The following is a 72089-nucleotide window of genomic DNA, read 5'->3' as shown; positions in this document are numbered from 1 at the left end:
TATATTATTTTTTTAAAAAACTATACTTAAGTGTAATTTTTTTTATTACTCTGATATATTTTTTATAAAGTAATTTTTTGACAAAAATAGTTATCACTTTACATAAATTTATAATATAAAATAAATATATTTTATAAAAATTAAAATTTTAAAATATCATCATTTTCTATTAATATGATAAACATTAAAAATACATACTATTTTTCAAAAAATAGATTTCATAATTTTAATACTATAACTTTAATTATTTTTAATCATCTTTATTTGTAATGAAATTTTTAATGTAATTATATTTGTAATTTATTTTTGAAACTACGTTTATATAAAAACATAGTTGAGAGATAATTCATGCATAAAAATATAGATATTTAACTAAAATTTAAAAATATTTTTATTATATGGATAATTAAAATATTAGCTATCATTGCATTCAATATATATTATAATGAAATAAAATATTCAAAAATTTAAGAAATATTAAATAAGAAATTTAAAAAAAATTAATAATTAAATAAACATTAATTAAATAAATTTAAATAAATAAATTTGAGAATGATAACTAATAACTTTTAAAAATAGTGAAAATCAAAATAATATATGAGCATTTAGGTGAAATAAAAATATTTGGTGAGAGGAAAGTGCTTAATGTGTATCAAATGTCTCATATGACATACTATATATAGAAAAATAAATAAAAACTATTTAAATAAAAAATTAATTTATAATTAAATATTATTTAATTAAAAAAAGTTAACAAAAGTATTTAAATTCAATTTTTATAATAGTACCATTTCAATTAAATCGTCATAAGTTGATCATAATGATAGTAATAATAATACTAAGCATTAATTAATCTTAGGAAGGTAAAATAAAAATAATATTAAATTATTAACATAAAAAATAATACATACTAATATAAATAAATCAAATCTCTATATTTTATTTTAATAATTTTTTTATATAAACTATACTTTTTGTCTCCCAAATTTTTTAACAATGATTTTATAATAAAAATAATATAAAATATAATAATGTAATGAAAATATTTATTAAAAATATGAAATAATTTAATATTAATTAAATTATATGATAGTTGATTATAATGTCACAAATTAATGATTAATTTTCATTAAAGTAATGGCCATAAATGACATTTTATTATTATTATTATTATTATTATTATTATTATTATTATTATTATTATTATTATTATTATTAAGAAGGGTAACATGTGGCAAATAATGTTTTTGCATAAATAGAGTTATAAAGAAAATAATATAAATAATTTTTAAATCTTACGTTTAATTATAAAAGTCTTATTTTTTATAAATCAAATTTTGAAGAAAATAATAATTTAAATAATAAATATTAAAGTAGTATTGTAAATAATAATGATAAGTAAAAGAAAAATAAAAAAATTAATAATAATTAGTACTTATAAAATAATATAAATAATTTTTAAATATTACATTTAATTAAAAAAATCTTAATTTTTAAAATTAAAATTTAAAGAAAATAATAATTTAAATAATAAATGTTAAGATAGTAGTGTAAATAATAATAATGATTAAAAAAAATAAAAAAATTAATTAATAATTAGTATAAAAGAAAGTATTTATGGAATGTGACACATGATAAATTTTTTAATAAAAATACCACATCATTTTTTTGAAAATACTATATATATATATATATATATATATATATATATATATATATATATATATATATATATATATATATATATATATTTCGTCTCTACTGTAATAATTTCATAATAAAATGATAATCTTTTATAGTAAATATTAAAATTGATCATATTTTAATTAAAAAAAAAGTTCTTAAGTAGTTCAGCCAATAATCTACAACTGTTGACAATGTGTCAACTTCTAAATATAGCACTTTATTTTTCATTTACATCATTTATAATTGGGTTTATTATTTATTTTTATTTTCACAGTCTCACATTTTGTGAGGCCCAATAACCTCACTTATGTTGCATTTGGATAGTCAATTTCTATTTCAAATATTAAATTTAAAATTTAAAATTAAATATTCATCAATTTAAAAATCTTTAATTTTGCTAATAAAAAGATTTTTTAAATCTCAAATTTAAATTTTATTGTTTAGGTGGTTAATTAATTATCTATGTGAATTTATAATAAATTTTATTTAATTATTAAAATTAGAAGACTCAAATTGTTATTTTTTTAAATTAACATGGGACTTTAATTAATTAAAACCTTTTTTAAAAAATATTCTTGTTTTATAGTATATACCATAGCAACTTGGCATTACAAACACTACAATAAATGCTAGAATTAGAAGCAATGATTTTTATTGTCAAATATATAAAATTAGCTCTATAAATTTATGATAATGATATATGAATTATTACATAGTGCTCCTATAAATTTATGAAAGTAGATATTTAAAAAAAATTATAATTATTGAAAATAACAATTATTGTTATATCTTTCTTTCGTAATATTAATAAAAATCATTCAAATTATTACTGTATATTAATTTTATAAGTAATAAAATTAATTTTGCTGTAAAATTTTTGCTACTAGTTTTAATATTTGCTATAATAATAATAATAATAATAATAATAATAATAATAATATCATTAGACTTGAACAGCCTCATCTGGAGGGCAATGGAGACATAATAATAATTTAAAGCGTCATTGGACTTGGACAACCTCATCCGGAGGGTAATGGAGACATTGGACTTGGACAACCTCATCCGGAGGGTAATGGAGACGAGATGTTCCACAAGAGAGAAATATATCAGAAATCTGAAATTTAAAATTGGAAACATTATTATTTAGTCTTTATATTTTAATAAAATTAATTTTTTTTTATTCTTAAAAAAATATATACTATTTAATCTCAGTATTTTATTTCTGTTAAACTGTTTAATTTCTTTATCAATTTTTTTATTTCAATGTTATTTAAATTACAATTTAGTTCATTTATTTTAATGAAAATTATTTTTTTTATAAGTAAAAATTTTATTGAATTAAAAGAAGGCCACAAAAAGGGCCAATAATAACACAAGGCAGATAAAAAGACAGATAACAAGCAAGGCTTATACATGCAGCAATCATTGTAAGAGAAAAAGAAACAACCAAACCCAAAAATTCAAATCCTTGTAAGCTCCGAAGGAAACTATAGGTTGAGAGTCAAAGTGAGATTCCCGTTGTCTTATTTCATACTCACATGATGCATATATTTATAAATTTCATTCGTACGAATCACAATTTACTAACCACATAATATATTTAACAACTATAATTGCTTATCTAATTTATCATACCATTTCACATGTCATTTAGGTTCAAGCATTTTCATTTTACTCATAATTGGAACATAAGTCCCAAATAACAATTTCACATTATTTACACATTTAATAATTCACCTATGGTGGTTACAATTCATAATTTAAATTACGTTGGCAATGTATCATAAGTTCTATTTATGATGGGGATGCAAGTCCTAACTATCTATTTATATAATTTAAGTGTTCATTAAGTCATCTAAGTGGTTACCATTCATATTTCAAGTCATCCCTAATATTTTCTTGGATTTCAAATTTATGCCTTAGATTCCTCTAGCAATTTGGCTAGGATGCATAATCCATTTGGCCATACTTCCTTCATGGAAGTTGTTTATAAATGTCTCTACTTTAATTCTCTTTTTGAATCACTCCATTTGGAGTTTTGTAGTTCAAGTTATGGTCAAATTACCATAACTAGTTCATTGACCCTTTCAGGTTCAAGAACTAGGCAGATTCTGGAGTCTAATTTAGTTTAATTATTTGGGCATGTTACAGTCATTTTTAGACCTAATATCCTTCATATGAGTTGTTACTCTATGTCTTAGGGTCACTCAGATTCAAGATTCATAATTTTTCTAGTTATGGAGAGTGAATTATAGTCAATTAAGTGACCTGGACTCAAGAACCCTATACCTTCAGGATTTCAGGTTTAGTTCAGCATTTTTGGTTCCCATTTTAGGGTCCTTGCAATGCAGATTTAAGAAAGGCTCCTGAATCAAAGCTGGAGTCCTATTTCTTAGGCTTCCAGATCAATTTGGCTCATCCCAATTGGAGTTTTCTAGTGAGAGATATGATCTAAATACTATTATGGGGTCAAATGTCTATTTGGTTAGATTTCAGGATTTGGAATGCTAACTTTTCTTAGCAATTTCTCCTAATTCCATTAGGTTCTGGGTTTTGGTCAAAACACCAAATTTCTAGTTCTAGGTCTTATAGAAATTTTGGCTTTAGTTTCACTTCATTTTCAGTATTGTAGACCAAGTTATGACATTTTTGCCAAAACTGGTCAGGCTGGTCAATGTCCAGAATTTTCTGGTCAGTTTGGTTCTGGCAGTTTTGTTGGACTAAATTTGGTTAACAATTTGATTAGGTAAGGGTCAAAACTGGGCTCTAAGTTATTCATAGGAAATGTTCTCCTATGTCTAAGTTTTCCAATAATTCAAAAATTAGGTCATTCTGACCTTCCTAGAGTGAGTTATGGCCATTTGAATATTTGCTGTTCATATAGTCATTTTTCCAGGTCTAAATTTTGGTTACCCGGATTCAAGCCAATTTTTGGACATTTTAGGTTCCGTTTCTGGGCAGAGTCTCTACATGAAAAATGTGATGAATTGTCTTAAGTTTCATCTCCAATTGGACTCACACCAATTAGAGTAACACAACTCTACTTATAGCCTAAAAACCCCACTGGACTCAAGGTTTAGAAAATTCTGCATAAACACAACACTCTCAATACTACTATTCCATACTACTACCAACCTCAATTCACATTCCATGCACTTCAAATAGTCCATAATTGATCTCAACAACATCAATTTATCAACATATCATCAAATTCCCAATTTTCATGCTAAACCCTAACTTATAAGTTTTGTTTATCTCATGTAACACATATACATCATCAACTAACTCAATATATACATCAATTAATATTAATATACAAGTTTAATTATAACTAAAGCATAAAAACCCTAACTCTCTCATGGCTGCTGAAAATTGATCCTTCAATTATTCATCACCTTCTTTCGATTTCATAAGAATTTAACTTAATTCACTTCACTAACAAGGATTAAAGAAAGAAAAGAACTTGAATATGGCACTAACCTCTTATAGTTCAAGTTCAAGCCAACCAAAACTTCAATTTCTTCCCAAATTTTTGCTGCCCTAAGCTTCCTCAAGGTGTAGGGATAATTTTTGGTGAAGGGATCCTAGGGTTATGGGGTAAGATTGGCTGGGGATTTAAGTGAGAAGAAGAGAAAAAAAAATGGTGAGCACTTTTTCCATGGAGTCGGCCAAGCTTGGAGGTGGAAGATAACTTTTGGTTTTTGTCCCTTTTTAATCCCCTTTATATCTTTAATTTAGGTTGGTCAAATTTTAATTGGTTGGGAGACTTTAATTACATCATCCTTACATGTGCATGATGTTATAAATCTAATTTAATTTCATTTTTCTTTTATGTTTCTTTCTTCTCTCTTTTACTTATTTTTAATTAAATTTTTAACAATGGTTATTCATATTTTATGTCATAATTCTCACTTAATAAAATGGAGAAGTTGGTCAAAAATTATCTCTGAAGGTGAAATGACCAAAATGCCCTTCGTTTAGCTTAACGAGCTAAAATTGTCTGTACCAATTGATAAAATTTTTCTAGTACTTTCTTAGCATTCTATTATCATCTAAGCCTCAATAATTCTTCATTGGAGTCCAAAAAATTATTTCATAGGGTTTTCCCACTAGTTTAGGGTTGACAACTGTCTTTACAATTGCTTCTCGTTAGGTCACCCATCGCCGTAGGTTCGGCTCATTTAACTTTCTGGTATTTCATTTCTTAAATTTTTCTTCAATTTTTTTCTTGTCATTATTTAAATATATTTATGACTCCTCACTCTAGTTTATATATAGTTCCAAACATTCTGGCTATTCGGACAGACATTGATCATCGGAATAGTAGAATGTACAGACTATCTAAAGTGAAGATGTCACAATTCTTCTCCTCTAACAAATATTTTGTCCTTGAAATTTTCCTGATGTGCGTAGTTGAAGATCTACTACCTCCTTGCTTCTTCACTTCCATGTGTTGCCTCAAATCCCTCTAATCTACTATCACTCTGTGTTGTGGAAGGTAGTTTCTCGGTTTGTGTTCATAAAAAATTTCTATTAGGACATTCTTTTAGATAATGGTCCATGGCCCCACATTTATAAAAAGCTCCCGTCAATCCCCTACACTCACATTTATGCCACTTTTTACAATGGCCACATTTTCTTGGGGTAGAACTTCTCACTGTTAACCCCGATGTACTCATTACTGGTGTCTTTGGTTGGTCTCTTCTGGATATGGGTCTGGGCCTATGTCTCTTACTCTGATCTAAAGTCTGACTTAACTGCTCTTTAGGCCTCTTGTTACTAGACTGGCCAAAATCTATTCTCTGTTGACCATCCATTCTATTCTGTTCTTCTTCATAGGAATAACTAATATATTTCTTTCTGAATTTCATCAGAAAGAAATCCTAAGTCGCCTTGGCTGACGGCACTACTTTAATTATAACATCCCACCACCGATATGCAGCTTCTTGTAGCAGTGAAACTGCACACTCCAAACTCTATTCTAGGATACAATGGAGTTGCTGCAGGACTCTTTCAGTCCTTTCCAACCAATACTCCACAACTGTAGAATCATCTTCCTTTCTGCCTTTGAAATCTACAACCCCATACTTTCTAATTTTTCCCAAAGGTGACTTCTACTGTGGTTGGGGTTGCGGAACTACATCAGTAATTTATCTAAAGTACTCGATCATCGGCTCCCATCAAACTTGTTGGGGTTGTGCAAGTCCCTCTAACACTGGCACAACAGGACCTCTCTTGTCTCCAACATCACTCTCAGCAGGGGGATACTTCTTCTTCTATTGCCTTCTGCGACTCTGGGTCCATACTATAACATAAAATAACCAAAGAAAACATATCTATATTAGTGTCACCTCGACTTTTATGAATGCAATGCATGTTATGCATAAAATCTTATTCTATCTCTCGATGCCTAGGAATGCCTAAACCATGCTCTGATACCAAACAATGTGATACCCCCCACCCATCTACAGTGTAGCCAAGCAAGGCGTGCTACATTCGATGTCGGAGCACTCTTTCTTATCTTACTTTATTTCTTTAAAAATTTTGAACTCGTTATATTTTAAATAAATTATAGTCTAAGAAGAAACTGACGAAGTTTTCTCTATTTTATTAACATTTGACGTATTTCACTGTTTACCTGTTTAAAAATTTCAACAAAAATTTTCAGTAATAATCTCATTCACACACGTCATAATTATCTCAGTAATTCAAATATCATTTGTGTATTTCAATTACATACTCATTCCTATACAATTCCAATCATGCTTAATTCATATATAAAAATTCTAGAATTTCATTAATGTCACACCCTACTCCTCATAAGATGTAACATGTTCCCGTAGTACACCTAATGAATTATCGTACTTCACTTACCTGTAACCCATTAAATATACTATAAGGGATTTTAAAACAATTTTCATTCATTTTAGAATTGGTGGGTAAAATTTTTTTCAAATATTAAAAACTTTCATTTAGAGTCCAAACATAAATCAAATTTTTGGATATTTAAAATCTCTGCAATTTTTACAAAAATTTCAGCAGAGTGCCATCTGTATTTTGAGAAAACAGTTCTTCAAAACCTGAAAATAGAAACACTCCCAATATATTTCTTAATCACAACTCCATTTGCAACCACCAAACTTCAAATCAACAGTAATAGTAACACTTCAATTCAAAATCCCAATTTCAAATCAAGAAGTAATATTTCAAAACATTTCATAACTCATGTACATTACATTTTAAATCATTAATTTACAATCATAAGTTAATTTACAGATACAAAATCTTAAAAATAATATTATTAGAATTTTATCTGTATAACTGCTCAAATTACAGAGATACATATACATACTATCATATTTACATCAAACTAAACTACCAGGGTATAGACAAATACCCGTACAAAAATTCTTCAATTGTTCTCCTCTCTAACTGTAGCAGCTCGCTCTGCTGCTATGTCATTTTCTCTATCTGCGACAGCAAGTTAAAGCTATCGCTGAGTATATAAATACTTAGTGGTGCACAATAAAGCATAAAATGCATAATATAAAACATTTATGAACAAATCATCATTCAAAAATCTCATAATTGCATTTCACAATTTTTTTCTCAAATCACATTTATAACAAATCATAATTTTCAAAGCTTAATATAGCACAACTTGATCAAACAATTTAATAAACATAGTGTTGCCAAACAATAATACAACATAGGCCATGACACAAAATTTCCGAACATGCCGTGTGTACATCACGACAAGACAAACACCCCCACTAATCAAAATCAATGAGAGAGGTGGTTAGCTAGCTAGTGAGTACTCATCCAAACTCGCCCCTCAAACTGAAAAGCCAGAGAGGAAGGAAAGTGATCAACTATCAAACTCACCCCACAAGTGGAGGAGGAACATATTAATATTGTCATGCCAAGTGTGAATTAAAAACAATTTAAATCAACTTATTCAAATATTTTATACAAGTCACAAATCATATTTCATTCTAAACTTTTCATTTATAAAGTAGGCAACACACTATTTTTCAAATAAGATTTTCAAAGCCATAACTAAATTCAAAACCATTTGTTCAAATATTTCATACAAATCAATAAATAATTTTCATTCCAAATTTCCATTGAAAAATAGGCAACACAACATTTTCAAAATTCACAATGAACAAAACACATTCACAATGTATAACAAATCAATTTCCATTATGAAAATTATAATTTAAAAATTTTTGTGCACAAACCTGACGCGAGTCGCCTTTAGGCCTTGACTCAGTCCCTTATACCTTTCAGGTCTTTTTCAGCTGAAACACAAAATTTATAGTGTTTCAGTATCTTATTTCACCATAAATCCAATAATTAATTCATAAATACATAATTCTAGCCCAAATATACTTAAACTAACCTTCTTGGAAATTTTCATTTTGGAGTTACTATTCATGGTACTATTCAAGTCAATTTGTTGACTTTCTAAGGCTTAATAGGTATGGGAATTCTAACTTCACCCATATACCAAATTTTGGTCACTAAATTTGTTAGTTTTGGTTGCTTATTCAAATTCTAAGTCTTTTAGGCAATTTGATAAAATTTCAGTTTTGGTGTCTAAGGTTGCACTGCTCCATTGGTCACTTTTCTGTTAGAATTTGACAAAACTTCCTTCATAGAAAATGTTTCCTATTGTCTTAAGTTTATTCTCCTTTTTGAATCACTCCAATTGGAGTTTTGTAGCTCAAGTTATAGCCATTTGAACCATGATTGCCGGATTGGACTTAACCCAGATTTTCTGGGCAATTTTGGTTCTAGCAGTTTTAGGTCACCAACATGGGGTGGCCAAATGACTTGGTTAATGGCATAATTTGGTTTTGTGTTCTTCATGAAAGTTTTAGGTCTATATCTCATATAACCACTGGTAAAATTTTAGGTCATTTTGACATGCCTAGCTCAAGTTATGACCAAATGAACAAACACTATTCATTTGGTCAGTTTGTACAGGGCAGACTGAGATTTTTCAAGTTTGGTCAATTTGTTCACTAGGTTTTGATCACTTTTTGGGCATGGTTTCTAAATGAAAATTGTGTCATTTAGTGTCTATTTTCATTCCCAATTGGTCTCATACCAATTGGACTTGTAAATTTTCATTTTTGGTCCCTCAAAGGGACCTTGGTCATGCTGCCAGTAGCATGACCACACTCAATCCGAATTTAACTTCAACTCCAACAATTCCAAGACACTTCATTTGGTCACAAATGACCATTTTTCACTTTATACTAGGTCAAAGACATCATTTACCAAATTATCACATTTTTGGTCTCTAAACCCTAAGTGTCCAAAACCCTAACCACAATAAATTGTCACATTTAACCAATTCTAAGCATCTCAATCTTACTACCTCATTCAAACAAGCTTGCCTAACATATTAAATTCAATCAAAACTCAACCATATGCATAGTAACCCTAGTTGGCCAAATTTTCAGTTTGGTCCTTCACAAATGTTTTTATTTCATTTTAAGTTAAGATTTAAATTACCTACACCAAGAACACAAATATTAAACATAAATTTTCAATTTAAATTCACTAACCTTAAACTTTGAATTTCAATCTTCAATTTCACCCCTCTTTCCTTCTTTCTTTCTTGCTCAATCCTCTTCTCAAGTTGCCTAGACAAGCTTTAACTATGGTGGCTTACTTTTCTGTGGTGAAATCTTATAATATACAAGCTCAAAATTGAGCTTTAATGGAGTTTGTGGAGAGGGAGAGTTGAGAGAGGGACTGAGGCGGCAAGTTTAGGGAAGAAGAAGACTTGTATTATTCTTTTTTTCTTTTCTTTTCTTTTATCTTTTTATGTATTAGGAAGACCATAATTCAATTTAGATAAATTTTTAATTATAGGATTTATGGCATCATGCTTATGTCACCATGATGATGTCACTACCTTTTTAATTTTTCTTTTTCTTTTTCTTTTTTTTATTTATTTTTCTATTGGTTCTTTAATTTAATTTTCGACTCCAAAATTTTCTTTTCTCTGATTTTATTTGACAATTAGGTCAGGAGTCAGCTCTCGGGGTCAATTGACCAAATTGCCCCTCATCGGTTCAACCCGGTTTGCAAATAATTCAATTTTTCTTCCGGCTCCCTGACCTAATTATTTGACTGGCTTAACAATTCTTTTTCGTGATTTTCTCTTTTTCACTGTGTTCATAATGGTCCTAAGGACAGCAGTATCACATTTTACGGTTCGAAATTTGAGTTTAAATCGACTTCACAATCGTTCCCGAGAAGGTCACCCATCGCTGTGACTCTCAGCTCGTTTAACTTCTTATGTTCTGTTCTTCTTATTTACACTTAACTAATTGGCAATTACTAATTATTTGTGTTTATAGCTTATCTAGTTGTCTTAAGTGTGATTCTAATCCCCTTAATTATCCGGACCGACTCCGGTCACCGGAACAGTGAAATATACCAGGCTATACAAGTAGGAGTGTTACAATTCTTCCCCCTCTAATATAATTTCGTCCTCGAAATTTTACTTGGTATCAGTCTCTGAATAGTTGTGGGTGTTGTCTCTTCATGTCCTATTTATGCTCCTAAGTAGCTTCCTGGCCCGAATGATGATTCCTTAGAACTTTAACCAATACTATTTACTTATCGATTGCTCACCTCGTGTGCCAAGTTTCTTACGAGCTTTTGTCATAAGTTAGATTCAAATTCATTTCAATTTTAGAGGTAAGCAAATCTGTGTGCTAGTGGATCCGCTTTTCTAGGACCTCTTGTGATCCTATGGGTGAGAACTTAGTTTTACTCTTTTCTTATCAAATCTCTTAATCATTTGATGTAACCTTCAGTTTAGTTTAGAATATTTTAGCCTTTTCTTGCTTTTGTTTTAGCAATTATTTTCTTTTGTGGTCGTTTCTTTCTTGGCCATAGGTTCATAACCATTATCTTACCATCTCTATTTATGACTAAGGTTTATGTGCCATTTTGCACTATCTTGTTTGCTTTGGTTTAACTTATTTCTTTCTTGATAAAATAATTCGGAATATCATTATGCATCTTAAGTAAATTGCTTCCCTTGGTGGCAATTCCTCATCTAGTATTTTTCTCATTTCTTACTGTTCTATTTATTTTTATCTATCGATATTCTATAGCTTATTTTGCATTGATGTGTAGTCATTATTTTCTTTTGTACTGAACTATAACCTTTCAATATTCTAACTTTAGAGTTTTAAATCCCATATTAGGATTTTCAAACTCCTTTCCAATAAGAAAACTTTATCTTATCATAACTGTACCAAAACAGATGCCATTTGCAACTATTCTTATTCTTGTGTACTATTGGGTAGTACGTAGCTCTATACAATAAATCCCAAGTCAGTACTGTAATCTGCAGCTTACAGCACAAACATCAAGAATATTGCATAGTTACTACGATACATCCCAAGAGAACAAACTTCCCTATATCTTATTTCTTTTAAATTCACTAATATCTTGAACTTATTTTGATTATGGTATCCACTGACATCTATCAGCAGTAATACCCTTACCCACATCTAAGGTAGCTATATTACTATAACTTACTTTTAGGTTCTCTTTCCTTACATAATTAGGCTTACTAATTAACTTTACAAATTCTTGTGTGCTAGTAAATACTTTTCACTGACAAACTCTTCCAAAATTAATTTTAAAAAGACTAGTCACTAACATATTAAAATTGAATTTTTTTTTTATACATATTCATATCTCAGTTAAGAATTGAGAAAATACCAGTAACCATACCAGAAGTCTCATCCTCGTCCCTCTGTCGCATAGTGTATACTCTCACTGGAGCATCACCTTGTCCTGGTTGATTCACAGTACTCTGACTCCCATGTGTACTACCCCTACCTCTGCCTCTGCCTCTACCAACTGTTAGTAAACTCTTCGGGGTAGAAACTTGGGCTGATCCTTCTGACGTGGTGAATGATCCATAATGACGTGGACTTACACAATCCTTGGCAAAATGATCAGTACTTCCACAATTGAAACATGCTCCTATAGCTCTATAACATAGTCCACTATGTGGTTTACCAAAAGTCTCACAAAGTCGATCTGACAGCATTTTTCTGCGTGGCTGTTGAGTTTGCTGATCGGATTGGGATGGTTTTTGTCTAGAAGATATACCTCTACCCGATTTGTGCGAGCTAGATCCTTCAAAATGTTTTCTTTTCCCAGAGCCACTCTCAGTAGCTTGACTAGTAACCTTTTTAGTTTTCTCTTTCTCTTGTGTACTCTTTTTCACTGCCCATTCTGATTCTATCCTTTCCAGTTCCAGGGCTTGAGAAATCAATTCAGAAAAATTCTGGTGTCGGAACCCTACCACTTGCATTCTCAAGCTAGGCCTCAACCCAGCCTCAAACCTTTTACACCGGTCTCTGGGGTAGAGACTAAGCTTCCAGCATAATGGCTTAGCCTTGAAAAGTCCCGCTTATACTCTGCTACATTTCTATCCCCTTGCTTCAACCTTAAAAACTCTTGCAGTTTCATGTCTACATAAGTATCAGGGACCCACTTTTGCCGAAATTCCCTTAAAAAGTCTGCCCATGTGAGGATTGGTGGCTCTACCAGACTGTAGGGGATAGTCTTCCACCACTCATATGCATCCCCTTGCAGAAGTGATACTGAATATTCAAACTTCAACTCTTCAGCACACTGTAGTTTTTTGAAAACCCGTTCTATTCTCTCTAACCACTGTTCTGCTTCTAGTGGATCCACTGTTCCTTTGAATTCTATAGCCCTAAATTTCATTAGTTTCTCATATTGTCGAGCTGGAGGCTGTAGTTGTGCTACAAGTGCTTGGGTCTGTGCTTGAGGTGGTACATTTCCCAGCATTTGTTGAAAGAACGCAGCCATCTGCTATGCAAACTAAGCAGGGAACTGCGGTGCTTGAGGAGGAGCTGGAGTAGCTGACCCACTCACGTTCTGAAGTGCTGGGACTTCTCCTCGGGCCTCAGCCTCGACAGATTGCTCTACGGAATGATCTCCCTCTTCCATTCCGTTTTCCAGAAATTTTCTAATCTCTGATAACAAACACAAGGAGGTTGCCCTCCGTTAGTGCATATTCATGATGTAAATATGTCATATACATCAAACATTTGAGCAGTTGTATTTACTGACAAAATATTTCAAATTCACAGTTCAAAATTTATTTTAAAACCTTGTTCTAATACCACTAAACATGTTACACCCTACTCCTCGTAAGATGTAACATGTTCCCGTAGTACACTTAATAAATTATCGTACTTCACCTACCGGTAACCCATTAAATATACTACAAGGGATTTTAAAACAATTTTCATTCATTTTGGAATTGGTGGGTAAAATTTTTTTCAAATATTAAAAACTTTCATTTAGAGTCCAAACATAAATCAAATTTTTGGATATTTAAAATCTCCGTAATTTTTATAAAAATTTCGGCAGAGTGCTGTCTGTATTTTAAGAAAACAGTTCTTCAAAACCTGAAAATAGAAACACTCTCAATATATTTCTTAATCACAACTCCATTTCCAACCACCAAACTTCAAATCAACAGCAATAGTAACACTTCAATTCAAAATCCCAATTTCAAATCAAGAAGTAATATTTCAAAACATTTTATAACTCATGTACATTACATTTTAAATCATTAATTTACAATCATAAGTTAATTTACAAATACAAAATCTTAAAAATAATATTATTACAATTTTATCTGTGCAACTGCTCAAATTACAGAGATACATATGCATACTACCATATTTACATCAAACTAAACTACCAGGGTATAGACAAATACCCGTACAAAACTTCTTCAATTGTTCTCCTCTCTAACTATAGCAGCTCGCTCTATTGCTATGTCCTTTTCTCTATCTGCGATAGTAAGTTAAAGCTATCGCTGAGTATATAAATACTCAGTGGTGCACAATAAAGCATAAAATGCATAATATAAAATATTTATGAACAAATCATCATTCAAAAATCTCATAATCGCATTTCACAATTTTTTTCTCAAATCACATTTATAAAAAATCATAATTTTCAAAGCTTAATATAGCACAACTTGATCAAACAATTTAATAAACATAGTGTTGCCAAACAATAAGACAACTTAGGCCATGACACAAAATTTCCGAACATGCCGTGTGTACATCACGACAAGGAAAACACCCCCACTAATCAAAATCAATGAGGGAGGTGGCTAGCTAGCTAGTGAGTACTCATCCAAACTCGCCCCTCAGACTGAAAAGCGAGAGAGGGAGGAAAGTGATCAACTATCAAACTCACCCCACAAGTGGAGGAGGAACATGTTAATATTGTCATGCCAAGTGTGAATTAAAAACAATTTAAATCAACTTATTCAAATATTTTATACAAGTCACAAATCATATTTCATTCTAAACTTTTCATTTATAAAGAAGGCAACACACTATTTTTCAAATAAGAATTTCAAAGCCATAACTAAATTCAAAACCATTTGTTCAAATATTTCATACAAATCAATAAATAATTTTCATTCCAAATTTCCATTGAAAAATAGGCAACACAACATTCTCGAAATTCACAATGAACAAAACACATTCACAATGTATAACAAATCAATTTCCATTATGAAAATTATAATTTAAAAATTTTTATGCACAAACCTGACGTGAGTCGCCTTTAGGCCTTGACTCAGTCCCTTATACCTTTCGAGTCTTTTTCAGCTGAAACACAAAATTCATAGTGTTTCAGTATCTTATTTCACCATAAATCTAATAATTAATTCATAAATACTTAATTCTAGCCCAAATATGTTTAAACTAACCTTCTTGGAAATTTTCTTTTTGGAGTTACTATTCATGGTACTATTCAAGTCAATTTGTTGACTTTCTAAGGCTTAATAGGTATGGGAATTCTAACTTCACCCACATACCACATTTTGGTCACTAAATTTGTTGGTTTTGGTTGTTTATTCAAATTCTAAGTCTTTTAGGCAATTTGATAAAATTTCAGTTTTGGTGTCTAAGGTTGCACTGCTCCATTAGTCACTTTTCTGTTAGAATTTGACAAAACTTCCTTCATAGAAAATGTTCCCTATTGTCTTAAGTTTATTCTCCTTTTTGAATCACTCCAATTGGAGTTTTTTAGCTCAAGTTATAGTCATTTGAACCATGGCTGTCGGATTGGACTTAACCCAGATTTTCTGGGCAATTTTGGTTCTGGCAGTTTTAGGTTACCAACTTGGGGTGGCCAAATGACTTGGTTAATGGCATAATTTGGGTTTGTGTTCTTCATGAAAGTTTTAGGTCTATATCTCATCTAACCACTGGTAAAAGTTCATGTCATTTTGACATGCCTAGCTCAAGTTATGACCAAATGAACAAACACTGTTCATTTGGTCAGTTTGTACAGGGCAGACTGAGATTTTTCAAGTTTGGTCAATTTGTTCACTAGGTTTTGATCACTTTTGGGCATGGTTTCTAAATGAAATTGTGTCATTTAGTGTCTATTTTCATTCTCAATTGGTCTCATACCAATTAGACTTGTAAATTTTCATTTTTGGTCCTTCAAAGGGACCTTGGTCATGCTGCCAGTAGCATAACCATACTCAATCCGAATTTAACTTCAACTCCAACAATTCCAACACACTTCATTTGGTCACAAATGACCATTTTTCACTTTATACTAGGTTAAAGACATCATTTACCAAATTCTCACAATTTTTGGTCTCTAAACCCTAAGTGTCCAAAACCCTAACCACAATAAATTGTCACATTTAACCAATTCTAAGCATCTCAATCTTACTACCTCATTCAAACAAGCTTGCCTAACATATTAAATTCAATCAAAACTCAAACATATGCATAGTAACCCTAGTTGGCCAAATTTTCAGTTTGGTCATTCACAAATGTTTTTATTTCATTTTAAGTTAAGATTTAAATTACCTACACCAAGAACACAAATATTAAACATAAATTTTCAATTTAAATTCACTAACCTTAAACTTTGAATTTCAATCTTCAATTCCACCCCTCTTTCCTTCTTTCTTTCTTGCTCAATCCTCTTCTCAAGTTGCCTAGACAAGCTTTAACTATGGTGGCTTACTTTTCTATGGTGAAATCTTATAATATACAAGCTCAAAATTGAGCTTTAATAGAGTTTGTGGAGAGGGAGAGTTGAGAGAGGGAGTGAGGCGGCAAGTTTAGGGAAGAAGAAGACTTGTGTTATTCTTTTTTTCTTTTCTTTTCTTTTATCTTTTTATGTATTAGGAAGACCATAATTCAATTTAGATAAATTTTTAATTATAGGATTTATGGCATCATGCTTATGTCACCATGATGATGTCACTACCTTTTTAATTTTTCTTTTTCTTTTTCTTTTTTTTTTCTATTTATTTTTCTATTGGTTCTTTAATTTAATTTTTGACTCCGAAATTTTCTTTTCTCCGATTTTATTTGACAATTAGGTCAGGAGTCAGCTATCGGGGTCAATTGACCAAATTGCCCCTCGCCGGTTCAAGCCGGTTTGCAAATAATTCAATATTTCTTTCGGCTCCCTGACCTAATTATTTGACTGGCTTAACAATTCTTTTTCATGATTTTCTCTTTTCCACTGTGTTCGTAATGGTCCTAAGGACTGCGGTGTCATATTTTAAGGTTCGAAATTTGAGTTTAAATCGACTTCACAATCATTCCCGAGAAGGCCACCCATCGCTGTGACTCTTGGCTCGTTTAACTTCTTATGTTCTGTTCTTCTTATTTACACTTAACTAATTGGCAATTACTAATTATTTGTGTTTATAGCTTATCTAGTTGTCTTAAGTGTGGTTCCAATCCCCTTAATTATCCGGATCGACTCCAGTCACCAGAACAGTGAAATATACCAGGCTATACAAGTAGGGGTGTTACAATTAAAAGGTCCCTTAGGCAAATCCCACATTGACAAAGCACGGAGATGGTATTGGGTTTAAAAAGTAATGATATATAAGATGGGGGAACTAGTTACTAGAGGCGCCTTTTGGTGAAATGGCCTGGAGAGTTGGAAGAACTCTAGGGTTAAGCGTGCTCGCTTGAGAGAAATCCTAGGATGGGTGACCTCCTGGGAAGTTCTCCATTCCACCTATGGGACAAAACTGTGAGGCTTATGGCCAAAGCGGACAATTCCTCTAGTGGTTGGTTCCCGATCGTTACAATTGGTATCAGAGCCGCTCGCTTGTCCTCTTGGGCGATGGTGGGGCAAACGTCAGTGAGGACGCTGAGTCCCGAAAGGGGGGGACAAAGGTCCCTTAGGCAAATCCTACATCGACAAAGCACGGAGATGGTCTTGGGTTCAAAAAGTAATTATATATAAGATGGGGGAATTAATTACTAGAGGCGCCTTTTGGTGGAATGGCCTGGAGAGTTGGAAGAACTCCAGGGTTAAGCGTGCTCGCTTGAGAGAAATCCTAGGATGGGTGACCTCCTGGGAAGTTCTCCATTCCACCTATGGGACAAAACCGTGATGCTTATAGCTAAAGCGGATAATTCCTCTAGTGGTTGAAGCCCGATCGTTACAATTAAGATACATGATTTACATACTAATTACATAAATTCATAATTTATATGATATACAAATTAATTACATATGAAATAGCCAATTTATTAATTTACATCACATACATATTAATTACATTTTCATAGTCACATTAAAACATAGGAAGTATTTCTGATATACAAAATACATAATATGACTAATATGGGCCATATCTACATGCATTGCTGAGGAGGTAACAACCTTGGATACTCTGTAGATCTGAACTCCAAAAACCTCAGTTTAATGTCTACTGGACTTTATCTTAAGTACCTACGCGAGGAAACAAATCTATCGCGCTAAGCATTGCTGCTTAGTGGTACAATAATATAACAAAGAAATAATATACAAATAAAGATAGAAATAAAACATAATTCGAATAATTAAGATTTAACTATACTTCATATGAAGTTTCTAAAATTAAATATCTTTTATCTTAATTTAGTTTTCTTTGGAGGTGCTTAGTTCATAAATTTACAGTAATAATATACAATATAAAATAATCTAAAAATGTTAAATTTATTCTTAGATTATTATGCGAGACACATCTTTAATGTTTATTTAAGCTATAATTCTTTTGCTAATCTTTTTATCACTTCCTCATTACTTTCTAGGTTGTCTTAGATAATTTCATAATAATTAAAATTTTTATAACTAATCTAGTTCATTTCAGATCCTTCTAATAAATAAATTCTTAGAGCTAATCTAATTTATTTTTGATCTTCTTACTCATTTATTTAATTTCTAATATTTTTAATTGCTAATATTCTTAACTTATTTCAATAAATTTTACTGCCCAAGTAACCTATGACAGGCTGACTAAATTGGATAAGTGGGTCCTTGGCACTGGACACCGTGGCGTTTAGGGTCATCATACAATGGGATGTGAAATACAGAACATCAACCATGTATGCAATCAATATGGCTAAAAAGCTATGGTAACAAATAATCAGGCATACAAGCCATGAATAGGAGCATAAAGCCATAAATCTAAGCATAAAGCTATAAATACAAGCATAAAGCCTTACGTAGTACTGCTCAAACAATCCCCTATTGGCATGCCAATCTATCCAATCTGACACACGTGTCTAGGCAATTTATGAGCACATTAGTACAATTAAGTGTTAATATATTTTATTATTTTATTATATTTTCTATTTATATCTTATAGCATTTTAATTCTATTCCTAGTGGATACACAACGCCTAATTTCATACTCACATGATGCATATATTTATAAATTTCATTCGTATGAATCACAATTTACTAACCACATAATATATTTAACAACTATAATTGCTTATATAATTTGTCATACCATTTCACATGTCATTTAGGTTCAAGCATTTTCATTTTACTCATAATGGGAACATAAGTCCCAAATAACAATTTCACATTATTTACACATTTAATAATTCACCTATGGTGATTACAATTCATAATTTAAATTATGTTGGCAATGTATCATAAGTTCTATTTGTGATGGGGATGCAAGTCCTAACTATCTATTTATATAATTTAAGTGTTCATTAAGTCATCTAAGTGGTTACCATTCATATTTCAAGTCATCCCTAATATTTTCTTGGATTTCAGATTTATACCTTAGTTTCCTCTAGCAATTTGGCCAGGATGCATAGTCCATTTGGTCATAATTCCTTCATGGAAGTTGTTTCTAAATGTCTCTACTTTAATTCTCTTTTTGAATCACTCCATTTAGAGCTTTGTAGCTTAAGTTATGGTCAAATTACCACAACTGGTTCATTGACCCTTTTAGGTTCCAGAACCAAGCAGATTATGGAGTCCAATTTAGTTTAATTATTTGGGCATGTTACAGTCATTTTTAGACCTAATATCCTTCATATGATTTGTTATACTATGTCTTAGGGTCACTCAGGTTCAAGATTTATAATTTTTTTAGTTATTGAGAGTGAATTATAGTCAATTAACTAACCTGGACTCATAAACCCTATACCTTTAGGATTTCAGGTTCAATTCAGCATCTTTGGTTCCCATTTTAGGGTCCTTGCACTCCAAATAGGAAGGTTCCTAAATCAAAGTTGGAGTCCTATTTCTTAGGCTTCCAGAGCAATTTGGCTAATCCCAATTAGAGTTTCCTAGTGGGAGATATGATCTAAATACTATTTTGGGATCAAATGTCTATTTGGTTAGATTTCAGGATTTGGAATGCTAAATTTTCCTAGCAATTTCTCCTAGTTCCATTAGGTTCTGGGTTTTGGTCAAAATACCAAATTTGTATTTCTAAGTCTTATAGAATTTTGGCTTTAGTTTCACTTCATTTTCAGTGTTGTAGACCAAGTTATAAATTTTTTGCCAAAACTGGTCAGGCCGGTCAATGTTCAAAATTTTCTGGTCAGTTTGGTTTTGGCATTTTGTTAGATTAAATTTGGTTAATAATTTGATTAGGTGAGGGTCAGAACTGGGCTCTAAGTTCTGCATAGGAAATGTTCTCCTATGTTTAAGCTTTACAATTGTTCAGAAATCAGATCATTCTGACCTTTCTAGAGTGAGTTATGGCCATTTGAACATTTACTGTTCATATGGTTATTTTTCTAGGTCCAGATTTTGGTTACCTAGATTCAAACTAATTTTTTATCATTTTAGGTTCAATTTCTGGGCAGGGTCTCTCCATGAAAAATGTGACAAATTGTCTTAGGTTTCATCACCAATTAGCCTCACACCAATTGGAGTAACACAACCCTACTTATAGCCTAAAAACCACACTGGACTCAAGGTCCACAAAATTCTGCATAAACACAACACTCTTAATACCACCATTCCACACTACTACCAACCTCAATTCACATTCCATGCACTTCAAATAGTCCATAATTGATCTCAACAACATCAATTTATCAACATGTCATCAAATTCCCAATTTTCATACTAAACCCTAACTTATAAGTTTTGTTTATCTCATGTAACACATATACATCATCAACTAACTCAATGTATACATCAATTAACATTAATATATAAGTTTAATTACAACTAAACTATCAAAACTCTAACCCTCTCATGGCTACTGAAATTTAATCCTTGAATTATTCATCACCTTCTTTCAATTTCATAAGAATTTAACTTAATTCACTTCACTAACAAGGATTAAAGAAAGAAAAGAACTTGAATATGGCACTAATCTTTTGTGGTTCAAGTTCAAGCCATCTAAAACTTCAATTTCTTCCCAAATTTTTGCTGCCCTAAGCTTCCTCAAGGTGTAGAGATAATTTTTTTTGAAGGGATCCTAGTGTTATAGGGTAAGATTGGCTAGGGATTTAAGTGATAAGAAGAGAAAAAAAAATGGTGAGCACTTCTTCCATGGAGTTGGCCAAGCTTGGAGGTGGAAGATAACTTTTGGTTTTTGTCCCTTTAATCCCCTTTATATCTTTAATTTAGGTTGGTTAAATTTTAATTGGTTGGGAGACTTTAAATACATCATCCTTACATGTGCATGATGTCATAAATCTAATTTAATTTCATTTTTCTTTTATGTTTCTTTCTTCTCTCTTTTACTTATTTTTAATTAAATTTTTAGCAATGTTTATTCATATTTTATGTCATAATTCTCACTTACTTAAATGGACCAGTTGGTCAAAAATCATCTCTGAAGGTAAAATGATCAAAATGCCCTTCATTTAGCTTAACGAGCTAAAATTGTCTATACCGATTGACAAAATTTTATTAGTATTTTCTTGGGCCTCAATAATTTTTCATTGGAGTCCCAAAAATTATTTCACAGGGTTTTTCCAAGGGTCTAGGGTCACCCATCGCCGTAGGTCTGGCTCATTTAACTTTCTGGTGTTTCATTTCTTAAATTTTTCCTTAATTTTTTCTTGTCATTATTTAGTGTATTTATGACTCTTCGCTCTAGTTTACATATAGTTCCAGACATTCTGGCTGTCTAGACAGACATTGATCATCAGAACAGTAGAATGTACGGACTATCTAAAGTGAGGATGTCACAATTTTCATTTTCTTAATAAAAATGATACAAGTTGTATGCACAAAAACATTAATCAGTTTCCCTAAATCTCTAAGTAATTAAGGAAAATTGTTTTCCATTAGTAAAAATATAAAATAATTGTTAGCACTAAGTGAGGATACTCAGTAGGCCACCATCCTACTTAGATATCTTCAGCACATGCGGCTTGTGCTGCTACGCTATTAGGGGTTAAAGTTGCGTCTCTACTAACAGCACAAACTTTTGACATGGTAGTGAGCTCTTGATCCTACAATTGGTATCAAAGCCGAGGTCATAGTTCAAATAGCTGGCAGGTGCTAAGGGGGATTGTTGACATTGAGTGGAGATAGCTCAGTGGGTCAACATTCTGCCCAGATCCTGGTGGCTCATGGCGCTTGGGCTGCTATGCTATAAGGAGTTAGATTTGCGCATTTGGTAGCAGCTCAAACTTTTAACACGGTGGTAAGCGCTCAATCCTATAATGATGTCTAAGAAATTGAATGAACAAACTTGAACAATTTAATATATATATATATATATATATATATTCATATTTAGTCCCCACAAAGTAAAATTTTCATTTTTATCCAAGAATATATTTTATATAATATTGTATTTTTTAAAAATATAGAGACTAAATAATTAGTATACTAAAATAAAGAGACTAAATAGTAATATTTTAAAAATTCATAGATCAATTAATTAGTTTTCTTAAAATAGTGTACTAAATATTAGTTTGATTCGCATTGACTAATGGAAAATTTGATGGAAAGGCTTAATAGTTTAATAGAAATAAAATATAAAAATTAAATAGTATATTTTTAAAAATACAAGAATTAAATAATTAATTTTATTAAAATATATTGATTGAATAGTAATTTTCCCTTCAAAATATAACAAGGCTAATGTAACTCAAATCTTCAGTTTTTGGGCTCAACATTTATTTGGGATTTGACACAAATTTAATTTCATTTCTATTTAGGACTTTCAAAGAAGGGATTTGGCCCAAATCTTAATTTATAGGCCGAATCTATTAATCCAAATCTATTTAATAATAAATAATTAATATATTAATTAAAACTTATGTCATGACACGCATATAACGAAGATGATAAACAAAATAACACATTATTAAATCATAACACATAAAAGCGGCATGATATGTCAAACATAAAATAAAAATGAAAATAAAAAGTTGTTCTAGTATTGTTTAAATTCAAATAATAAGAATACATATGAAGATTTAAATTAAACAAATAGAAGGTTAGGGGAAAGATTATTAATTTGTAAAATAAGAATTCAAATAAAACGTACTAGAGCAAAAAAAAAAAAAACAGTAAAGAATTAAAAATTGAAAAAAAAAAGTTTCATCAATGAAAAAAAGAAGACAGAAGCAATAAAGAAATTAAAAAAAAATAATTTTAGAAAAAATGAATTTGACGTTAGACAATTCATTTAAAGAAAAAAAAAATCCCTACAATTTTTTTATCCCAATAATAATTTTCTTTTTAACTAAGCAGATCTTGTGTATAGACAAATTAGACAAAAAAGACTAAACACTTTCAGTGATTGATAATTATATTTAAACTTATAATTTTGGACTACATATTGCAAATTTTAAGATCAGAAACAATTGTATTCAAATTTTAAAATCAATTAAGAAAAATTTGAATTTTATCAATTTGGAATTTTTTTTAAGCATTATATTGAATTTAAAACTAATAGTAACTAATATGCAGAAAAGAAAGAATCTCTCAAATATATTTTAAGGTTTTGATATAATTACTTTTAATTTTAAAGCTCGTGATATGCAGTTTAAAATTATAAGATTTGGATATAGTCATCAATTAGCAAAAAGGTTCTACCTTTTATGTCTGATTACCCTTATATATATTTTACCAAAATCACTCAAAGAATAGGTTCTGCAACGCAATTTACTTGCATTCTATTTTGTATTATACAACTCGTTCTCAGAGTCTATTTGACCCCTTTGGTCAATTTCACAAGAAGTAAGCAATAGTGTTTTTAATACTTCCCTGATGGCTCTATTGAGTTGGAGAAATAGGAAATTTTTACCCAGACTAGGTTTACTATGGACCTAAGACATAGGATATATGGTAGGATCTAAGAAAAACAAGGCATGTGTGGATGAAATAGAGGTTTATATTTTGCTTCTCTTTTTTACAAGGAATAAATAGCGGCATTCATGAACTATTCATGCTACCAACCATAAAAAAATGCTTCCAGGCTGAATTTAACCATACAAATAGTATTTCTCCAACATGATTTTATCTTGAGACCTATTCAACTTCCTTCCCTTTAATTCTTGGTTGTCCTATTCTTTTCTTTCAGTGACGAGATGAAGGTTATCATTGTAGCTTGGTCAAGAGAATTTCTTTTTGAAATTGGTCCTCAGGAACCTGTTCTTGAAATAAAAAGAAAGATTGAACTCCTCCTTGGTGTTCCTATAGCTTCACAGATTCTAGCAGTGTTTGGTTGGGAATTGGTAGATGGACTAGACATGGAAGATTACCCCATTGTCACTGAAGGTAGAAAAATTGATCTCACAATCAAACCAATGACTCCACCATTCAACAACCACAATAGGAAGATCCAAATCATAGTAAAATTTTCTTTTAGGCAGATTAGCATGGAAGCAGATAGAACAGAAACTGTGCGTAGCTTGAAAGAAAAAATTCATATTGTTGAGGGTACACCAATCAAAAGAATGTCTCTTTTCTTTTCTGGGGTAGAATTGGATGAAGATTTTCGCAATCTCACCGAGTATGGTATTCGTGAATTCTCTGAAATAATTGTGTTCCTTAAGACTCTGACTCGTCTGAGGGATGATCCACCTACAAGAAAGCTAAACATTGTCGTGCAAACTTCTTCTTCTTTGCTTAATGCTGCGAGCATTCCTTTGGAGATGAAGGACTCGAGTACTATTAATGACCTAAGGAGGCTTCTTTTGAGCAGAAAAATTCTTCCCCAAGATGATTATTTGTTCATACACAAGCAGAGGATCATGCGTGATCATTGCAGCCTTCGATGGCATGGCGTTGAGAGTGGAGATTCTCTTTATGTGTTCAAGGGGACGGTAAACCGTAATGGATACTGAGATATGATCCAGAGGATGATCTACACTTACGGTTGCAGAAGAATTGGCTCATATTATTGCACATAATAAAATTTAGTAGCATATATATATATATATTAAATTTGTTAGAAGATGAAAAATTATGAAATTATTTAATTTTCTTTTGGGTGCCTAGAAAGAAAAAGATGCAAGCATGGATAGTTTGTTGATGATTTGATCTTATAACAAGCAAGATTCTGTCTTCTGCATGATATTTTCGTTCTTATGTTGTCCTTAACTCTCATGAGTGACTATTCTGTCAAAACAAATTTCCTTTTAGGCTAGTTACCATTGCAATAACACGAGTGCCAAAACAGCCTAGCTAGTTCTAATTTCATCCATCAGTAATGGATCCAATTTTTTTATTATGCTTCATGAACTGAGCCATCCTTTTGTTGGCACAATTTAGCATTCAAACTCGTTACCTTCTGTAAATTACTGCAGTATCATTAAGTTAAAGTTCATTGATTGTCATTGACTCAATTTAATTCGTTACATAAAATGGGCAATAGGTTTAATGCACAGCTTTTTTTTTTTTTTTTTTTTGTCTAAATGTGATTAATTATAACTATGATTTTTCCTTTTCGATACTCTGGAAATTCTTTAATGCATGTTTAGATACCAATATTTGAAACAAGGGATTTGAATTTAATTTTAATATAAATTATTGATAAAATGTAAATTTCAAATAGCACCGTTTTACTTATTATAAGAACTTTTTAGAGGAATTTTGAAATAACACAGTTTTATAAATCATTTCAAATGCACACATAAATAAAATTATCTTTATTTTTATAAGTCTAATATAATTCATAATTCTAATCAACTGAACAAAACATATACTTTTACCAAATTCAAATCTCATATTTCAAATTCCGATAAAGGGAAGAGAGAACCCTCGTTCATGCAGTACTATCGCATATGATAATTATATGTTTCCATTAGAAACTAAGAGGTTCTCCTGTCCTAGTGAACTGCACATCAGAACCTTCATTGATATGGTACCTATATAAAGGAAGATGATCTTGCATCTTCCTAGAAAGCCTCCAAAGAGTAATATCCTTAGTCTCAATACCCCAAACCTCTCCAATCTTTTGCTTCAACTGTATCACCGTATCCTTATTAGGGTTAACCTTGACATTGATTCTAAAAGCCAAGCAAGTGACTGTGATATTGACATTGATTTCCTTTCTAACAAGAGCAACATCAAGAATAACACCAACCATTGGATAACCAAATTTATATCGCGTGATCGTGCAAAAATCAAACAATCTTAAATTGTTGTAGAGAAGTGTTTGTCGAGAGATTGGAACACCTGTATATTCTTTTATCTTCTCTTTGAGTTGCTCTATAGTTGCACTTGTTGGGATTGAAATTAAGGGCCTCACTTCTGCTTCTCCATCAATTAGGAATGTTATTACTTGTTCTTCTTCTACAGCTCCTATCAATTAATCCATTAATATTATTAATTAAGTGTTAGTGCATAACACAATGTATATATGCAATACAAGAACAAATTAATTTGCATGTCCAGTCATGAAGCTGATTAATGAATTGCTTGTTAATAATCACTAACTAAGGAAATTTATGGAATGCATTTTTACAATAAAGGTTCTATTTCCTTTTTTGTGAAATAAAAAGTCGTTCTAACAGTTATATGTATGTTATATTAATTGAAAATGAAATATTCAAATTTTTTTATATTATTAATGAATTGAGAAATTAAAATTTAAAAGTTTTAGAATATAATGAGAAGATAAATAAATGCAATGTAAGTATAAGTAAATTAATTTTTTATTTTATATAAAAAATAGTGTTTTAGTTTTTTCAAGCAAAGTTACTGTGGATTTATAAATTATTCTGTCCTTTTTTATTTTTTTTTTCTATATTTTATAATGATTAGCAATAAAATTACCATTATTCTTAAAATGAAAAAATAAATAATATATAGTGTTCACAGGAATAATAAAAATAAATTTAAAACTTGTACTATTTACAAATAGATAGAATCAGTAGCGTGGAGATCTCATATTTGCTATTAGAATGGGATGCATTTCTTCCATTTTTCAATTACAATTTACTAGAAAGTCCCCAAATCCCTGTTATCACGAACAATTGGAGATCTCTCTTTTAGTGTATACAATACATGAAGTTTTGCGTTTTATTATCTTCCTAAAGATTTCCTTTGTTATTATTATTATTTTTGAAACAAAAGAAGAAATTATCCCTACCCATATAAACACCACGTGGTGAAAGAAAAAAAAAATCAACTTAACATATGCTTAATTTTTCTTTTCTATTTTAGGTGACAAATGTTGTGCTTTAAGGGCCACTGCTTTCTTTATACCTACTAGAAAATAAAATTGAAAATTGAAAATAAAATCACACACCTGACAATTTAATAGCTGTAAAATCACTTGGCACTTAAAATTAATTAAAAGAAAAAAAAATGAAATTTGATTAGGTTATAATTAATATAATCTAAAAGAAAAGTAATTAAAAAAAAAAAAGAAAAGAGAAGAAAACGTAGACTAGAAAGTATAGCAGACACAAAGCCTTGAACAGAGCGAAGCTTATTTTTGTGCTAGGATGGTGAAGGAATTTGGATATGAAGGCTGTTTGAAAATGATATGTTCTGGGAAATGTACAAATATAATTCAAATCCAAACTCCCTTGTTATTTACTGCCACCTTTCTTTATGGGTTGTCACACTAAAAGCAACCTATCATTAAAAAAATAATAATAATAAAATTGGCGACCAATCAAATCAGTTGCTAATCTATTAAAATCGATTAGTAATCGATTTAACCGATTGTAATAAGGCAGATTACAAATAGTAATTGACAGTCAAATTAGTTGTAAATAGTAAATGATGTTTAAATCAATTGCTAAGTTAATTAAAGTTTAAAAAAATAAAACTTTGGTAAAAAATTGTCTATTGATAGCAGCAACTGATTTAACAACTAAAATATAATCAATTACAAATAATTTAGTGCCTTTAATTTTATAATTTTACAACTATTTTATAAATCAATCGCTATTTGCAACTAATTTAACAATTAAAAAGTTATTTATTAATTAAAAAAAATTAAATTTCCAAATAATAAATAAAATTTCAAATAAATAAATTTCTCAAAAAAATACTAAAATAATAAATTATTAATGAAAAAATAGTACTAAAAATTAATACAAAATATTAAAAAATTTACTAAAGATAACTATTATAAAAAATATTAACAAAAAAATAAATATAAAAAGATATTTATAAGAAAATTACTAAAAAATTTAATATATATATTATAACAAAAAATTACTAAAAATTAATACTACAAATAATTTACTAATAAAAGATAAATTTCTACAAAAATTTTTATTTTATCCCAAAGAAAAATAAATTAAATAAAAAAGATGAGAAAGAAAAATATTATGAAGAAAAAAAAAGATGATAAAGAAAAAGATAATAAAGAAAATAGGTGAGAAAGAAAAAAGAAAATAAAAAAATAGGTGAGAAAGAAAAAGATGATAAAAAATTAGATAAGAAAGAAAAAGATTATAAAAAAGAAAATATACGACAAAAAAAAAGATGAAAAAAATATGTCAAAAAGGAAAAGATGATGAATAAAATATATGAGAATGCAAAAAGATGATGAAGAAAATGAAAAGAATGAGAGAAAAGAAGAGTAATGGGGAAAAATGATTAGTAATTTATATAAGAGAATTAGTAACCGATTGTTTGTTACTAATTTCTTTTAAAAAAAAAAGATGAGAAAGAAAAAAATGATGGGAAAAATAGATAAAAAAAAAAGATTACAAAGAAGAAAATATAAGAGGAAAAAAAAAAGACGATGAAAAAAATATGTTAGAAAGGAAAAGATGATGAATAAAATATATGAAAATTAAAAGATGACAAAGAAAATGAGAAGAAAGAGAAAAAAGAGTAGTGGGAAAAGAAAATGATTAATGATTTATATAAGCGAATTAACAAATGATTGTTAGTTGCTAGTTTCTTTTAAAAATTGGGTAGAAATTTATATAAACTATTACCAATTAATTGGTAAATTAGTTACAAATCAAAATAAAAAAGCAAAAAAATTGGTGAGAATTTTTTGCAAGAAAAAATCGATTTCAAAAACCAGTTACTAACAGTAACCGTTTAGCAAATCAGTTGTAAATTAAAATAAAAAACAAAAAGTTGGCGAGAAATTTTTAGGGGAGAAAATTGGTTGTAAAATCGGTTACTAATAGCAACCGATTTTACTTAGTTTTAAAAATCGGTTGCTATTAACAATCGATTTACAAATCGGTTGTAAATCAAAAAAGAAAATAAAAAATTGGGCAGAAATTTTAAGAGAAAAAAATTGAGTTGTAAAATTGATTATTAATAGTAACTAATTTTAGTAAGTTACAAAAATTAAATGCTACAAGCAATCAATTCGCAAATCGGTTATAAATAAAAAAAATAAAAAATTAAATGAAAATTTTTAAGAATAAAATTTAGTAACCAATTTGTAATAGTTGCAAAAATTGATTGCTAGCAAGGAATCGATTGCAAATAATTACAAATAATAACTAATTTTAGCAATCGATTTTTTTAACCGATTGCAAAATCGGTTGCTAACTTTTGAGTTAATTAAAATAATTTTTTAATTTTTTAACCGATTCACTAAATTAATTGTTGTTAATACCGAATTTAAAATTGATTGCTATTAATAATAGATTTTAGCAACTGATTTCTTAATCATATATCTAAAATTTTTCTATTATCGATTAATGACTAATTTAGCAACCAATTATAAATTGATTGTTAATAACAATTGATTTAATAACCGATTCTTGAATCGTTTTCTTAATTTTAAAAAATTAACTATTTTATTCAAAAATAAAATTGGTTGCAAATTTTTTTTTTTTAGTGCTATTCATTATTCTCTTGACAAATGTAATGGGCCTACTACCTAATGGTGTCCTAGTTTAGACCAGTTTTAGTACATATTATGTTCTGCTTAAAGTGTGAAATAATTTATTTATTCTTTACTCATTAATTAAATAAAAATTAATTTATTATATTAATTAAATTTAACCCTTAAATTTTTTGAAATATTTCTAATTGAGGTAAAAAAAAAAAACTAGTTACATATATACAATGATAACGTTTTTTAATGTATTTAATTATATATAGATATGATAAATTTTAATTTAATATATTAATTTAACTTAAACTCAATCAATTTAAAATATTTTTAATTTGCATCGAGTTGCATTAAATTTGAAATTACTCATTTTCAAATGACATAAAATCTAAAGTTAATATAATAATTTATATGTTTCCATGGAAACTAATTCGTTAAAATTGAGTTAATTAATCTAAATTTTATTTCAAAATTAAATAAATAAAAATTATATTTTTTTGAAAATTAGCATTTTAACATAAAATGACTCATAATTTATAAACCAGTTTGAATTTAATTTAAATTTTATTTTATACAATGATTAAATATATAATTTTAAAAAATTTATAATTTGAAATAATTTGATATAAACTTATTTTTTAAAAAATAAAATTCAAAATAACTCGGAATTTAAAATAATGTGTAACGATCGGGCTCCAACCACGAGAGGAATTGTTCATTTTGGCCATAAGCCTCATGGTTTTGTCTCATAGGTAGAATGAAAAACTTCCCAAGAGGTCACCCATCCTAAGATTTCTCTCAAGTGAGCACGCTTAACCCTGGAGTTCTTCCAATTCTCCAGGCCATTCCACCAAAAGGCACCTCTAGTGATTAGTTCCCCCATTTTATATATTATTACTTTTTGAACCCAAGACCATCTCCGTATTTTGTCAATGTGGGATTTGTCTAAGAGACCTTTGATAAGGGACCAAGAATTGAAGAAATATAATGACTTCTTTTGGAATAAATCATATAGAAGAAAAGAATTGAATTAAATTTCCACACGATTATAAAGTTTTTGACCTAATTTCTATTTCTCTAAAATGATTTCTTTTTTATTTTTTAAGTTAAAAAAAAATTGAATTGAATTCATATAAAATTCTAGTTTCCAACTTGGGAAATTACATTTCCAAATATGAGAATTAAACAAAAATCAATTCAAAATTTTCAAATCACTAGTTTTCAAATAGGCTAAATAAGCAAGAAAAGAAAATTTCTTTTAACATAAAAAGGAGTTCATTTTAAAGAAATATAAATCAAGAAAAAAAATTGAATAATTGTGTGAGAATTCAATTCTATTCTTTTCTTGCATAAGATTTATTCCAAAAAAAGCCATTATTATTTAATATTACACTAATAAGTCACATTATAATATAAAAATAGAAGATCTTCTTTATCTTTAGTTATTAATCGTATGCATGGTAAATTAAAAGAATTAAATTAAATTCTCACACAATTATACAGTTTTTAGTCCAATTTCTATTTCTTTAAAATGATTTCTTTTTTATTTTTTAAGTTAAAAGAATGAAATTCTTTTATTTATTCTTGATAAAAAAATCATTTTCAAAAAAGAATTAAATTTAATTTATCACACAATCATTTTAATTTTTTTAATGATTTCTCTTAAAACAAATTTTAATTAAAAATAATTGAATTATTTACCTATTAGGTTTCTAAACATGAGAATTAACCAAAAAAAAAAATAAATTTTGAATTGAATTCTTGTAAAATTCTAGTTTCCAACTTGTGGAATTATGTTTCCAAATATGAGAATTGAAAAGAAAAATAACTCAAAATTTTTAAATTAGTAGTTTCCAAATAGGCTAAATGGGCAGGAAAAAAAATTCTTTTAATTTAAAAAAGAGTTCATTTTAAAGAAATATAAATCAAGATAAAAATTAAATAATTGCGCGAGAATTTAATTTAATTCTTTTCTTGCATAAGATTTATTTCAAAGAAAACTATTATTATTTACTATTACACGAATAGGTTACATTATAATATAAAATAGAAGATCTTCTTTATCTTTAGTTATTAATCATCTGTATGATAAATTCAAAAAATAGAAATTTTAATTAATTTCTTTTTTTTTTATAAATTCTCATGTTTGGAAATATAATGACTTTCTTTGGAATAAATCATATGCAAGAAAAGAATTAAATTAAATTTCCATACAATTACACAGCTTTTGGCCAAATTTCTACTTCTTTAAAATGATTTCTTTTTTATTTTTTAAGTTAAAAGAATGAAATTCTTTTAGTTATCGACTTGGTTTGATGAAAAAATCATTTTCAAAAACAGAATTAAATTTAATTTTTAATGTAATCATTTTATTTTTTTAATGATTTCTTTTCATACAAATTTTAATTAAAAATAATTGAATTAGTCACTTATTACATTTCTAAACGTGACAAAAAAAATAATAATAAATTTTGAATTATATTTCTGTAAAATTTTAGTTTACTTGAGGAATTGTGTTTCCAATTATGAGAATTGAAATAAAAAATTAATTCAAAATTTTCAAATTACTAGTTTCCAAATAGGCTAAATGAGAGGGAAAAAAATTCCTTTAACAAAAAAAGAGTTTATTTTAAAGAAATATAAATGAAGTCGAAAAATTTGAGTAATTGTGTGAGAGTTCAATTTAATTCTTTCCTTGCGTAAGATCTATTCTAAAGAAAGCCATTAATATTTACTATTACACAAATAAGTCACATTATAATATAAAAATAGAAGATCTTCTTTATATTTAATTATTAATCACCTATATGGTAGATTAAAAAAAAAATAGAAATTTTAATTAATTTCTTTTTTATAAATTTTCATGTTTGGAAATATAATAACTTTCTTTGGAATAAATCATATCCTAGAGAAGAATTGAATTAAATTTCCATACAATTATACAGTTTTTTTGCCTAATTTCTATTTCTTTAAAATGATTTTTTTATTTTTTAAATTAAAAGAATGAAATTCTTTTATTTGTCGACTTGCTTTGATAAAAAAAAAAATCATTTTCAAAAAAATAATTAAATTTAATTTTTCACTTTTTAAATAAATTTTAATTAAAAATAATTGAATTATTCACTTATTAGATTTCTAAATATAAGAATTGATAAAAAAACAAAATCATTTTTGAACTGAATTCTTGTAAAATTCTAGCTTCCAACTTGGGGAATTATGTTTCCAAATATGAGTATTGAAAAAAAAAATCAATTCAAAATTTTCTAGTTTCCAAGTAGGCTAAATAAGTTGGAAAATTTTTCTTTGAAAATAAAAAAGAGTTCATTTTAAAGAAATATAAAACAAGATAAAAATTGAATAATTGTATGAGAATTCAATTCAATTCTTTCCTTGCATATGATTTATTCCAAAGAAAGCCATTAATATTTACTATTACACGAATAAGTCACATTATAATATAAAAATAAAATATCTTTTTTATCTTTAGGTATTAATCGTCTATATAGTAAATTAAAAAAATAGAAATTTTAATTAATTTCTTTTTTATAAATTCTCATGTTTGGAAATATAATAACTTTCTTTGAAATAAATCATATACTAGAGAAGAATTGAATTAAATTCCCATACAATTATACAATTTTTAGCCTAATTTCTATTTCTTTAAAATAATTTTTTTATTTTTTAAATTAAAAGAATGAAATTCTTTTATTTGTCGACTTGCTTTGATAAAAAAAAATCTTTTTCAAAAAAATAATTAAATTTAATTTTTCACACAATCATCTTAGTTTTCTAAAGATTTCTCTTTAAATAAATTTTAATTAAAAATAATTGAATTATTCACTTATTGAGTTTCTAAACATGAGAATTGACCAAAAAAAAAAAAAAAAAATCTTTTTTCAATTGAATTCTTGTAAACTTCTAGTTTACAACTTGGGAAATTATGTTTCCAAAAATGAAAATTAAAAGAAAAAATCAATTGAAAGTTTTCAAATTACTAATTTCCAAATAGGCTAAATAAGCTGGAAAAAAAGTCTTTTAACATAAAAAAGAGTTCATTTTAAAGAAATATAAATCAAGGCAAAAATTGAATAATTGTATAGGAATTCAATTTAATTCTTTCCTTACATAAGATTTATTCTTAAGAAAGCCATTACTATTTACTCTTGCACGAATAAGGTACATTACAATATAAAAGTAGAAGATTTTTTTTTTTATTTTTAACTATTAATCATTTGCATGGTAGATTAAAAAATAAAAATTTTAAAATATATTGAACACTGTGCTGTCTCCTCACACTACAAAAATCATTCAATTTTGCAATCAATTTTTACAATAAGCTGAAATTGGTTGCTATTAGTTATTAGCAATTAATTTTACAATCAGTTTGTTATTTCAATTTATTTTTTGTAAAAATAGTTAATTTTTAAAAATTTAACAATTGATTCAAGAATCGCTTGCTATAATTAATTGTTAAATCGATATTAAAAAAATCTTGAATATATGATTAGCAACAGATTTTAAAATTGATTGCAATTAACAATCTATTTAAAAGTTTTTAGGGAATCAGCTACTAAATTAAAAAGTTATTTTAGCTGGCTCCAAAATTTAGCAATCAATTTACAATCGATTGCAAAAATCAGTTGTTAAATAGCAACTAATTTTTGCAACATACTAAAATCAATTGCTAATTGCAACCGATATAATTAATTATCGGTTGCTAAATATTTCCCCCAAAAATTCTTACTCAATTTTTTGTTTTTCTTTCATTTGTAACCAATTTTGTGAATCGGTTGCTAATACTATCTGATTTTTGCAACAAAATGAAATCGGTTGCCATAAGCAACTAATATCCGTTGCAAAATTTCTCCTTAAAAATTCTTGCCTAATTTTTGTTTTATTTTTTTTCATTTACAACCGATTTGCGAATCAATTGCTAACAACAATTGATTTTTGTAATCGATTATGAACTGATTGCAAAATTTTTCTCCAAAAATCCTCACCTAATTTTCCTAAAAAATTAGCAATTGACAATCAATTGCTAATTTGCTTATATAAATTACTATTTATTTCTTTTCCCACTACTCATTTTCTATTTTCTCTTTCTTTCTTTCTTCTTTTTTCTACCATTTTCTTTGTCATTTTTTTTTCTTTCTCATCTATTTTATTCACCATCCTTTCATTTCTAATATATTTTCTTCAATATCTTTTTTTTTTCTTATCTATTTTCTTTTTCATCTTTTTCTTTCAATATCTTTTTTTTTCTTATCTATTTTCTTTTTCATCTTTTTCTTTCTCATTTTTCTTCATCATCAACTTTTTCTTTCTTTTCTAATTTCTTACAAAGTGACTGGTTGTAAATAATTACCGACTTACAAAGTGATTGCAAATTTGCCAAACTTAAAAATGTAAAATCTGTACTATTCACAGAGAATAGTAAAATTGGATTCATTTTAGTATATATAATATGAATATTATTTTGATATATTATGTAAAAATAAATAATGGATTTATTGAAAATTAATGGACATAGTAGGCCATATCTGTTATTAAAATGGGATGCATTTCTTCTATTTTTAAATTGTAATTTACTAAAAAGTCCCAAATTCCTGTTATCATGAACAATTAGAAATTCTCTTCTAGTGTGTTTTATTACCTTCCTAAAGATTTCCTTTATTATTATTTTTGAAACAAAAGAATTAAATCAACACTCGAATATTAGTCCCATCTACAGAAATATCTAATAAAATTAAAAATAAAATCACATACCTCACAATTTAATAGCTACAAAAAAAAAAAGAAAATAAAATTTGATTAGGTTATAATCAATATAATCTAATAGAAAAGCAATTAAAATAAGAATTAAAAGAGAAGAAGAAGGAGAAAAGAAAAGAAAGCATACACTAGAAAGTATAGCAGGCACAAGCCTAGAACAGAGCAAAGCTTATGTTTGTGATATGATAGTGAAGGAATTTGGATCTGAAGGCTATTTGAAAAGGGTATGCTTCTGGGGAATGTATAAATATAACTTAAATCCAACCTCCCTCAGTATTTACTGCCACCTTTCCTTATTGGTTGTCACACTAAAAGCAGCCTATTTATTATTCTCTAGACAAATGTAATGCCCTGCTACCAAATGGTGTCCTAGTTTGTACTTGAGGAAAAAAAAAAGTTATATAAAAAATGATAAAGTTTTTAAATTTATTTAATTATATATAAATAATTTAACGTATTAATTTGACTCAAACTCACTCGATCCGAAATATCTCTAATTTGTATTGCGTTGCATTAAATTTAAAATTGCTCATTTTCAAATGACGTAAAATTTAAAATTAATATGATAATTTATATTATTTGAGTGAAGCCAATCCATTACAATTGAGTTAATTAATCTGAATTTTATTTAAAAAATAAATTAATAAAAATTATATTTTCTAAAAGACTTAACATTTTAACATGAAATGACTTACAATTAATAAATTAGTTTGAAATTAATTTAAATTTTATTTTATGCAATGATTTAATATATAATTTTAAAAAATTTAAAATGAGTTGATATAAAGTTTTTTTTTTAAGAATAAAATTCAAAATAACTCGGAATCTAAATAATGCCACCCCATCCACCCAGCTCATTTGACACCTCAAATTACGTGAGAAGAAAACTACTTGCCAATTTTGCCAATCCTCCATATTTGTGTTGCTTTATAGTCAAATCATTTTTAATTTTACTTTCTAAAATTTTAACGGTTTTCCTTATTTGGTTTTTACGAGTTTATTTCAAGTGATTAAAAATTTATAAAAATTTAATTTTATTAATTTCTTTTCTTATGAATACTCATGTTTAGAAATATAACGCCTTTTTTGAGAATAAATTATATCTAAGAAAAGAATTGAATTAAATTCTTACATAATTATATAATTTTTAACCCAATTTCTATTTCTTTAAAATGATTTTTTTTTAAATTAAAAGAATGGAATTCTTTTACTTAATGACTTCGTTCGGAAAAAAAAAATATATTTACAAAAAAAAATTTAATTTGATTTTCATAAAATCATCTTATTTTTTGAATGATTTCTTTTAAAATAAATTTTTGATTAAAAGTAATTGAATTATTTGCTTATTAAGCTTTCAAATATGAGAATTGACAAAAGAAAAAAAAAATCACTTTTGAATTGAGTTCTTGTAAAATTCTAGTTTCCAAATTAAGAGATTATGTTTTCAAATATCAGAATTGGAAAAAAAATAAATTCAAAATTTTCTAATTACTAGTTTCCAAGTGGGCTAAATAAACCAAAAAAAAAAAAAATTTAACATAAAAACTAACTCATTTTAAAAGAAATATAAATGAAGACAAAAATTGAATAATTGTGTGAGAGTTCAATTCAATTCTTTTCTTGTATATGATTTATTAAAAAAAAAAAGCCATTAATATTTAGGCTATTAGACGAATAAGCCACCTTATAATATAAATGTAACACCCACTACTTTTCGACGTCAGAATTCCTCTCGTGGATGGGAAATTCTCGTGAAATTTAAGGTTTCACGAACAAGAGAAATAATGGTAAGTTTTATACGTATGATACGATGTCTTAAAGATGTGTTTAAGAGTGAAAAGGTTTTAAGTATTATTTTTAAGCAGAAGGAACTTCGGCAGTTAAAGTCCTTTTTACTGTTCAAATGTTCTTTTGGACATAATGGACTCTGACAGCCAAAAGCTTGGCTTTTAACAACTAAAAGCCTAGTGCACCTAGCCATGAGGACAAGCAAGATACTACTAAAGCACAAATGGGACAAGCCTGAAGCAACAATGTGGTGCATGCGGGGAGATATGAGAGGAGGTCTAAGTGACAAGGGCGTCGTCGAATTGAGTGGGGGAAATGTAACACATCAACCCCAAGCTCCTGTAGAATCCAAAATTTTCTTCGTGAAACTACTAGCTAGTAAGGTTGGACATAAGTCTTGCGGGCATGGAGGAAAGACAGGTGGTGCATGGAGCAAGCAACACAAGTGGCTAGCATGGTTGGTGGCATAAGAGCACCTATGGGCCAACTAGTTGAGCAGTTGAAATAGAATCAGCTGGAACTCTCCAAAATGGCCTAGAATATGCTAGCACCTAGGAGACTTGTGTGAAAAGTCCCAGAGTTGTCTAGCCTTCTCTCCACACCTTCAAGGGAAGCTTACAGGAAGGTGACTTCGAGTAGCCATTAAGGAATTAAAGCTTCTAAAAAGGTGCCTTTGAGTAGCCCCTAAGGTATTGAAGCTTCCAGAAAGGTGACTTTGAGTGGCCTCTAAGGAACTCTAGATCCTCCATGCAAGTTGTCATGAAAATATCTAGCTAAGGAGGTGCACACCTTTCAAGGAGACTCATCCTAGCCATCCAAACTATGGAGGTGGAAGAGATCGGATCCTTGCCATCCATTTTGGAGGTGTATTCTCCATCACACGTTGAGGAGGTGGAGAAGCCTATAAATAGGGACTTAGGCAAGTCATTTACATCCATCTTCCATATTTTCAAATGTATTACAACTTGTACACAAAAGCCTCATATAGTATTACTTCAAGAGTACTACAATTTTCCCCTTTGCCAAATTCTCTTCCTTTGTTCCTTTTGTGTGCTTGGCTTCCTTAAGAGACTTTTGTCACTCATGTTATTCTACTTTTTGGGCTAACATAGTGAAGGTTGACTTAGTCCATCTAATTGGCTAAGTGCCTCACAGTTTTGGTGTTAAAATCACTAAGTTCGTGATAGTTGGTATCAACTTTTAGCAATAAAAAGTCCCCTTAATAGTAAGGGTATAAATAGCCCACTTTAGTTTTTTTTTTCCTTCAAAAGTTGGTTCTCTCTCTCTCTCTCTCTCTGTGTCTGTCTATCTATCTCTCTTTCTCTTTATACTATTAAATGCAAAAAGGTTTAAATTGAGTTTTCTTAAAAAATTTCATGCTTGGATGCTTAGATTTCATGGGGGAGCTCAAGAATTCAAGAGATTATCGAAGTTTTCTCGTCCCTCTCTCTCAATCTTGTTTTCAAGAGAGAAAGGTATTTCTCACTTTTCCAATTTCTTTTAAATGATCAAAATAATTAATGAGAATGTTTTCATAAGTGAGTTTGAGAAGCATGGATTGTGTGTAAGAAAAGAGTGGTTTTAGCTTTTGTATCTATTTTGATTTTTTTTTGAAAGATTTTGCATGTTGTTGATTGGAGAATCTTTTAATGCATGTTGGGTTTTGGTTTTAATATAAGTTTAGGATGTGTTAATATATGATAGAATTTTGGGTTTTAACCATATTAAAGATAAATGAGTTAGCTTTTGGAAGTTTCCCTTAACGGTGTTCCTTGAATGAAATGAGTATTTTTTCAGTTTGATGGTTGTTTGATGGATGCGTGCAACATCCTTAATAGTATTTACTTGTTTGTATGTGTTTGTGTTGAGTTGGTTGGGTCATATGAGGTTTTGGGAGCAGGAGAATTGTGTTTGGAGTGAGTTTTGGGCAAAAAGAATTATGCAGAATTGAAATTAAGAATTCTGGAATTTCTTAGGTGTGGCTACCAAAAACCATAGTTTCGGTAGCCAGAGTAGTTGAAGCTTTTTAGGGGTTTTCCTTAGTTCAGGACTTCGACAGCCAAAGTTTTAAACTTGGATAGCTGGAATATAATAGGACTTCGATGGCCAAAGTTCCTTACTTCGATAGCTGCAATTGCCACTATCCAAATAAGGCATTTAAGGTTCAGGACTTTGGAAGCCGAAGTCTCATGCTTTGGCAGTCGAAGTTGGTTCTACTAGCCTTATTTTCCTTTATCTTCTAAGGCTTCAAAACTTGTTTTTATGATCCAAAAGGACCAAGAATAAGATGTTTAGCATGTGTATAGAATTTTTGAGCTCCAAATAACTCTTTAGAGTCTGACGTTTATAGGATCAAACTTTAAGGACTCGGGGAGCTAAGGATCCAAGGATAGCTACCATTCATGTTAGGTGGTTGATAGGCAACAAGAGGTGAGTAACACTAATCCTAATAAATGAAACTGATTAATTGAAATCATAATCATCCATATGCATCATGTCATTATTTATTAAGATGTATATATCTAGAACATGAAGATGTTGCATTTATGCATAATTACTGTTATTGCCGATGGATGTTGGATGACCCACTGGTTTCGCCCATTATATAACTATGTTATATGTTTATGGTCATGCGTGATATGATATGATATGATATGATGTGGTAAGACCAGGTGAGGCCTAATAAGCCCCTAGATCACAATGTTTTAAGCAGAAGTCATAAGGAGCCTCCGTATGAGCCAAGCACATTGGAATTGTTATGTATTTAAGCGGAAGTTCTGAGGAGCCTATGTATGAGCTAGGCACATTGGATATGGGAAATCATTGGTGACAAGTCTATCTTATGGGAAATGTTTGTGATGTGAAAAAAAATCATGTGATTAATGCATTGCATATATATGAAATGAATAATTTATGTTTAGCTAGTTTACTCACTGAGCTCTTAGAAGCTTACCCTATTCCCTTAACCTCAGATGCAAAATTGCAGGGATAAAGGTGTCTTCAAGGAGAGCTATCAACAGGAGAAGCTTTAGCAAGTTTTATGTGTGTTGAGTTTATAGAATAGACATATAAATTATAATGGTTAGATACTGTGCTTGGTTGTAAAGAATTGTATTATGTATTGTTATTGTTTAAGTTAGGATATGCATGTATATTTACCTTAATCTATAAGCACACTCATTAACGTTTCACAAATGTATGAAAGGAGTACACTTTAGTAGTTATGTATTATTTGAATCATTTTAAAAGAAAATGAATTATGTTTCAATGTAAATGCTAAATGTGATTGGTTATGAGTTGCTCAGGTTTTGGTATATACATGGAATGAGCTTATGATTAATAGGTTTTAGGCTTGCTATGGATTCTGGCAACCTTAAGCTAACTCAATCCCTAATATCAATAGTGGCCTCTAGTTGGGTCGTTACAAAGTTGGTGTCAGATCTCTAAGTATGTTGAGTGGACTTAGATGTTAGTGAAAGTCTTAATGAAGAAGGAAAGAAAGTTGTCAACCAACATAGTTAGGAAAATACATGCCCATTAGGGTTGTGTCCTTGTATGTTCTGTAATGTATTAATGTTTCATGTTATGACTATAATATGTTTTATACTATGTTTTATGACATGCTTTTTGTTCATGTGAATCCACATGAACCTTATGTATGCTCAACACTTATTATTTGCTTTCAGAAAATGCGAGGTTCAAGACGGTCTACAAGGTTGACTGATGCATAAGCCAAAAATGAAGGTGTAGGAGCACTACCTGCTAACCCTATAATGAGGGAAAAAGCTAGTAGAAGTGGAAGGGGAAAATCCTTAAAAGGCCTTAAAAGGTCTTCTAAGGTTAGTAGAGAGACCTTGAGTGCACCCAGAATGTCTGTGGATACATGAAGGGGTTCTGATGGCTCTCAGCAATAGTAGGAGGACCTTAGGTTTTCTAGTTTGGGAAGAGAAGAGGAAGATAGATATGAAGAGGGAGGGGATGAGTCAGAGTTTGTAACCCCACCACTATAAGGCCAAGAACATGGGTTTGTGTTTAACTATCCACAACAGGGAAGTTTTGTAAACCCTGGGTTTATGAGCTACCCTCAATACCCAACTTTCATGCCCTACCCACATTTTAGCCTTTACCCCATGTATCCTTCTTAACAGTACCCCCAGAACCCTCTAACCACCATAGGAACTCAAAACCCCATAGAGGGAGCAGCAGGAGAGCAAGCTCCACCACCACCCCTTATATTCCCAACAGTTACAAAACAAGAGGCTATATCAGGTAGTAGATGTAAGGCAAAGATGACAGACTACCTAAAGCTAGATGCACCTAAATGCAAGGAAGGAGATGATCCTTTTGAGTATGTTAAGGCAGTCAAGATGATAGCTGGTGAACTTGATGCTAGGGATAATAGGGCCATTCAGATGGCTAGGTTTACTTTGAAATGTAAAAAGGCAAATGGTATAAGGCTTATATTGCTAGTAGGGTTGATTGCATGACCTGGACTCAATTTGTGACAGAGTACCAACTGGACTTTTTTTCTAGAAAACTCTAGGGAGTTGAAGGTCGTAGACTTTGAATAGTTGAGGCAGACAACTAGCATGATTATTGATGAATATACACATAAATTTGTGGAACTTCTGCAGTATATAGCGCAGAGTATGATACTAATAAGAAGAATGCAAAGAGGTACACCCAGAGGCTGCACAAGTGCCAAAATAGTTTAGCTAGTTCTAATTTCATCCATGGGTGAGGGATCCAATTTTTTTTATTATGCTTTAAGAATTGATTCATCCTTTTTGTTGGTTCAATTTTGGATTCAAACTCAATACCTTAAAATTCTATAAATTACTCCAGTATCACTCAGTTAAAGCTCATTGATGGTCATTGACTCAATTTAATTCATTACATAAAATAGACAATAGGTTTAATGAAGAGCTTTTTTTTATGTTTAATTCACATAAGTACATGATAATTCATAACTATGATTTTTCTTTTTTGATAATTTGAAAATTCTTTAATGCTATGTTTGGATACTAATATTTGAAATAAAGGATTTGAATTTAATTTTAATATAAATTATTGATAAATGTAGATTTAACATCATTTTATTTATTAATTATAAGGACTTTTTAGAGTAAGTTTGAAATAACACCATTTTACTTATTATAAGAATTTTTTAGAGTGATTTTGAAATAGCATAATTTTATACATCATTTCAAAATCACACGTAAATAAAATGATCTTTATAAGTCTAATATAATTCATAATTCTAATCAATCAAACAAAACATTTACTTTTATTAAATTCAAATGTCATATTTAAAATTCTGGTAAAGAAAAGAGAGAACCTTCGTTCATGCAGTATTATCGTATACGATAATTATATGTTTCCATTAGAAACTAAGAGGTTCTCCAATCCTAGTGAACTGCACATCAAAACCCTCATTGATATAGTACTTGTATAAAGGAAGATGATCTTGCATCTTCCTAAAAAGCCTCTAAGAGTAATACCCTTAATCTCAATGCCCCAAACCTCTTCAATCTTCTTCTTCAACTGTATCACAATGTCCTTATTAGGGTTAACTTTGACATTGATTCTGAAAGCTAAGTGACTGTGATATTAACATTGATTCCCTTTCTAACAGGGGCAACATTAAGAATAATAACAACTATTGGAGAACCAAATTTAATTAAATTGTTGTAGAGATCTGCTTGTTGAGAGACTAAAACACCTGTATATTCATATCTTCTCTTTGAGTTGCTCTATAGTTGCACTTATTAGGATTGAAATTAAGGGCCTCACTTCTGCTTCTTTATCAATATTTTTTATAAGTAAATTTTATTAATTAAAAATCTAAGAAAAACTTAGCAAACATAGTTCAAACTAACCCCGGTCGATAAACCACTCCAATACTGTTACACCTTACCCCTCCGTAAGGCATAACATGATCCCGTAGTATACCTAATGAATTACCAAACTTTATCTACTGATAACCCATTAAATATACTACAAGGGATTTTAAACCTTTTCTTATTTCTTTTTACAGTGGTGAGCACTTTTGATAGGTGTTAAATTTTTTTTAAGTAAAGTAAAATCAAATAACAAATCTGAAGTATCAATAATTTCTATAAAAATTTTGGTAGAGTGTCGTCTGTATTTGGAGCAAAATAGTTCTTCAAAAACCTGTAAAAAGCACTTTCAGTATATTTGTTCAATCCCAAACTCCAATATGGCTCAACTCAAATCAGTGTCCTCAACACAGTTCAAACTCAATTCAATATTATTTTCAGTAATTCCAAAGATAAAGTGCAAAATAAATGAGTATTTCAAAAGCTGAAATAAGAGAATTGTAATGCAACATTTTGCCAGCCCAAAATAATTTATAACTTTATTTTATAACTGCTCAAGACCAAGTACAATATATACATACAATTCACATACATTACAATAAAAATTACAAAGAGATGGTATACTCAAAATACCAGGCAAAGTCCCAAAAGTATAGCACAACCAACCTACTCTGCTACTTTATCTGTCTGTTTACCTGCGACATCAATGAAAAAGCTATCGCTGAGTAAAATTTACTCAGTGGTGCACAATAACAATTTAAAATGCGGTATATAAAACTTTTATTGACAATTTACAATTGAAATAATTCATAATTTCAGGTCACAATTTTCAAAGCTCATATAACACAAATTTGATCAAACAATTTAATAATACAGTGTTGCCAATCAATAACACAACTTAGGTCATGACACAAATTTTCCGAACATGCTGTGTTGTACACCACGACAAGGCATACTCACCCCACTAATCGAAATCAATGAGGGAGGTGGCTAGCTAAATAATGAGTACTTATCCATACTCACCTCAGACTGGCAAGTCAAAGAGGGAGGAATATAGTCATACTCACCCTATAAATGGAGGAGGAACATAGTAATATTGTCATGCCAAGTGTGAATAAAAAATAATTCTAAATCACAATATTTAAATATTTCATACAAACCACAAATCACATTTTATCTCAAAATTTCTATTTGCAAAGTAGGCAATATAATAATTTCCAAATAAAATTCTCAAAGCCAAAACAATAAAAAATTATTCATAACTCATAGTAAAACCAGTGAATATAAAAAGTATTGTGTACAGACCTAATTTGAGTCGCCTCTAGGCCTTGACTCAATGTTCCATATGCTTTTCAATATCCTTTTCAACTGAAACACACAATTTAAAGTGTTTCAGTACTCAGTTAAATTGTTTCTAATAATAAAATCAAATATCTAAATTTTCTTGGTACTATTTCCTTCAATTCATTTCATTAGTCAACCTATAATGTTGATCTTTGATGCACTCTAAGTGAGTCAATTTTAATGTTCCCAATTTATTACATTTTATAGTCTCTAAGTGTTGGTATATGTTACCAATTTCATTTTAAAGCTTATTGCATTTTATTGCCATTTTCTAGATTTCATGGCTAATATTTACTGTCTATTGGACCAAGCTACAGTGTAAATTTAACAGATTTCTCTTCATTAAATTGTTTCTCATTGTGTCTTCTTTAATTTTCTTTTTGAATCACTCTATTTGGAGTTATATAGCTCAAGTTATGGTCAATTAACCATAACTATGTCAAATCTAAATTTTAGTTTCCTTTTTAGGCATTTTCAGTTCTGAATTTATTAATTTATTTGGACTATTTGTAATCACATTGAGGTCTAGCATTCTTCATAAGTATTGTTGCCCTATGTCTTAAGGACAACAAAAAATTTTGCTTATCATTTTTCAAGTCTTATAGAATTCTTTATAGACAAATTGTTAACTTGGACTCAAAGGTCCTATATTGGCAAGGTCCTCAATTAGGTCAATGGCTTTGACCTTAAATTCTGATCTTATACATTTATAATTTGAGAAAGTTGTCTAAAACAATATTTTGGGTCTCTTTCTTAGCTTTCCAGATTGGTATAGCTCATTTAAATTGGACACTTCTGGTGGGAGATATGCTTATTTGAATTTTCTGGATTTTATGGTCAAATGTACTAATTCCATATTTAGTGTGCCAACTTAATCAAGTTAATTGTCCTAGTTCCCTTGATTTTGGGGTTTTGGTCAAACTACCAATATTGTAGATCTATGTCTTATTGAAATTTTAGGACTGATTTCATGTCATTTGGAGTTTTATGGACCAAGTTATGATCATTTTACTATTGCTGGTCAAGTTGCACTTATATTACAAAGTTTAGGTCATTTTTAGGTCAAAGTCAATTCGGCCAGTTTTTTGTAACCCAACTTTGGCGATCATTTTGACTTGCTAATTGGCATTTCTGGGCTTGGTGGTCTTCACCAAAGTTGTAGCCCTATGTCTAAGCTTTCCAACAGTATAAATTTCATGTCATGTGGACATGTTTTGAGTGAGTTATGGCCAATTGAATGGCTATTATTCATATGGTCAAATTCTGGGTTCCTATGTTATGCTAATCCGGATTTCGTCATTCTTTTAGGTCACTTCTAGGCAGAATTTGGGTAACACTTCTACATGAAAGTTGGCCTATTTTATGTCTAGTTTTGCCTTCAATTGGCCTCATACCAATTAGGGTCACACAAATTCACTTATGGCTTAAAATGTATACTGCCCTTAAACACAATTCTCATACACCAACCAATGCACATTCAACTTGTTATAATTTCACTTCCTATACCTTATTTTGGATTTGTACCAAACCATAACCATTCATCACATCACATTGTGGTCAATTTGGGCAGAATATACAAACTCTCCATACACCAAATACAACTCAGAATTACAAAGTCCAAATTTAATAATATATACGCATAACACACCTAATTAACACATATGATTCCCACTAATCATTTACATATATATTCTTCAATCCTTGGTACCATAATGCATCAAACCATTCCCTGAAAATTAAACACTCCTATTTACACCATAAGGCTACCGAATTATCCAATTGCAAATGTCTCCTCAATTGCTTTCAAGCTTCCAAAATCAATTGCTCAAATACATAAACACATGGAATTAACTAACCAATACATCAAATTTCTTTAATCAAACTTAATTCCCATTAAACATCATCAATTACATAATTACAATTGAGAATAATCTGCTCACCTTTCCTTTCCATGGCTACTGAAAGTTACACCCAATAATTACTCAAGTAATTCTTTCAATTTTTCAACCAAAATACTACCCACAACCTCAACACAAGTTTTAATTAAGCAAGGAAAGAAAATGGACACTTACCTCTAGTTAGAGCTTGCAAAAACCTCACCAATCTTGCTTCTTTTTTCTGCCATAACACTTCCTAAGCTGTGTAGACTAAATTTAATGAAGGAAATTATGTGGAAAATGGCTTGAAAATGGGTGTATGGAGCTTGGTTTGGGGACATCAATGGAGGTTTCTTAGGGGAAGATAAATTCGGCCAAATGAAGTTTTTGAGGAAGAAGAAGATTCATGAAGTGTTAGTGGGAAAACTGTCTTTATATAGTTTATATAATCCCACTTAGTGCTCCAATATCTCACATTAAACATTTAATAATCCAAGTTTCCATATTTGCAAATTAATCCCCCATTTCTCTTTTAATTGTACTTCATTTTTAAATTTCATTTTTCATGAAAGTTTCAAAGTATAATACCACTTATTTTTAATGGAAATTTAGGTCAAAAGGAAACTCGGGGTGTCAATTGACCAAAATGTCCCTATTCGGTTTGTATTCTCGATTTTTCGGTAACACCTATTTTTGTCGATTTCTTAATTTTTTATTTTTCTTTGTACTAATTTATTAATTTTTCTTTGACATTTTCTAAGTCAATTATGTCTCAATAGATGTTTATTTAAGTCCCAAAACTATTTCCCAGGGTTCTCCGCGGTCTAGGGCTAGTCAACGGTCCTCGCCGCAACTTTCCGATGCAGTTACCCATCGCTACGGTTTTTGGCTCATTTAACTTAATCACATTTCATTGCTCTTATTTTTCCTTTGTTTTTCTTGTATTTTCCTCTATTGTATTTCATTATTTCATGTCTCCTTACTAATATTTAAGTGTAGTTCCGGGCATTCTAGCTGTCTGGATAGACACTGGTCACCGGAACAGTAGAACGCACTACCGAATATAGGGGTGTTACAAATACACCCATTTTAGAAACTACGATGCTAAATTAAAAAACTGGAACATACCTCAAAACAAAAAGAAAATTACAAAACAAACAGACTTGATACTAAAATTGCAGCCTCAACAACACAAAACCATATAGCATAAATAGAGATTAGGAGCAATCATAATAAGCCAAAAATGCAGCACCAACTGTAACACCCCTATGTTCGGTAGTGCGTTCTACTGTTCCTGTGACCAGTGTTGTCCGGACAGCTAGGATGCCTAGAACCATACTTAAATATTGGTGAGGAGACATAAAATAATGAAATACAAGAAAATAAAATACAAGAAAAACAAAGGAAAAATAATAGCAGTGAAATGTAACAAAGTTAAACGAGCCGAGAACCATAGCAATGGGTGACCGCACTGGGAAGTTGCGGCGTGGATCGTTGACTAGCCCTAGATCGCGGGAAACCCTGAAAAATATTTTTAAGACTTAAATAAATATCTGTTGAAGTATAAATATCATTAGAAATATCAAAGAAAAATTAATTAATTAGTACAAAGAAAAACGAGAAATCGAGAAAATGACAAAACTCGGTGTTAACGAAAAATCGGGAATGTAACCCGAACAGGGGCATTGTGGTCATTTGACACCCCGAGTTGTCTTTTGACCTAAATGTCCATTAAAAATAAATGATATTACACTTGGAAAATGTCATGAAAAATAAGAAATATGATACATAATACAAATAGTGGAAGTGTGGGGCATAAATTACAAATTGTGAAACTTGGGAATTAATTAATCCTAAACTAAGGTTAGTGCTCCACTAATTATATTTTAAGGGAACTATATAAGGGTTTAGTGGACAGAATTATTTCTTCATCTTCAACCTCCCAACACCAAGCCGAAGTGAGCCTCTATTGAAACACCATGGCCGAAGCTTCATCACCTTCCATGCACCTCAATTCTAACCACTTTTTACACTAGTTTCCTTCATTAAACCTTGCATACTCAACTTGGGAAAGCTATTAGGAGCAAGAAAGTTAAGTTTTAGTGAGGTTTTGAAGAATTTCAAAAGTGGTAAGTATATATTTTTAATTCTTGTTTCATTAAACTTTGAATGGGTTTTGTGGTTAGTTGATTTGTGGAAGGATTTTTGAAGTTTGATGAATTAGTGGAAATGTACATTTTGGCAGCCATGAAACTTCAATATGAACAGCTTATTCTTGCATGTAAATAGTGGTTAGAATGATGATTTAAATGTTTGATTATATTGTACTTGAATTCCATGTGTAAGGTATGATTTGGAAGCTTAAAAAGTGAAAATGGCAATTGATGGATATGTGTAAACTTGTAGCAGCCTCATGAAGAAGATTGAAGTGTTTGAGTTCATGAAATATTGTTGAGTTATGTTGTCATTGATGGCAGCATGTGCATATGAATAATTGTTTGAATTTGGATATGTGTATAGTGGTTTGAATTTGGATATGTAAATGAGGTATGTCATGTGGTTAATTGTTGTAATTGGACTTGGAAAAATTCTGAGTTATAATGTGTATGTTGAGAGTGGTTACAAGCTGCCAAAATGACCAAAAATGTATTGCTAAATGTGTTAATGTTATGGTACAAACCAGAATTGGCATGGGAGAGTGAACTTGGTAAGCATAGGATGTGTAATTGGTAAAGGATGAACAAATTGTAATAGGGCAGTGTATGTTTTGGCTTAGAACCTTAAGTATGTGGCTCCAATTGGTATGAGACCAATTGGAGGTGAAACTAGGCACAAAATATGCTATATTTCATGAAGGAAGCTTACCAAAATTCTGCTTAGAAGATGACTTGAAAAATGACTAAATCTGGATTAGTGCTTTGAAAACCTGAAAATTGACCATTTGGGCAGTAGTTAGTATTTTGGCCATAACTCACTCAAAACAGGTCCAATTGACCTGAAATTTTTACCATGAATATTTGAGACATATATCTACAATTATTATGAAGACATCAAAGCCCAGAAATGGCCAGAACCAATCCAAATTGCTTGCACAAGTTCAGGTCCAAAAACTGGCCAAACCAAAAGTGACCTAAAAATGACCTAAAGCTACCATTTTGGTACATTTTGTCCAGCATTGGTAGATTGACTATAAATTGGTCTACACGACTCAGAATGACCTGAAATTTTGCCCCGCGTGCAATAAGACATAGACCTACAAGTTTATATTTTGGACCAAAACCCGAAAACCGAGGGAACTAGGTCATCCGGTTAGGTCAAATTAGCATGCCGAAATCTGACAAATTGCAATAAAATGCAATATACATAAAAATAAATTTGGTAACAAGTACCAACAATAAAAGGCTACAAATGTGACATATTGGTAACATTAAAACCTAAATCACCTAGAGTGCATCGAGGGTCAACATCTTAGGTTGACTAAGGAAATAATAGAATTCAATAAGTTAATTATTAAGCCTTGTTGTTAGAGACAATTTAAATGAGTACTGAAACACTTCAAATTGTGTGTTTCAGTTAGCAAAGACTCAGGGAAAGGGAAGGAAATACTGAGTCAGAGCCAAGAGACATTTATCAGAGGTTTGTGCACAATAGTTATTTCTTTTGAATTTTTCAATTGAAATAAATTATGACTATTTGTATATTATTGTTTTAAATTGTAAAAAATTGTTTGAATGATATTTGATGGATACTTATTTCTTGAAAAGCATTGTAAATGGATTGAAACCACAGCTATCATGTATATTGATTGAATTCCTCGCTAGCTTGTCTAGTGGGATGAATTGACTTTGAATTCCCTCTCTGGCTGAAGTGTTGAGGTATGTGCCTGTTGAGGACGAATAGAATGAGTACTCATATTATTGCTAGCTAGCTATGTTATTCCTCATTAGCCATCGGCTCTTGGGATGAATTGGACTTTGGAACATGATTAAGCTGTGTGTGATTTATTGATATTTGTTGTGATATTGTGAAATAGAGTTTAAATTCTTTATGACATTCACTATCTTTGAATTTAACTATAGTTTTAAGTATCCATTATTTATATGACTTATGATTTGTGATTTAAAATTGCATTTTGTTAAAGTTGTGCACCACTGAGACATTGGCTCGGTAATAGCTTTTCATTGCTGTCGCAGGTAAACAGACTGACAGGGCAGCAGACTAGGCTGCTAGTGCTTTATGGAGAGTTCATCGGGTATATTGAGTATTCCATATTTTGCATTTTGTATTGTAATGTATGTTCACTGTATGTATATATTGTTCTTGGTTTTGAGCAGTTGTAAATTAAAATTGTACATTAAAGTTGTAAACTAAATTTGTAAATTATTTTGGTTTGTAAATATTTTGATATATTCTTTTATCTCAGCTTTTGAAAACACTGGAAAATTACTGTGAATTTGAGTTGACAATTATTGAGAAACTTATTGTGTTGATTGAATATTGGAGTTCGGGGATTGAACAAAATAATTGAAGTGCTTTTTTACAGGTTTTTGAAGAACTGTTTTATTTAAAATACAGATGGCACTGTGCTAAAATTCTTACAGAAATTATTAATTCTTCAAATGTGTTAGCTGTTTCACTTCAGTTCAAAATTTTTTTTAACACTTATAAATAGTGCTTACCACTCTAAAAAGAAGTAGGAAAAGGTTTAAAATCCCTTGTAGTGTATTTAATGGGTTATCAGTAGGCGAAGTTTGGTAATTCATTAGGTATACTACGGGATCATGTTATGCCTTACAGAGGGGTAGGGTGTGACATATTTTAGTGGTATCAGAGCTAGTTTTTAAATTCTGTTTTCACCTGTAATTTGAATATTCTTTCTTCATAGTACAACTGCTCAATGTCATTGTTTGATACATACAGTACATTACATTATAAATATGCACTAACGGGAGAAAATCTCCTTCTGTTATTTGTTCAGGAGGTCTAAGATCCTCGCATTGACTATGGAAGAGGGTGATCGTTCAGTCGATCAATCAATAGAGGCTGAGATACAAGGAGATGCCCCAGCCCTACACAATGTCAGTGAATCAGCCGCACCAGCCCCCTTAGTACTGCAATTTCCTGCTCAGTTCCCTCAGCAGATGGCTGCAATGTTCCAACAGATGGCTGGTAATATGCCTACTCAAGTCCCACTACAGACACCAGTGGTACAACCACAGTCTTTTGCTAGGCAGTATGATAAGCTGATTAAATATGAGGCTACTGAGTCCAAGGGGACAGTAGATCCTCTAGAGGCAGAACAATAGTTAGAGAGAATGGATAGGGTATTCAAGAAGCTACATTATACAAAGGAGCTCAGATTTGAATATTCAGTGTCACTGCTACAGGGGAATGCTTATGACTAGTGGAAAACCATTCCCTATAGTCTAGTAGAACCTTCAGTGCTAACATGGAATGATTTTCTGCAGGAGTTCAGACAAAAATATGTCCCTGATGTTTATGTGGACCAGAAGCTGCAAGAGTTCCTAAGTTTAAAATAGGGGAGTAGATCGGTGGCTGAATATGAAAGGGAATTTTCCCGCCTAAGCCATTATGTAGTAAGTCTACTTGCTACTAGTAGGGAGAGATGTAAGAGGTTTGAAACCGGCTTGAAGCCCAGTATCAGATTACAAGTGGTCGGATTCAAACATACTAACTTCTCTGAGCTTATTTCTCAAGCACTAGAATTAGAAAGAATTGAATCTGAAGTGACCCCTGAGAAAAAGAAATCAGAGAAGACAGAAAAAGAGGGAAAGTCAGTAGAACAGAGCTCCAATGGTCCTACTGGAAAGAGGAAGAACCATGGGAGACACAGCAGAGGTGGTAAGAAGTCTAGTAGGGGAAGATATTCAGGATAGAAACCTCCTCCATCTGGTTAGCAGAGTACCAGAAGTTCCTACCCTCCCCACCAATGTGAAACTTGTGGAAGAAATCATGGTGGGGTGTGCTACAGGGCCATAGGAGCCTGTTATAACTATGGAGGCACAGGACACTTTGCCAAGGACTGCACTAGTGCCCGTAGAGTTGGACCACCTCTTACTACTATAGAAGGGTCAGTTCAGAGTCCTGTCACCAAAGGTTCACAACCACCTAGCAGAGGTAGAGGTAGTCCAGCAGGCAGTCAAGGCACTATGAATCAATCAGAGCAAAGTAGTGCTCCAGTCAGAGTCTATGCAATGAGATAGAGAGAAGAGGTCGAGACATCTGATATTGTGGCTGGTACCTTCTCAACTTTTAATCAAGATGTGTTTGTGTTATTTGATCCAGGTTCTACCCATTCTTATGTGAGTACTAGCATCATTGATTGCATTGCTGTTCCGTGTGTGAAAATGGACTTTGAGGTGCTAGTAACAAGTCCGTTAGGGATAAGAGGTCAGGGTTAATAGAATGTATAGGGATTGTCCTTTGGTGATCCAAGGACATACTTTTCTGTCTGATCTCATTGAAATGCCCTTCAGAGATTATGATATCATTTTGGGTATGGATTGGTTAGCCAGGCATCACGCCATGATTAACTGTAGACTGAAGATAGTCACTTTTGGTCTCCCTCAGTACAGTGATGTGGTAATACATGGGGAGAGGCAACTATTGCCATCAAACGTTATTTTGGCTACACTAGCCAGAAAAATGATCAGAAAGGGGTGTGAAGCATACTTGGCACATGTGGTAGACACCCAAGTGGGGAGTCCAGCATTGAAGGACATCCCTACAGTATATGACTTTCCAGATGTATTTCCTGATGAATTGCCAGGATTACCTCCAGAAAGAGAGGTGTAGTTTGAAATTAATGTTGTGCCTGGTGTGGATCCAATCTCCATAACACCATACAGAATGACACCAGCAGAGTTGAAGGAGTTAAAGGTACAGTTGTAAGAACTACTTGAAAAGGGCTTCATCTGCCCTAGTGTGTCACTTTGGGGAGCGCCATTATTGTTTGTTAAGAAGAAGGATGGCACTCTTCGCTTATGTATCGACTACCGGCAGTTGAATAAGGTGACAATAAAGAACAGATATCCATTGCCTCGCATTGATGATCTGTTTGATCAGTTGAAGGGTGCAACTGTATTCTCCAAAATTGATTTGCGATCTGGTTATTATCAGTTGAAAGTACAAGAGCAGAGTATTCCAAAGACTGCTTTCAGAACTCGATATGGCCACTATGAGTTTCTAGTAATGCCATTCAGGTTAACTAATGCTCTAGCTGCTTTTATGGATCTGATGAACACTATCTTCAGACCATATCTTGATCAATTTATGGTGGTGTTTATTGATGATATTTTGATATATTAGAGGAATGCAGAGGATGATAACAGACATCTGCGGATTGTACTGCAGACTTTAAGGGAGAAACAGCTATATGCCAAATTGTCGAAATGTGAATTTTGGCTGAAAGAAATCTCCTTCTTGGGACATGTTGTGTCAGCTGAAGGGATCAAGGTAGAAGCTATCCTTAATTGGAAGCCACCTAGGAATATCATAGAAATTCACAGTTTTCTGGGTTTAGCTGGATATTATCGTCGATTTGTGAAAGGGTTTTCTATGTTAGCTTCTCCACTGACCAAGCTGCTTCGAAAAGATGTAAAATTTCAGTGGACAGATAAATGCCAGCAGAGTTTTGATGAGTTGAAGAGGTGTTTGACTGAAGCTCCAGTCCTTACTTTACCTACACCGGTTAAAGAGTATACAATTTATAGTGATGCTTCTCACAATGGGTTAGGCTGTGTACTGATGCAAGATCGAAATGTCATTGCTTATGCATCACGCCAGCTAAAACCGCATGAGAGGAACTGCCCAACACATGATTTGGAGCTAGCAGCTATTGTTTTTGCTCTGAAGATTTGGAGACACTATTTGTATGGGGAGAAATGCTACATTTACACAGATCACAAGAGCTTGAAGTACTTAGGTACCCAGAAGGAATTGAACTTGAGGCAGAGGAGATGGTTAGAACTCATTAAATACTATGATTGCGTAATAGACTATCAGCCAGGGAAAGCAAATGTGGTGGCTGATGCCTTAAGTCACAAGACTATGGCACATCTCAAAGTTTCTCCTTTGTCCATGGTACATGAGTTGAAAGCAGAGCATGCCAGTTTGGAGATTGATGATGAGGGACAGACAGTAGTTGCATGGCATGTACAACCAGTGTTGATTGATCAAATTAGAATGGCTGCTCAGAGTGATGATAAATATCAGAAGCTACTGAAAGAAGTCCAGTAGGGTAAAAAACCTGAATTTTCTGTGAGAGATGATGGTTTACTACTACAATAGGGCAGAATGTGCGTTCTTAGTAATGTGGAATTGAGACAGATCATTATGAAGGAAGCACATGAGTCTCCTTTTGCTATGCACCCTGGTGGAACTAAAATGTATAGAGGACTGAAAGAGCATTACTGGTGGATGAGTATGAAGAGGGATATAGCTAAATTTGTTTCCAAATGCCTAACTTGTCAGCAAGTCAAGGCAGAACATCAAGTTCCAGCTGGTTTGTTACATCCATTGCCTGTACTAGAGTGGAAATGGGAACGGATAACTATGGATTTTGTTACGGGACTTCTGAGGACACAGAATAGTCATGATGCAGTATGGGTTATAGTTGACAGACTGACCAAGTCTGCTCACTTTTTGCCAATTCGGATGGACTATAGCCTAGAAAGATTGGCCATATTGTACATATATGAAATTGTAAAAGTGTATAGAGTGCCAGTATCGATTGTATCTGACAGAGATCCTAAGTTCACTTTTAAATTCTGGGGTAGTCTACAAAGAGCCCTAGGAACTAGATTGAACTTCAGCACAGCATTCCACCCACAGACAGATGGCTAGTCTGAGAGGGTAATTCAGATATTGGAGGATATGCTATGGGCTTGTGTGATTAAGTTTAAAGATAGTTGGGATACACACTTGCCTTTGATTGAGTTTGCTTATAACAACAGCTACCAATCAAGCATTGGGATGCCTCCATATGAAGCTTTGTATGGTAGGAAGTGCAGAACTCCCATATGTTGGGATGAAGTAGGTGAAAGAAAGATGATTGGGCCAGAAATTGTTCAGCAGACAGAGGAAAAGATCAGATTGATCAGAGATAGACTCAAGGCTGCATCAGACCATCAGAAGTCCTATGTGGATCTGAAGAGAAGAGACATTGAATATGCTGTGGGTGATAAGGTATTTCTCAAAGTTTCTCCTTGGAAGAGGATTATGAGATTTGGCAGAAAGGGGAAACTGAGTCCTCGTTTCATCGGACCATATGAGGTTCTAGAGAGAGTGGGTCCTTTGGCATATCGGCTAGCATTACCTCCAGAGCTAGAAAGGATACACAGTGTCTTCCATGTGTCCATGTTAAGGAGGTATAGAGCTGACCCATCTCATGTACTATCAGTTGAAGAGATTGAGGTAAATCCATACCTCTCATATGAGGAAGAACCCATAGAAATTCTAGCATATGAGGTGAAGCAACCAAGGAATAAACAGATACACCTGGTTAAAGTGCTGTGGAACCATCATTCAGGCCAGGAAGCTACTTGGGAACGTGAAGAGGATATGAGGAGACAACGCCCACAGCTATTCAAAAACTAATGCCAGGTAAAATTTCAAGACGAAATTTATTTTAAGGGGGGGAGAATTGTAACACCCCTATGTTCGGTAGTGCGTTCTACTGTTCCTGTGACTAGTGTTGTCCGAGCAGCTAGGATGCCTAGGACTACACTTAAATATTGGTGAGGAGACATAAAATAATGAAATACAAGAAAATAAAATACAAGAAAAACAAAGGAAAAATAATAGCAATGAAATGTAACCAAGTTAAACGAGCCGAAAACCATAGCGATGGGTGACCGCAACGGAAAGTTGCGGCGTGGACCATTGACTAGCCCTGGATCACGGGGAACCCTGGAAAATATTTTTAAGACTTAAATAAATGTCTATTGAAGTATAAATATCATTAGAAATATCAAAGAAAAATTAATTAATTAGTACAAAGAAAAACGAGAAATCGAGAAAATGACAAAACTCGGTGTTACCAAAAAATCGGGAATGCAACCCGAACAGGGGCATTGTGGTCATTTGACACCCTGAGTTGTCTTTTGACCTAAATTTCCATTAAAAATAAATGATATTATACTTGGAAAATATCATGAAAAATAAGAAATATGATACATAATACAAATAGTGGAAGTGTGGGGCATAAATTACAAATTGTGAAACTTGAGAATTAATTAATCCTAAACTAAGGTTAGTGCTCCACTAATTATATTTTAAGGGAACTATATAAGGGTTTAGTGGACAGAATTATTTCTTCATCTTCAACCTCCCAACACCAAGCCGAAGTGAGCCTCCATTGAAACACCATGGCTGAAGCTTCATCACCTTCCATGCACCTCAATTCTAACCACTTTTCACACTAGTTTCCTTCATTAAACCTTGCATACTCAACTTGGGGAAGCTATTAGGAGCAAGAAAGTTAAGTTTTAGTGAGGTTTTGAAGAATTTCAAAAGTGGTAAGTATGTATTTTTAATTCTTATTTCATTAAACTTTGAATAGGTGTTGTGGGTAGTTGATTTGTGGAAGGATTTTTGAAGTTTGATGAATTAGTGGAAATGTACATTTTGGCAGCCATGAAACTTCAATATGAACAGCTTATTCTTGCATGTAAATAGTGGTTGGAATGATGATTTAAATGTTTGATTGTATTGTACTTGAATTCCATGTGTAAGGTATGATTTGGAAGCTTAAAAAGTGAAAATGGCAATTGATAGATATGTGTAAACTTGTGGCAGCCTCATGAAAGAAGATTGAAGTGTTTGAGTTCATGACATATTGTTGAATTATGTTGTCATTGATGGCAGCATGTGTATATGAATAATTGTTTGAATTTGGATATGTGTATAGTGGTTTGAATTTGGATATGTAAATGAGGTATGTCATGTGGTTAATTGTTGTAATTGGACTTGGAAAAATTCTGAGTTATAATGTGTATGTTGAGAGTGGTTACAAGCTGCCAAAATGACCAAAAATGTGTTGCTAAATGTGTTAATGTTATGGTACAAACCAAAATTGGCATGGGAGAGTGAACTTGGTAAGCATAGGATGTGTAATTGGTAAAGGATGAACAAATTGTAATAGGACAGTGTATGTTTTGGCTTAGAACCTTAAGTGTGTGGCTCCAATTGGTATGAGACCAATTGGAGGTGAAACTAGGCATAAAATGTGCCAACTTTCATGAAGGAAGCTTACCAAAATTCTGCTTAGAAGATGACTTGAAAAATGACCAAATTCGAATTAGTGCTTTGAAAACCTGAAAATTGACCATTTGGGTAGCAGTTAGTATTTTGGCCATAACTCACTCAAAACAGGTCCATTGACCTGAAATTTTTACCATGAATATTTGAGACATATATCTATAATTCTTATGAAGACATCAAAGCCCAGAAATAGACAGAACCAATCCAAATAGCTTGCACAAGTTTAGGTCCAAAAACAGGCCGAACCAAAAGTGACCTAAAGCTACCATTTTGGTACATTTTGTCCAGTATTGGTAGATTGACCATAACTTGGTCTATACAACTCAGAATGACCTAAAATTTTGCCCCGCGTGCAATAAGACATAGACCTACAAGTTTGTAGTTTGGACTGAAACCCAAAAACCGAGGAAACTAGGTCATCCGGTTAGGTCAAATTAGCATACCGAAATCCGACAAATTGCAATAAAATGCAATATACATGAAAATGAATTTGGTAACATGTACCAACACTAAAAGGCTACAAATGTGACATATTGGTAACATTAAAATCTAATTCACCTAGAGTGCATCGAGGATCAACATCTTAGGTTGACTAAGGAAATAATAGAATTTAATAAGTTAATTATTAAGCCTTATTGTTAGAGACAGTTTAAATGAGTACTGAAACACTTCAAATTGTGTGTTTCAGTTAGCAAAGACTCAAGGAAAGGGAAGGAAACACTGAGTCAGAGCCAAGAGACATTTATCAGAGGTTTGTGTACAACAGTTATTTCTTTTGAATTTTTCAATTGAAATAAATTATGACTATTTATATATTATTGTTTTAAATTATGAAAAATTGTTTGAATGATATTTGATAGATACTTATTGATTGAAAAGCATTGTAAATGATTTGAAACCATAGCTATCATGTATATTGATTGAATTCCTCGCTAGCTTGTCTAGTGGGATGAATTGACTTTGAATTCCCTCTCTGGCTGAAGTGTTGAGGTGTGTGCCTGTTGAGGACGAATAGAATGAGTACTCATATTATTGCTAGCTAGCTATGTTATTCCTCATTAGCCATCGGCTCTTGGGATGAATTGGACTTTGGAACATGATTAAGCTGTGTGTGATTTATTGATATTTGTTGTGATATTGTGAAATAGAGTTTAAATTCTTTATGACATTCACTGTCTTTGAATTTAACTATGGTTTTAAGTATCCATTATTTATATGACTTATGATTTGTGATTTAAAGTTGCATTTTGTTAAAGTTGTGCACCACTGAGACATTGGCTCGGCAATAGCTTTTCATTGCTGTCGCAGATAGACAGACTGACAGGGCAGCAGACTAGGCTGCTAGTGCTTCATGGAGAGTTCATCGAGTATATTGAGTATTCCATATTTTGCATTTTGTATTGTAATGTATGTTCACTGTATGTATATATTGTTCTTGGTTTTGAGCAGTTGTAAATTAAAATTGTACATTAAAGTTGTAAACTAAATTTGTAAATTATTTTGGTTTGTAAATATTGTGATATATTTTTTTATCTCAGCTTTTGAAAACACTGGAAAATTATTATGAATTTGAGTTGACAATTGTTGAGAAACTTATTGTGTTGATTGAATATTAGAGTTTGGGGATTGAACAAAATAATTGAAGTGCTTTTTTACAGGTTTTTGAAGAACTGTTTTATTCAAAATACAGATGGCACTGTGCTAAAATTCTTACAGAAATTATTAATTCTTCAAATGTGTTAGCTGTTTCACTTCAATTCAAAATTTTTTTTAACACTTGTAAGTAGTGCTCACCACTCTAAAAAGAAGTAAGAAAAGGTTTAAAATCCCTTGTAGTGTATTTAATGGGTTATCAGTAGGCGAAGTTTGGTAATTCATTAGGTATACTACGGGATCATGTTATGCCTTACAAAATGGTAGGGTGTGACACCAACAAACTAATGCTGCACAACTAAATAAAGCCACACAACACACCCATAGGCATGGCATTACAGTAATAAGAACAAAGAAATGAAGGACCACATGTAACACCCCTTTTACCTTATCTACAGTGAAACTGAGTAAGGAGATGTCACATCCGATGCACGGAGCACCTATCTCTATCTATTAATTATGATCCTTTATTTACTTGAAAACGCAATTACAAAAACATATATGTTTATGTTAAACTGAGAAACTACAAGAGTTTTCCCTAATTTTCAACTATTTACTTGTTGAAAGATTATTCACAACCTGTTAAATTCTCAATTTTTATATTATTTCTATCATATAACAATCACCAAATCTCATCAACATCAATTCTTCATCCCAAATTGCATATACACAAGAGGTATCTTTAATTTACAATTGTATTATCCAACTCATGAAGCTAAATTTAATTTACATACTTAAAATTACAATCTCCAAAATAAAGTTACATAATATTGTTTACAACATAAATGTACACACATATGAGTAAAAAGGTACAATGAGGATGATCAATATGCATCTACCCAAAAGTTCGAGATAAGGTGACTCTAGACTTTTCTGCAGATCCAATCTATCTCTTGTCAGTCCCTGTCTATACTTTATCTTCTATACCTGCATGAGAAAAAAAATCTTCATATTAAGCTAAATAGCTTAGTGGTACACTTTTTAATTTAAAATAAAATAATTTTCTAAAATGCACATTAACACATAATATGCTCATATTATTCATGCAAGGGTGTTTAAAAATTTAAAAGCAAGCATATAACATCGTGACATAATTATAGGCCAATAAATTTATACTTGTTAATCATAGCATTTTATGAAGTTAAATGCACTTATTTAACTCAACAATCCTTTATGATCACAAATGAGAGCTTTATTTTCATACCCATAGTAACCTATGACAGACGGTATATAGACTGGATAGCGGGACTCATGACACTGACCACTCAGTGGTTCTTGTTTGTTTAACACAGGCTTTCATTCTCAGTATTGACCCCTTGGTAGCTCTGACCAGTATAACACTGGCTTTTATTCTTGGTACTGACCACTCGGTGACTCTGACCCATAGCATGCCCACCTATGCAATCTTATACTCATTGTGTAGGCTTACTTGGCTCAACTTTCATCATTAACACTAATTCAGCATTCTTTGCTTATATAATTATTAAGATATATGTGCTAACATCCTCATGAAATTTCCATATTGGTATAGTCTTTCCATTCAAGCATACTAAATACACATGCAATTTGCATTAATGAATAATATGGCAAAATCTGGTAAATTCCTGAATGTATATACAATTTTCCATCAAGAATTGGACCAAGTAAAGGCCAGAATCAACTTATGCTTTCTCCATAAGATTTCTAGATTTATGTCTTAACTTTCATTTGGTTTTTTAATTACTTAATTCTGATTTATATATCACAAGTTATGACGAAATAAATAGGATCTGGTCATATCTATCTTTTCCTTCCAAAATATAGGGCAGCTTCTAGATAAGTATTAGAACTCAAATTCAATCATGTTTCAGTCATAATTTGTCAAATTGGTCTCCATGAAAGTTTTTCCTCTATGTTTTAGCTTTCTAACAAGGTAAGATTCACCTCTTTTGGAATTTTTTACAGTGAGTTATGTCCAAACAAACAAGATATGTTCAGATGTACTATTTTGCTGATCACAGGACAGGTTCTTGACAAATTTTGGAGTCCAAATTTGAACTAGTTGCAATCAAAATTTGTCATTTTGTTCTTCATAAAAGTTGTTTATTTATGTCTTAGGCTTTCAACAAATGAAGAATCACTTTATTTGGAGTTTTCTAGAGTGAGTTGTACATATTTTAATCCGGACTGTATAGGGTGCCCTGCTCCCAGGTTCTAGATTTTGTGATTCAAATTCTAACAATTATTCAAGGTATTTACACACAGAATTAGAACAACTTGTCTTCATGAAAGTTTTAGTATTATATCTTAACTTTAATTTTCCATAAGTTTTAGGTCATTTAGAATTATAGAACTCAAGATATGGACTTAAAAGTCTAGTTTAGTCAAATTTAGCTAGATTGCTTAACATGACTATTCACAATGCACTCTTCAACATAACCCAAGCAACATGATTCCAAATAGTACCTACATTATTTATACACACTAAAAATCTTTTTTTTAATTATAAATTAAACATTTACATTGAATTTATCCAAAACCCCTAAATAGCATGAAACCCTAAGTAACAACTTAAAGAGGAAATTATGGTATTAAGAGTGCACATACCACAAATTAAGCTTTTAATCCTTGCTTGGCTTTTCAATATCACCTCTAATCAACTTTATGGGTCTTCCCTTCTTCCTTGCTAGCTTGGACTGAATTTCCCCCTTGAAGAAATTCAAGAAATTCGCATCACATATCACTTTTATGCCATAAGTATGATATGATAACATGAACTCATGCTTGCTAAACTCAAGTTTTTTCCCAGCTTGATTGCTTGGGAACCTTCCTAAATCCTTGAAATTTCTCGATTAAAAGTGGTGCTCTCACTAAATTGGAGCATAGTTATTCTATTTGAAGTATGGGAGGTTAAGAAATTGGTGAAGTTTTAAGCATATATGGAAGAAAAATGGTTGAAAGGAATGATGATGAGAGTTTGGCCATGGAGAAGAAGAATATGAAGATGATAATTAGTCTCTAATAATAGATATTTATATTATTTTAATTCTCCAATAGCAAACTTGTAAATATGGTGAATGGCAAACTTGTAAATATGGTGAAATTCCTATTTATTAGGTTTGACTTTTAATTAAACTTTTGTTTAATTTTTATAATCATGATTAATTAAATTAATTCAACTTCATTAACTTAATTAATCTTATTTTTTGTCAATATTTGACTTTTAAATCTAATTGACCAAATCTTGCTCTTACCGGGTTTCTGTTTATCTTTTCCATAATGCCCGATAAGTCCTTAACTCCGTTTTTCACTTTAGTTTTTAATCTGCTTATTTGAACTTATTTATTTTCATTTCTTTGACTTATAAATTCATAATAATACTTCAATTGAGCCTTAATTAAGAATCTTACAAAGTTCTACGTGAATTGGAGTAGCAACCAGACCCATAGTTACTTCCCAGTGGAGTTACCAATCGCTGGGACTTGTGCACATTTAACTGAATTATACTTCACTTCTTTTATTTTTTTTCTTCAACCTTACTTAATCTTTATTAATTTAAATTATGCGTCACTTAAATTTAAGGGTAGTTCTAGACATTTCAGTCGTCCGGACAGACGTTAGTCTCCAGAATAGTAGAATATATGAAACTATCTAAAGTGGGCTGTTACACCACACGATGACTAGAACCAACTCGTACTGCAAATAACCAAACACACTTCATCAATTAGGAATGTTATTACTTATTCTTCTTTCATGGCTCCTGTTAATTAATCAATTAATATTGTTAATTAAGTGTTAGGAGGGAAGAACAATTTTTGAGTTAAACTGATTAATCGAACCGAATCAAAATTAGTGGTTCAGTTCGATTTGTTTTATCAGTGCAGTTTACTTAGCACTTTCAAAAAGGTTCGGTTATCGGTTTGGTTTGGTTTTTTTATTGGTTATAACCAAAGAAACAGATAAAACCAAAATTAACACAAGCCTTTATAATTTTATGGGAGATTAGATATTTCAGCCCAACTCTTTCACATAACCCAACCCATGATTGATTCCCTAACCTAAAACTAAAACTAAAATTCTACCTTTCTCTTTCTGTCTTTCTTTCCTTCTGCCACCGCTTTCAACTTTGTCTCCCCCCAAAATTGAAATCCCCAGCTTGCTTCCTTTTTGTCTCTCTTCTTCCTTACTTGTGTGTATGTATCTTTTTCAATATTCATAGGGATTGAATAACTCGTGGGACATGGGTTGTGCCTGTGCATGTGTGTGTACCATGGTGTGCCGTTATTGCTCTAGGGACTCTGGTTGTTGTGGAATTTGTTCATCCATTGAAGACCTTGATATATGTAAGCTTTTTGGACTGATTTCCCTTTTTAGATTTGAGATTCTTAGTTTCAAAATTAAGAATTTATAGTTATATATATATATATATATATATATATATATATATATATATATATATATATATATATGGCTTTAATCTGTTTGCATTTGATGCTTGCTATCAAAATGATTATTGGGTTTCTGCAATAAGAAAATGCATGTGAACATTTAGATGATGAGAAAGCAGTATCAATCTTATGCATTCAGTCATAGCCAGAGAAGTTTGGAATTAGCCTAACAAGGAAACCTCTACTTAATTTTACATATAAGTAAATTGAAACGATCATTTATAGTCTAAACAAGCTATGAAAGTTCATTAACAGGTCATTAAAGTAGTCATTGCTACCTAGAATAATATGTGCAACATGTTCATGAATAGTTTTAAAAGATAAGTTAAATTATGCTATTCCTTCCTCACCATTTGGCTTCGACTGAGTCTGTTTTCTACTGGGGACATGTCCAATGACTAACCACTTGGGTAATTAGATTACAGCTTGTGTATAACCTCAATATATTTTGGTAGAAAGTCATTTAAATATTTTGATTTTACTCTTTCATCTTCCAATTTCTATTTTTTGATATATATGGTAAGGTGGTTAATTATGGTAGATTATTAATGTGAATTAGAATTGCTCTTTCTATGGTAGCTTGTGCTCCACAATAATATTGATTAGAGTTATAATGTTAATTAATTGTGTACTCTTATAATAGCTAAACATGGATTCTAGTTCTAGCAGGCAAAATGATCCAATAAATACAGCTAATTCCAATCAAAGTGAATAGGAAACTGCAATAAGTTCAAAATCAAAAGTGAAAAGAAAGCCAATCAGGCCAAGGTCTGCAGTTTGGATCACTTCACCAAGTTCAAAACTGATGATGGCGATAACAAAGGCAAGTGTAATTATTGTAACAAAGAATTTTATTGTGATCCCAAGAAAAATGGAACCACTGCACTTAGGAATCATATGAATGTTTGCGAAAAGCATCCACATGCCATTGAGACTAGGCAAGCACTATTGAATTTGCAACCAAATTCAAATAATGTAGAGAGTGAAGTAGGCACACTTACTACTTGGAAATATGATGAAAATGCAATTAGGGAGGCTCTTGTTTAAATGATTATCATTGATGAGTTAACATTTAAATTTGTAAAAGGTGAGGGATTTCAGAAATTTATGAGAGCTATATGTCCTAAGTTTAAGATTCCCTCTCGTTGGACTATTTCATGGGATTGTTATTCAGTATATGTTAAGTAGAGGTCAAAATTGAAGTCTTATTTAAAGATAAATTGTCAAAGGGTGAGTCTTACTATGGATACATGGACATCATTACAACAAATTAATTACATGTGTATCACTGCTCATTTCATTGATAATGATTGGAAGTTACAAAGGAAAATCATTAATTTTTGTCCTATTACAAGTCATAAAGGTGATGCAATTGGTAGAGCTATTGAAACTTGTTTGCTAAAGTGGGGGCTAGATAAGATATTCACTATTACGGTTAACAATGCTAGTTAAAATAATGTAGCCATTTTTATTTGAAAAAAAAAGCTTGCAAATTAGGGTGTTAGTGTTTCTAATTTTGATTGCCTTCATTTGAGGTGTATGGCACACATAGTTAATTTGCTTATCATGGATGGCTTAAAAGATGCTAGTGAGTCAGTGTTGAAGGTAAGGAATGCAGTGAGATATATTAGGATTTCTCTAGCTAAGTTGAAAAGGTGTTCTCTAGCTAGGTAAAAAAAGTTTAAGGAGTGTGTTGAATATGAAAAAATTGATGGAAAGTTTTCTGTGTTTGGATGTGTCAACTAGGTGGAATTCAAATCACTTGATGTTGAATACAGCTCAAAAATATGAAAGGGCATTTGAGAGGCATGAGTCACAAGAACCTATGTGTAGGCTTGAATTAGGAGAGAATGGGGCGCTTGATTTTCATGATTGGTTTAAGTGTAGAAAAATGGCTGAAATGTTATCTCATTTTTATGAGCTTATTTTGTGTATTTCTAGTTATCGATATGTCACATCTAACATGTTTTTTGGTGAGATAAGTGACTTGGCTTTTATCTTAAATCAATGGGTGGGTAGTACTGATATTGAGGTGAAAAATATGAAGAAAAAATTTGACAAGTACTAGGGGGATATAGATAAAATGAATAAATTGATTTATTTTGCTGTTGTTCTTGACCCTTGTGATAAGTTTGAGTATATGGAGTTTCAATTTTTCCAAATACATGGGGAAGCAAAAGGTGAGCAGTTGTTCCAGAAGGTGAAGTCATCTTTGACTGACTTATTTAATGAGTACAGGAAAATGTACCAAACTAATTATGAGCAAACAAGTGATAACACCAGCTCACAACTCTCAAGAGGTAGTGGTAGTATAATAAATCCAAAGCCCAAATTTTACTTGAAGCAACACTACAAGAAGCAAAAGTTGGAAAAAAAAAATGGAGGTTTAGATTCAAAAACAAAGTTGGAAGTATATCTCAATGAGGCAATTCAAGAGGACAAGGAAGATTTTGATCTCTTGAAATGGTGGAAAATCAATTCTGAGAGATTTTCTATCCTTGGAAAAATGGCAAGAGACATATTGGCAGTCTCATTTTCAACTATTGCATCAGAGAGTGCTTTAAGCACTAGCGGGAGAGTACTTGATCCCTTTAGAAGTTCTTTGACTCCCAAAATTGTGGAGGCTTTGATATGTGCACACGATAGGATACATTCCTCAAATTGTCCAATAAATGTTGAGGAAGATTTAGAGAAACTAGAAAAGCTTGAAGAGGGTATGTAATAAATACATGTATTTAGATCATTTTTATCTTTTCATATTTTCATTTCAATATGAATTTATTGTTTTTTTTTTTCTATTATATAATTCAAATTTCAGTATTACCAAGTGTTGGCCTAACCCACTTAGGCGGATCAAGTTGTTCTACCCCTACCCTTAACTCTTAGATGTAAGTTTGATTGTTTAAGGTTTTATTTTGTTTTATGCCTTCATTAATTATTATGTATCGATTATCTTTTTTTTTATACTGTTTGTGCAGGTTCCCAAAAGCTGCTACGTCCTCATTTGAGGATGCTTTGGGATTTGGTTGGACCACTCAAAATCAAATTGTTGGAGATTTGATGGATTTTAATATGATATTTAATTCTGTTGTTATTTGATGGATTTTAATATGGATTGTATTTGGTTTTTATTTGGTTGGAGATTTGGTATTTTATTATTATGTTGTTTTATGGATTTTAATATAGATTGAACTGGATTGTATTTAGATTATGGTTGCGGTTATTTTAGCTTTTATTTGAATTATGTTTTGTTTTATGATTTGGCATTTGGTGCTTGGATTATTATTTGGTTTAGTAGTTTTATTTGTTTAATGGTCTATTTGGCATAGTGGCATTTTATTAAATTGATTGCTCATTTGATGCAACGCAATTGATTTTATATGAATTGTATACTGTGAACTATGAATAAATGCAATTTACAGGTCAAAGCAGGTTTGGCAATTAAAAAAATGAAAATTTGACTTTTCATTAACTAAACTGAACCGAACCGAACCGAACCGAATCAATAATGATCAGTTTGGTTTTTCTCCAATAAATGGTTCGGTTTGGTCTACATTTTAAGAAATTTCCGGTCATCGGTTATTTCGATTCAGTTCGGCTCAGAATCAATCCGACCAAATACTCACCCCTTAGTGTTAGTGCATAACACTTTTATATATGCAATACAAGAACAAATTAATTTATGGAATGCATTAAATAAAAAGTTATTCTAACAGTCATACGTATGTAATATTAATTGAAAATGAAATATTCAAATCCTTTTATAATATTAACGAATTGAGATATTTAAATTTCAAACTCTTATCTTATACGTCTTTTAGGACATGATGAAAAGATAAATAAGTGTAACGTAAATACAAATAAATTACTTTTTAATTTATATACAAAATAAAGTTTCAATTTTTTACAAGCAAAGTCACCTGCGTGTTGTTGTGGGTTTACAAATTATTTTGTATTTATTTTTATTTTTTTCTATATTTTATAATGATTAGAAATAAAATTAATATTATATTTTTCATAATAAGAAAAGAAGAAAAAAAAGCACAATTATTTTAAAAATTATTATTCCTATAAGCAGCGATTGTGAACACGATTTAATATATATATATATATATATATATATATATATATATATATATATATATATATATATAGTATGAAAAGTCATTTAAAATTATTTTAATAAAATTTATTAGTATAAACTAAATATTTGAATAAATTAAATAAATATGAAAGAAAAATAAAATAATAGAATTTAAATAATTATATACTCATACTTAAATGTTGAAAATTTAAAATAAATTGAAATTAAGAAGACCTCTAAAGCAGTTAACTAGATTGATATTCTTGTGAAAAAAATAAATAATTAAAAAATAATATTTAAAAGTAAGAATAAAAAATATATTATTCTGTAAATAGGCAATGTAGTTATATTTTAATATATTTTGTAAAAAGAGTAAATTTAAAAAAAAAAATTAAAAAGGATACTAAAAGAGTAAACTATCTAAAAAAACTATTTAAAATGAATAAAGAAAAACGTTGTGCTTGTCAAATGTGACAGAGAATAGTAAAACTGGATTCATTTTAGTATTTATAATATAAATATTATTTTGATATATTATGAACAATAAATAATTTTAAAAATATAATTATTAAAACAAAAAAAGAAATATATATATAGTGTTCGCTGAAATAATAAAAATAAATTTAAAACTTATGTGATTTATTAGTAGTTAGATTAGTGATGTGAAACTGATTCCAAGTAGACGTATTAAAAATTAATGAACATAGTAAGTCATATTTATTATTAGAATGGGATGCATTTCTTCTATTTTTCAGTTACAATTTACTAAAAGTTCCCCAAATCCCTATTAGCATGGACAATTGGAGATTCTCTTTTAGTGTATATAATATATGAAGCTCTGTGTTTTATTATCTTCCTAAGGATATTATTATTATTATTATTATTATTATTATTATTATTATTATTATTATTATTATTATTATTAAAACATAAGAAGCAAATTAACTCTTGACCCGGTCGTGTATTAGTCCCATCCGCAGAAACAGGTAAAATCACCATGTGATGAAAAAAAAAAAAAAAAAAAAAAAAGATGCTGAATTTTTCTTTTCTATTTTTAGATGACAAACACTTAAAAAAATAGATTAATAACCAACTGAATCAGTTGCTAATCGATTTAGCAATCAATTTAGTTGATTGCAATGATAATCGACAACCAAATCGATTGAAAATAGTAAGCGATAATTAAATTAATTAAATTAAAAAAAACTTTTAGTAAAAATTATTAGTCACTAGTAGCAATTAATTTAATAACTAAAATATAATCAGTTACAAAAAATTTAGTATATTTAATTTTATAATTTTATAACTATTTTATAAATCTGTTGTTATTTGCAATTAATTTAGCAAACAAAAAGTTAATTGCTAATTTAAAAAAAATCTAAATAATAAATAAAAGTTCAAATAAATAAAATTTTCAAAAAATTACTAAAATAATAAATTATTAATAAAAATAGTACTAAAAAATTAATATAAAAATATTATAAAAAATTATGAATAATAACAATTATAAAAAAATAACAAAAAATTAAATATAAAAAGATATTTATAAGATAAATTACTAAAAAAATTAATTAATATATATATATATATATATATATATATATATATATATATATATAATTACTAAAAATTAATACTACAAATAATTTAAGTACAAAAATTTTTATTTTATGTCAAAGGAAAATAAATTAAATAAAAAAGATAAGAAACAAAAAGATAATGAAGAAGAAAAAAAAATGATGAAGTAAAAGATGATGAAGAAAATAGATGTGAAAGAAAAGATGATAAAGAAAATAGATGAGAAAAAAATAATAATAAAAAAATAGATGAAAAAGAAAAAGATGATGAACAAGAAAATATATGAGAAAAAAAGATGAAGAAGAAAATAGAAGAAAAAAAAAGATAAAAAAAATTAAATGAGAAAGAAAAATATGATAAATAAAATATGTTAGAAAAGAAAATATGATGAATAAAATATATGAGAATGGAGAAGATGATGAAGAAAATGAGAGATAAGAAAAGAAAGAGAGAAAAAAAAAAGAGTAATGGAGAAAAAAATAATAGTGATTTATAAAAGTGAATTAGTAACTGATTGTTGGATACTAATTTCTTTTAAAAATTGGGCATGAATTTTTTAGAGAAAAATTTTGCAGCCGATTCGATATCGGTTATTGTTAACGACCGATTCATAAATTGATTACAAATCAAAATAAAAAAAAATGGTAAGAATTTTTTAGGAGAAAAATCAATTAAAAATTCAGTTGCTATTAACAATTGATTTTAATTAGTTTCAAAAATTAGTTGCTTTTAATAATTAATTCGGAAATCAGGTGCAAATTAAAAAAGAAAACAAAAAATTAGGCAAGAATTTTTTGGAGAAAAAATCTGATTATAAAATTAATTGCTAGTACTAACTAATTTTAATTAGTTGCAAAAATCAGTTGTTACTAGCAACACATTTGCAAATCAATTGCAAAATAAAAAAAAAAAAAGCATAAATTTTTAAGGAAAAATTTAGCAACTAATTTTGCAATTAATTGCAAAAAAAAGTTGCTATTAGTAACCGATAAGGAATTGGTAGCTATTAGCAATAGCTTTTTTCAACCGACTGTAAATCGATTGTTAACTTTGGAGCAAATTAAAATAATTATTTAATTTAGTAATTAATTCGCTAAATTGATTGCTGTTAGCAATCAATTTTAAAATCTATTATTAACCGTATATTTTAGATTTTTCTAATATCGATTAGCAATTGATTTAGTAATTAATTATAAATTGGTTACTAATAACAACCAATTTATAATAACAACCAATTTATAAATTGGTTATTAATAACACAAATTTAGCAATCGATTCTTGAATGGTTACTAAATTTTTAAAAATTAATTATATTATTAAAAAAATATAAATTAATTGTTAATCGTAACCGATTTTAGTCGATTGCAATAATTGATTGCAAAATGGATTATTTTTTTAGTGCTATTCATTATTCTAGAGACAAATGTAATGGTCCTACTACCAAATGTGTCCTAGTTTAGACTACTTTTAGTGCATAATATGTTCTGCTTAAAGTGTCAAATAATTTATTTGTCTTTTATTTATTAATCACTATAAGTTTGTCTTTTATTTATTAATCACTATAAGAAATTAAAAAAAATAATTACAAAAATTATTGACTAATTTATTTTAGTTGGTAATTACCAACTATTTACTGACTAAATATAAAAGTCATGAGAATTAAAATTTAAATTAATTTTTAACAACTAAAATATCGACCAATTACTGACAATACGTTACCAACTAAACAATTTAGTAGGTAAAAGTGGCACTAAAAATTAGCAACAAATATAGCAACCAATGATAAAATGTATCGAATAAGTATTTTGTTGGTAAATACATATCATAATGCATTTAATAGGTAAAAGCAAATTAAAAATAAAAAATAAAATTGTAAAATGCAAAAAAATATATAGACTACTTTTTTCGGTCGCTATTTACCGACTATTATAGTAGGTAAAATTACACAAATAAATAAATAAATAAATAAAATTTAAAATACTAAACAAATATACCAACTATTTTTTATGGTTAGTAATTACTTACTATACTGTATTTAATAGGTAAAATTAAATAAAAATAATAAATGACATTTTAAAATACCAAATTATCGACTCTTTTGACTTTAGTAGCTAAAATTGAAAAAAAAAAATTTTAAATGTTGAACAAACATACCATTTACTTTATATGGTTGGT

General features: G+C 30.4%; 1 protein-coding gene across 1 annotated transcript; it reads left to right on the top strand.

Annotated features, from left to right (window-relative positions):
* The first annotated feature begins 24584 nt into the window (after nucleotides 1-24584).
* Nucleotides 24585-25343, top strand: LOC110651399 (uncharacterized). The gene has a single exon (XM_021806728.2). It carries the CDS (start codon nucleotides 24585-24587, stop codon nucleotides 25341-25343), a length of 759 nt encoding a protein of 252 aa, XP_021662420.2.
* Nucleotides 25344-72089: the final 46746 nt, after the last annotated feature.

The sequence above is a fragment of the Hevea brasiliensis genome, chromosome 10 (assembly GCF_030052815.1).
Source record: "Hevea brasiliensis isolate MT/VB/25A 57/8 chromosome 10, ASM3005281v1, whole genome shotgun sequence".
In the NCBI taxonomy this organism is placed as follows: Eukaryota; Viridiplantae; Streptophyta; class Magnoliopsida; order Malpighiales; family Euphorbiaceae; genus Hevea; species Hevea brasiliensis.
Note: the sequence above shows the minus strand (reverse complement) of the source record. Positions and strands in the feature narration are given on the sequence as shown.

Bases quoted from the DNA above. Each gene is read 5' to 3' on its own strand.
- LOC110651399 (XM_021806728.2), top strand. From the start codon at position 24,585: ATGAAGGTTATCATTGTAGCTTGGTCAAGAGAATTTCTTTTTGAAATT.